Here is a 71,830-nt window from a genome sequence, read left to right as displayed (position 1 = left end):
ATAATAAATGCACCTTTTGTAAAAACTTGGTCATTTCGAAAGGCTATGTTTTATAAAAGAAAGAGATTACCACAGTTATCGACTCCGCAGCCTATCCACATTTCATTAAGAATAAGGTATTACTTAATTTTTACAACCCCAGCTTTAAAAATAAATTTAATAGAATACAACAAAAAAAGAAGAACATAAAAGAGATGAGGGCTGATTTATTTGGATTGATAATTTTTGTATTCATATTTTCCTACTGTTCTGGAACAGTCTAGTTGCACTGGGGGTTTAGAATGTTTCGGGACACTTTATGATCAATTGTCCAGGACGTTATAACAGCGTATTAATTAATTATCTCAATAAATTCTTGATTAGACTCCCATGTTTCTGTATTGATAATGGCTTCGTAAATGTATCCCAGCTAAGATTGTTGCTGAAGTAATGGGCTCAATCGCACAATTTTTTCTTTGTAGTTCATCTTAAACATAGCAATAAGCAATATGATATGTCTTGTACGCTTCTTTAAGGCATCGCTTTTCAGTATACCTTTTACGTCTTCATTGCCGGCATAAATTTTTATTTTGATATTAAAGTTAGGAAGAAACTCATTAATCATATTTTGTATTTGCAGTGGTATTTGATAAGCTTTACTTAAAGCAATATATTCAGCTTCACAGGATGATTTTGCAAATTTTAGTTTTGTCAAGCTAGGAAGACCATAGGATAGGGCTGCGATTAATAACTATAATATAGTCCATTGTGGTTTTGAAGTCGTAACTGTAAGTCCACGAGGTATCACGGACCACTCTATTAGTGTATTATGTTGATAATCTCAGGTTGTGAGATTAATGAAAGCTCTTTGGTGTAGTATTGGCAATGCAAGGTTCTGGTTGCATATTTCATGTGTTCTTCACTACTGCAGTGCAAAAACCTTCACAACATAGAAATCGTATATATGATATACGGCCGTGTGCTGTCAGCGATGTTTCGTAACCAACTAGGTTGAAGAGTAACAAAATAACTGTAGAACTCTACATATATGTTCACCTAAGTTATAAATATTATAAAAATATTATACCTACCTTTTACCTGTGATAACCTTGAAATTTGCACAAAATATAAATGAAAAAAGAGAAAGTAAATAAAATAAGCTAAGCACATCACCTTCGTAAACTTGGTAAACTACTCTAATTCTTAATACTTACCATGGGATATAACTTCTTTAGAGGGTTTTGAAATATGTTTTAGGTATTGATGCAAAATCAGATACGTCGTTGCCTTATTCTCTAAGAGCAAACAAGATATAATATATGAACTGTTAAACTGGCTAAGATACCACAAAAAAAGTTTATTAAAAACAGGAAACTTAGTAATACAACTTCCACTTTTATCATAATCGATGAAGTTAGAACTGATAAAAGTAGTGAATACGTTAATGACATACTAAAAAGTGAATTAAAACTTGAAGGTTTCGTATTTACCACCTTTTTAAGAATACACCTCAGTATATGCTAAGTGAACGTAATATACAGACCTTATGCAATATAATCATGTTCCTTCTAATTCAATCATGTCTACCTTCCAAATATTGAAGTGAAACTTTCAGGGATGCTATTTTTATATATAAAAGCATTTTGAAAGGCAGTACTACTCTTACACCTGTCGAGTTATATGGTCTCAATCTACTAACTTAAAAAATATATACCCTCAGGTTTCAAATTTTATTTTTATAATACTTGAGCATAGAATTAATTTCAAGATAGAGTAAACGGAGGGGTTCCTACTTTCTAAATCACCAGATTTAACAAATGAGTAGTATTCTTAACCCTAACCTAACCCCTAACCCAAAACTTCTGTACCAATAAAATAATTCGGTCGAGGGATGTTACTGTAATGAACAAATATCTCTACATTAATCAAAAATTTTAATCCATACCTAAGTTCATTAAACCCTTAATTCATTACCAACAGATATCAGTGATGTTAATAACTTTGAGACTAAGCCAATAATATAAAAGAGGGTAATTCAACATTAGTACCCAATAACAAATATGAAAAGACTATGATGAATAACGAAATCCCTCGTGCAGAAGCAGAACACATTAGACCTAAAACTAAGCAAGCTCTCTCCGTAAACCCAACTTCTAAGATGTACAACATATTTTCAACTGCAAAATGCACAAGTTCTAAATCAATGAAAACAATACATAAACACTTCAGACTCTTTTCTCTTCGCAAACCTTTTATACAGCCACAATTCCAATGAACACCTCTTTAATTACAATCAGTCTGATTTAGCCAAAAATACCTAAATTTATACTAATAAGTCAAATTAAAAAAAAAACAAGTTTATTTTGAAGAGAAGTCAAACTCTGAAGCTGTAAATATCGTAAGTCCTCTAGTCACTTCTAAATATGCTTCACATTTTTTTACCTAAATCAGAGTATTGATAACATTAATTCAAAAACCTCAGAATTTAATTCTCAAAATTTGTTTCCTGAACAAATACTAGATAAAGTTTTATCTAACGCTAAAAAAAGAAGTTTTACTTCTTTTAATGAGAACATAAATAATTTTAGAAGACTAAAGAGGATAACTTAACAATAACCTATTTTCAATAAAGCAAAAAGTTTGGAAGATATAAAAAATATTTGAATGCCACCACGAATGAACTTATGTTACTACCATCGACGAAGTTAATCTAAATGAAAAAATATATCTACGACCTGGCTACATCACAGAAAGAAAAGTAATAATTAATATAAGGCAAGACTAATAGCGAAAGGTTATTAACAAATAGCTGGCATTGATTACATTAAAATTTATTATATTTTACCAGAAAAGTCCTTTCGTTGACTACTCAACATTGCAAATTATAAAAAGATACCTATACGTCTTGCTGTGCTTTTTGTGTACAAAACTTAAAAAACTAGTGTATACTTACATGTCTCAGACGTGTATTTGTAAAAATTTACTAAACTCAGTAAAAACGATTACTAGGTGGGCACTATCCTAGGATTCGTGTGCTTCAAAAAATAAACGATGCTATTTATGATTTAAATGAATTAGCTAGACTAATTTATCTTAACCTATCTAGACGATTACTGAAAATGGCTATGAGCAACGTATTGGATTAATGTACATCTTATGTGGAAAATTTTGATTGTTGGTATGTATGCTGCTGATTGCATTATTTTGTGAGATGCTGACGAATTTCTTACCAATCTACGTTAAGAAAACCAAAATTAAAGGCTTTCATTGGATTGGATAAATATTTTTGGGAAAGATATTAACAATAATCAAAAATTTATTTCTCTTAGTCAAGATTCTACACTTCAGTAACTTGAGGTTAAATATAAATACCACAGACCAGGGGTTATACTCACTATCAAACATGCCAGTTTCCGAGTCACTAGGTTGCCTTAGGGCCGTAAAAAGGAGGACCCTATCAAGTTACTACATTCTTCGTTCTACTTTGGTAGAACAAGCTAAACGGCATTTTTACAGTTTTCATTAGCTTTGAGAGATTAAAATTAGTCAACACGACGTCTTTGACGGCTCTTTTCAACTTGAAAGAACCGACTTCCAGTTGTAGAAATTAGTGATTATCTGTTAAACTAGTAAATATCTAGTTACTCTCTATTTTATCTATCTACCCCTAAGTGAAGTTAAGAAGCCATGTGGCAATCTTATTCAAGTAAGCTGAATTAATGTGCAGTTTTATTTATAAATTTTAGAACCGTACTTAGAATTTCGACTCTGCTACCGTCTTGTAGAAATCTAGGGCTAATTAAGTAGTAAGGGGAATTGGTTTTGATGAGATCCTGAGGTATCTCTAGATGCCTTAAATTAGATGAATTCGAGTTGAGTAATGCTAACTATTGTAAACACAGCGACGGGTAATATAAAAGAATAATATTGACATCAATCTCTTGGTGCTTAAGTTAACAAGTTATAATTGAGTAAAAGGTCTATTATCTAGTTAATTTCGAGTCGACATGATAAAGACGCGGAACAATGGTAGCTACTCTTGTTTACCTGCTTGCGTGTATTCTACGATGCCTGACCTCGGACTGCAGTTGACACGGTTAAGGTTAAAGTCGCATTGCCATCCAAAGGTGGTTACGAGTTCTATGTAGTAACTTAATAGATATGCCTGTGGGTCTAGTATTTAGCCGAAAACAAATTAATAACCTCTACTGAAAAGGGATTATGTTAAACAATAGTTGCTGGTGGGCGTGGTCTCCTGCTTTGTAACAAGGTTATTCGTGTGACGCATGGTTGTAAACAGATGGTCTTTAACTTGGAAACCATCTGGTAAGTAATGAACCTTTTTAAGATTATAGATTACTTTTATATGCGCAGGTGGAGCTAACATTGATTGATATAGTAACTCTATCTTTTGGTTTTTATCTTATTCTAGTATCCCCTTGCAACTATTGACTCCTCGTTCTTATTACTATGGCCTTTTATTATATTAGCAAGTCTCTCTGGCTATCTCTTTAGTATTTTAGCTTTTGTTCTAAGGTAAGCTTTTTACATAATTAAGTAAACAACTTGGTAAAATAAATAAATAAATAAAAATATAAGGGGATAAGGTAGTTAACTTTTAGCTCAAGGATAGTCAATAACAATTAAAAATTAAAGCAACCACTAAATCGTCTTCACTCTAGTGAACTACTTTAACATAAATCGCCACCTTAGAGGTCGCTTAGTAAATTCAGACCTCAACATAAGTGTTTACTGTGCATGGTGTGGTTTGCCCTACGCTAAGGAAGTTAGACATTACGCTAAAACACTATTTTACTTGTTCAAGGGGTTTTACAAACAACCCTCTCTGATTCGACTTTATAAGATTTTTAACGAGCATTAAGCTAAAACGGAACATTTGTCAAACAAGAAGAGAAAGTAAGCTTGCAATGAGAATGTGGATTATATTTTTAAAACAGAAGTCACCAATTATACTAGGACATTACGCTGTAACCCTGGCTCTAAAGCCTAATGTGTATTCTTTTGACCCTTGCGTATTCCATTTTAAGTAACAAAGCTATTCTAGAGAAGGTACAGATACTTTTTTACAAGGTAAGCTTAAATTCAGTTAGCTTGTAACAGTTCTGGTGCCCTTTGAGAAACTTGGTGCTTGATAGTGTAATTTAATTTTACTAATATTATTATCAATAAGAACTTAAATTATTTAGCAACAATTAGACAATGCAGCTTTCTAATCTCCAGCTAAGTCCTTACTACTCCTATAGGATATCCTAGCTAGTCGGTTTAAGTAATCAATTTAGAAATCTTAAGTAAGGATTTGTATTATGTTTGATAAGACTTGACTAGGGAAAACATCTAAAATGGTTGACATAATGAGTGACGAGAATAACATTATTATGCTTTGATCAGGGATCGTTCATACACATTGTGATTAAATTATTCTACCTTAATTCATCAATAGTGCTTTGAGAAAGAACACAATTTTGGCTAATTCTGGGTACTACTACTTTTTTACCTACTGAAGGGGCCATTCTGAATATCTGAGGGCTTCAAAAACCCGTATAAAGAAAATGAAAACTTACTACGTTCTCGTTGCTTGCGCATGTCTGATATGTCAATAACACCTCAATACCTTGATACATTTAACTTTCAACTTTTGTGCGGGATGTGCGTAGGCAACCATTTTAGTACATTGATCATACCAGGTAAGTCCTGTTTAGGAAACTAAAACTAAATTTGGCAACCGTATATATAGCTAGGCCTCGAATGGGAGGACTTTATCTACTGACATTTGACTGTTAGCTTTAACCTTCGGCTTTCATCCTAGAGTGTACATTCTTTAGCAAAGTAACTATTCATGATAAGATCGCCTGCTTTCGTAAAGCGTCCGCAAAAGATTAGACCTATGGTTAAAATCTGCCATTGGGTTCAAGATGTACTCTCCGATAACGGCTTCCTAATCTAGCCAGTTACGTTACACTTATCGGATGTTCCGAGGGCAGATTAAACGTTTAATGTAGTTACAAACTAGCTTTGTGATGTTTAGTTACCCTCTGGGGTCTAAGGCCTTCTTTGAGTTTAGTTGAAACAACACGTAGACTCGAGTATACAAACGGAGATGAAACCTTGGGCTCCATTGAGTTTGCCTTGCGAATTGATATAGCAACAAGGGTAACCTTGCACCCTAAGATGAGTGCTAAGTACAACCTGCGAATCGAAGATATTCTTTTAAAAATGGTAAAACAATTGAACCACAATAGATCTTTGGAAAGTGAATTCCTGAGTTGTTTAGCGAAGATCACAAACATGTTAGCTTAATTAATACAGTTAACATCCGACACTAGCCCTAACACTTAGTCTATTGATAACCAAGTCATCATCTTGGCGATGATATACTCATTATTGCCTGTCCTTTGTTCCTTTGCGACTCTCAACTTGGGGTCAATAGATCTTATGCGTTTGTGGAGGTGTAAGCTAAGTCATAGTGATACCTGCCTTCCTAAGCGAATAGTGGCGGATGAAAGCTTCTGAGTACTCCTGGTATTACTGTTATGTGCCATATGGAGCGATTCTGGTAACAGATTGCTAGAATGAGTGATATTAAATAACACTATATGAATCGGTTCGAGATGCTTTAGGATCTAAACAGATCCTCACATAGTATTATACGCTAGTATTTTGCTAAACCCGTATATGTACCTTGGCTTAAGGTATTCTCTAGGTTGTGAGATTTAACTCATATGTGGCTGCTTTAGCTCATTTTTGATCAATATTGATTAAGTTCACTAAGTTGTAACTAATGAATACAGTACTTATTACCAGCAATTGGTAGCAATTAGCAAAGTTACTAGCAGAATATAGCATATGTATAGTGTTATTTACTACTACATACTATATATGAGTGGCACATCCCTAAAACAAACCTCAAATCTCCTAGCAACACAAAATCAGAGTATCTGACAGCCGAAGGTCGGATAGCATATGCAACTACCATTTTAGGAAGGTTTCTACAAAACGGTAGCAAGAAACTTACGAAACTGCTAAAAGAGCTTTAATTATCTCTACTAAACAAGGTATACTTTTTATGATATTTATTTATAACTTTATACATATTTTATATTTACTTACATTTTTAATATTTTTCCCTATTAGTTCTAATATTTAGTAAATACATATAACTTAGTTGGGGCTGGTAAAAGTATGTATAAAAATCTAGATTGTGTTGCGGCCCGAGAGTTCCTTTTCTTTTTTTTTTGCGTGGTTGCGGGGTGGTCTTCTTCTTGCTGTGAGTAGCGTCGCTGGGCTAGTGAAGTTAATAAATTTATATATAGTTTCTGTACTGTATAATTTCTATTATACTTCGGCCACTGCAATAGATAGTGTCAGTGCACTAAAACAATAATGCCAAACTATTATATGCAAGAGGCCAACACGAATCTTATTAGTTATCAATCATGCATCTCTCACTTTGAATTTAAATTCGTCAAGTTCTTCTTTACTAAGAAAGTATCCCTTTAAAAGCATGGTATTTGGTACTGGTATTTTATTTCGTGCTGATAAAGTTTATGGTATCTTTAATACACCAGAAGTTTGGGAATTAAGGTCGTTATATGTTTTGTCCTTAGCATCGGAGTCTACGATGGCATATTACTACACATCACCTGAAGGTTATATCCAATTTTAAGGTTTTTATGTATCGTGGTCACCTGGTCCTCGATATCAGTGGGGGCCATCCTTGCTCGCTCTCCGTTTTTCCCTTTTAACAGGGCATTCAAACTTAGTAATGATGAGTGATGGGGTTTCATATGCAGGTTAAGGTAGCGATTATATATGACTGCTATTGTTTCACTGGTAGCTATAAAGTAACTAGTTTAATAAGCTCATGATAGATTTTTTTAATATTATTAATTAGATTGCTAAATTTAACGCAGTGAGGATAGGTTCCTTTATGCTATTAAATTGATGGACTAGTTTTAAAGTAGATTAATTCTTGCTTAAGGGACCTAGACTTGTTAATATTTGCTATATTGTATGGTAGTTCCTCGATTTAATTTAAAGCACGCTCTGGCCATATATACTGGTTTATTTTACAATATTGACCTTCTAAACTTATATTAGCAGTCAAAAAAATAGTGACTCCCTTTACATATAATAAAAATATTAATTTTTAGAATTACTTTGTTTATTAAGTCGATTTTACTCTATAAGAGCTTATCAATTCTTCAGTTTCCTGTTGAATAAATCATTAAAGAGTTATGCTCGTAGTCACTTCATCTGTTATAAGCTTCTTCTATCATAATTTTAGCGTCTCCTAGGATAATAATAAATTGTTTTCTATAAAGTATTAATTTAAAACTCTTCTTCAAATTATTACATTAGAGCTAGCGCTTCAAGTAATTTAAGTTTGAATTGCGCATATTGCACACTTTTGTGTTTATAAGTCTTATTGTTATTAACTCTGTTTTTATAGGTGGCCTAATATGAAAAAAAAAAATTCGGCTACAAAAGAAAAGATTAAAGTTTGCTTAATGAAGCAAAATTTGTTAGGCAACCATATAAGTTGTATTAGTTCGTTAATCGTAACGATAAAAAGTAAAAAATGTAAGGTGAGCAAAAAGAGAAAAATATTTTACAGGACTTTAACATGTCAAAAAATAGAAGGATGTCAAAAACATTACTGCCAGGAAATTGCTAATATAAAAAGTTAGTTTATCAGTTCGTTCTCTATATGTATTAAATTCTCGGATTTTGCCAACCAATGAACTTCGAAATTTTAGCTAATGAGCATCTTCGTTTTTGCAATACTATTTGAAACTTTTGAGTTTTATAAAATTTATATCTCTGCCAATTATCTCGCTTGCTGCTGCTATTCCAAATTTGGCATTTGAGTTTGGGGCGACTAGGGAAGGGGAATCAAGTTGTAATTAGTTACCGCGAGGTCCTTATTTGGAAAAAAACAACTGGATATGAGTTAGACTAATTCTTAAGGTACCTAAATCCTTTTAGTATTTTTAATTAAATATTTGAAAAAGTCGACTAGATAATTTTATTATGTCCAAGACCTTTAATATTGGCGTTGGACGCGAGGTTATAATCGAAACTTTAAGCGTTAATAGCCTTAACATTTATGACACTTACAGTAAAAATTTTTGCTGTAATATAGGTAAAACTAATACCTAACGATCCCAATAATAACCCCAGTAGTTTGAGGACGAATACATCTTGTCTCGTGGAGGAAGAATAGCAAACCTCTAAGAATATTTATTTATTTTATAGCACTAGCTTGCTACAATAGTGATATACAATTAATTACTGCTTAATTAAATTGACCTTTATTAAATAAGGGCGAAGAATTCACGACCCCCTTTACAATTCATTAGTCATCAAGGGGAACGGGTGGACCTTACCTTTGCCTAGTTGCATTTATATCTAGAAGAAATCGTAGCAAATATAAAATAACAATAATACATATTATATTAGCGTATTGAAGTTATAGTAACATAAATTAAGAAAATAAACTATTATCTTAGCATTATTCCCCTCAAACAGACCTAAGAAATGCTTCGGCTTCGAGTACATGGTGTATCAGCGAGAGTCTTGATCAAGAGGTTGTCTTATAGTGAACCAGTTCTGTAAGATCTCGAGGTTGCACTCTCGCCGTGGTTAGTTAAGCGTACATACTAGGGACTTCACTTCCTTTTTAAACTCGATTTTATGGTACTAGTATGTGCGGGCTTGAGGAATAGGCTCAGGCTGCAATGGAGGTTTAGACAAGTGGCGGACGTATAGCCGTTTCATATAACAGAAGCTTGTTTTTTTAAAAGCAACTTGCTTATCCTGGTTATGGTTTGCTTAGTTTTGTGGTGAGTAAGAAAAGTGTGGAATCAAGCTTAGTTTGTCGTCAATGACCGCCTAAACCTTTTAATAAAAGTAATGACAGTTGGTTAAGTGAGAGACTGGGGACTTAAAGTAGTTCTCTCTTTCATGGTATAATCATAAAACTACTTTTAAATGCATTAATTACTAACCCCCATGTTGAAAACCATATGTCAGACACTCTAAAATGATATGGTATATTTTTCAACACCAGTTAGGCAAACTTTCACTATAATATAAAGCGGTGTAAAATCATTTTGGGTTAAGTTTACTTTATTTCCTGTTGAACATCTATCTAGAAAACAGTAAAGGGAAAAATAGGGGGACCCTGGGATCGTCCCCCATTGGAATTTTAATAACAGACTTCATCGAATTACTCTAGTAGAAAAGATGCCCTTTTGCAATGCATGAATGTACCATTGCAATTAAGTGAGGAGGAAGATTAGCAGTGATTATTTGTATATAGATCATCACGCCATAATTTATCATAAAAGACCACATCTAATACTTTTATACTGTCAAAGGCTTTCTTGGCCACTTCCGTAAGCCTGAGTATCCAGTAAACCAGTAAACATTAAAATTTTCTAAAAACCAAAGTTTAAATTTGGCGAAACTGATATACTATCCACGAACTCAAGAGTTTAGAAAGAATGACCGCTTTTGCCACCTTTTCAAGGTAGGAAAACAAACTTATTGGGGGATAGTCTTTGATAAAATGGCTAGAGGGCCTAATTTTCGAACTAGAAAAAAATACTGCTATTTTTCAAAGTTTAAGGGAGTAGGTGGTAGCAAGTATATGTTTAGTTAACCTAGACATCCGGAAGCTAATTTTTGAAGTCAAGTTTTTAAGCGTTAAATTAGGATTTAAATGCTAATTTCGTTTTTTAAGCATCTAGTCCTATTCTAAGCCAGCGTTTCAGCCAGGAAGTTAAAAATGTTATCATGCAGACAAGTAGTGACTGTAGACTGGTATTTCAATTTAAAAAAGTACCAAGTAAAGTGCTGAAAATTAAGTAAAAATCGGTGCAGTGATCACATCCAAAAGCGACAAGAGGACTGCCGAGCTAAGGATAAGCGTCCTAACAAACACCATTGAAAATATAAAAAGAAGTAAGATATATGATAAACAAGACTATAATTCTGAGGGCGAGTGACTAAAGCACATATAGTTTCAGCTTTATAATTATGCAGACTAATACTTGATTTGCGTAGAAAACTATCAGAGTACCCAGTGGAAAAAAAAATACAGTAACCAATATTGATTTAGAGTTGACCTCATACAAATCTTATAAAAACATCCACTTACAAGTCTATTAACCTAATATGTTTTTGGAAAATCCAAATTATATCTCTAGTGGTTTAAAGATTATTTTTCAGGGGTGTATTATTAAGGATATGCTTTGTTTAAACAATGGTGATTAACCCTGTTTGTTCTAGGTGCTACTTTTTTATTTTCTTATCATTCGGCTGAAACATAAGCATATGTACTCCTGCCCTACTGTTTTAGTCGAATCGAATAATTGCCAAAAAGTAAAAACTTTTAAATTTTTTTTAGGTAAATGGTTTTTATGTCAGTTGTCAATCATTTCTTAGTAAATATATGAAACAAAGCACTATTCCAGCGGTTCTACCTAAAATTAACCTTAAAGTAGATTATACTGTAAACTACGAAAATTCACACTATCTAACACAGATCACTCTTTTACTGAGTATTACGAATAAAATGTAAATAAACTTGTTTACAGCAACTTTTACAATATATATAAACTTGCAGTCAAGATTAATGAGACTTTTAATGCATCAGCTGTGTCAGTTTCTCAATGTTCAAGGTTTATTGTGAGGGTCTTGGAAAAATGCGATTTTTCAATGTTCGCCCGTTAATACTGCGACAGTTATTTTTGATAAAATTCAAATGTTTGCTCACGTTATAAGTCGAGCCAAATCTACAAGAGTAGCGGAGCTCAAATTCAGTTAAATATGGAGAATCTTTCTTGGGAAGCAAATTGCAAACGAGTCAAACTTTCGACTGTGTTGGTTTCCAAGTATTTTCTTGAATTTTCTGTGCAAAGCCCCGAGATTTCATAATCCAAGACGTCCACTTGATGATGTGCTAAATAAATAGCAACTTGGGTAGATAAAACTGAAAAAGGGTTTTTAAAAAGTTGCAAATACTTAACATTTTGTTTAAAATCGGTAAATCTCTCTTTAAACGTTTGTTTCAACAGGAGTGTAGCGTGTTTTCTAAAATTCGTGGAGTCTTGAAATTTTGTTTCTGCCCTCATTCCTGCATTAGCGTAAAATGGTGCAGTTTACCTTGTCCCATATGCTCTCCTAAAAGCGTCTGCTTAGATTTGAAAGACTAAACCAATCCGAACAAGCTTAATTCTTTTTTTTTAAAGTTTTTCCTTGGAAACGCTCCTTTAAATTACTTATTGACCCATAATCTTCTGTCACCAAGGCTAAATCCCACAACTAATCTCAATTTCTGAGAAATGAGCACTCAGTTGGTCACCCTCTTCTAAATATCCAAAACCAAATTTCTTTAATTCCAAAATCTTTCTAGAGCTTGATCTAGGATAGCCAACGAACAGAGCTATGTAGTAGCCAACCACGTTGTTTTTCTCCTTTTCGATTTGATATAAACTTGGCGAAATTCCCTTCTATGAAAAGCTCTGAATCGAATGTAGCCTTCATCGTATTAGAGAATTAAAAAAAGAACAAAATTTAATATTCTTAGCATCGAGAGCTTGTTAAATAATGCACTGGCATTTGAAAAAAAATTTCGGTTTAAAGATCCTTCCAACAAACTTACAAAACCTGTTACCTTCCAGGACATTGCCAAAGCATTATCGGTACAAACACTATTCAATTTGTCCCACTTCGATTGACGATTGTTTCACTGAAAACATTTTCTTTACTAGAAAATAGCTGCTGCATATCTAGAAAATTTCTTCTGTGATATCGAATTGTTCGCTAACACAACACATAAATATGCACAATTGTGGCAGTGTCGGTTATATCGCAGCTTTCGATCAAGTCATTAGTAAAACAAAAGCTCATGATCATACTTTGAGGTGTTTGTTTACTAACAACATCTGCCATTTTGATCGATTCTACTCATAACGGTACTTCTAGAAAGGGCAATAGCATCTACCATTTTTAAAATTTTTAAAGACTGCTACGGTTTTAGCAAAAAAAAACATTTTTAAACATGACTTCACTTTCTCTTTTTTAGCTGTAAAGTAAACCATTCTTTTCCTAGAAAGAAGAAGTGAAGTTTCATAAGATACTAGCTAAGTACTAGCCTTTTAAGAAATGTTTGCCAATTGAATAAAAATTTTTTCTTTTAGCTTACGAACTCTGCTCCCAACTCTGATCTATGAACTTTGTATTAAAATCAGGATGTATTTGATTAAAATGCCACTTTAAATAAAATTTATATTTAACACGACTACACAAACATTGGGAACATACTGGCTTAAAACCAAAGCCTTATACAAGCAAAAACTGGCGCTTCCTTTCGATGTTACATTGCGAAGAGCAAGTCATTCGTGCATTTTTTTAACAAGATGAAGTAGACGACTTCCTTATATTTATAATAAAACTGTGAATGCGCTACTAGGTGTCTGTTAATGTTAAAAAGAAAAGTCAAATTATTTATTGCTTCCAAAATGCAAGCTACAGTACAGCACCGACACAATAGCAACACTTTCGATCCACTGGAGTGTTTTGTCACTGCAGTGAGTGGGGAAGTTGGCGGAGATGAAGAGAGCCGCGTGCCACTTAAAATTTCTTTGCATGCCGAGGGTAGGCTACCTCAGGTTTAGGACAAAGTGTTTTTTAACAAACAACTATAAATTTCACTATTACTTGGCAAAATGGAGCCTTTAAAGCCAGAAATTATAGTTAAGGGATAGTATAATTTACCAGAACTAAGATATTAAAGCTTAGCAGCTTCTATCTTTTAAGATGTCTCTTAGGTTCATTATGAGCTTCCGTATGTAGAAGATTAAAATACCATCCTAGCTTTTATGAGGAGCGTACTTAACCATTTAATGGGAAAAACTCTGGAGCTTCAAATAGGTTTGTTTTACGTTCACTGGTAACTAAATTTACACTTTATATTTTGGGGGCAGCTCCAAATTCATTTAAAACATGGTACCACACTCACCAAGACTGTTTCAGAAACCTTGCCTGTCGTTCAGAGTCAATTTCCATAGACCTACTCTTGCAAACGCAACCTAGGCGTAAGTAGTAAACATAGTAAAACCAGTAATCTATAAGGGGTTAAGATGTGTTACTTTATATGCACTAGTACGCAGGTAAAATCTTCTTGCACATGGTCTTCCGAGGAATTTATTATCAGACAAGGGCCCTTAATTTCAAAGTTGAAAGTTGATATTTTAAAGTTACTGGGTTTTGTGGTGTACCTGTAAATTAAATGGTTCCCAGATATAGTTATATCCACAAAGGTTTCGAGTCTAATCCTCAATAAAATCCTTAAAGTCTCTTAGTTGTCTATTTTAAAGCCGATTACATAATGAATATTATTTCAGAGTTACGCCTACAGATTTATGTTCTTTCTCTATACGTGATGTACAATTTTAATTCTTTAGTATACTACAACTTTTGCAGAGTAGTGCAAGGAATGTGTATAGAACCAATATCATTGCTAAATACCACCTTTAAACTTAATCTTTCTAGCTTTAAAAGCTTCAATATGGCATTCATTTATAGTTGCTTCAACTCCTTAAGCACTTAAGTCATAAATTACAACTAAAACTAAAAATATTATTGATAATTTATTTTCTGTGGTTGGTCACTATCCTTATTTAATGAAAGACTCATAGGTGGACAGACAGACAGATAAACATTCATGTGAAATATAGCCTTAAAAAACTATCTAAAAGTGTCGGAAAAAAGGAACATGGCTTTACCGTGAATCACCACCACTCCAAAGGTATAGGATAAAATAACTGACGGACCATTAAAGAGGCCTTCTCAAAAACAAGTTACTGTCGGAAAGTAGAGTACGTAATTGCTGGATGATCACATGATGTTTAAAAAAGACTCAGAGCTTCAAAAAAATAAGGAAGCCCGCAACCCTAGCATTAGTAGTACCGACAAGCTGAGCAGTCATAATAAGACATTAGACCAGCTTGCGCACTAATTAAGTGAATTAAATAGGACACTTGGAATTTTAAGCAACGAAATTGGAAATGAACAGGAAAAGGCGGTACGACTCTCAAGTTATTAATGTGGATGCCATAGTGGTGGGAGATAAAGAATACGTTGGATACCCAAAAAAGTAAAACAAAGGGCGAAACTGGAAAAGACGTGGGAAAAGTAGTAGTACTAAAAATGGCGTGTATGAAGTAAAATATTGGGAAAAGCATATTAAGACACAGATATCAGTTAAAGATAATAAAAGCTGTCATTTTGATCTTAGACATAATCTGGAGAGCTAGGCAGGAAAATTTTGTGATCGAACTGTTAAATAGAGGCCGCAATAGCGAAAATGAGAGAAAAATAAAGGAAACGCATTTAGTAAAATGATAGGGCAGAAGTAGGTTTGGTGGAGCATCTAGGCGATGGATGGATGGGTTTACTTCGGACGAGGTAGAGTCAAAGTCAAACTTGATTTTTATTTAAATACTCATATCAGCAGCCTGTATGCTACGGAATAACGAAGAAGGTAGATCTCTTATGAGGCAAAAACCCTCTTAAAATATATGTATCTACTTTCTCGATATATCGGAACTTGTTAAAATGGGGGTGTGGATATGCGGTCAAACTTATCCTATAGAAAATCCTGTATAATTTGCAGCCAAATGTGAAAAGAACTGTAGACGCAATACATACTTTTATTATATTGTTGTCTTCAGTTTTAAAATTTAAACTATTTGGGCGCGCTTTAATCTTATATATCTGTTATTTGAAAATTCTGCTCACCCAACGCACTTTCAAGCTTTAGTGCAAGCGTAGGCCTATATGTAAATTGCTCATTTCCCTCCCTCTATCTTGCTTGGAGGCTTTATAGTTTAATACCAGTGAACTACACGTAGGAAATTCGGATACCCGTCAAAACGCGCTTTATCTTCGTCATAACGTGACTAAGCAAAAATTAATAATAGTGCCATAATGCCTGGCGGGCTGTGAGGTCGACTCGGTTTAAGATCTCTTTTTTTCAAATTACGAAATTAAAAGTGTTTATATTAAGCACACATATATCAATAATTATATATAAATAATATAAATTTAAAAAAAAAATGTTGTTAATGCACGAAATCATACTCTCCTAATTATATGATACGTGTACGTATTGCTAATTCTGAAGTCATGTTAAAGAAGGGCGAAAACGAAAAGCCCTTATAACAATTGGTGTAAAAGATAAGCTGTCATAATGTAGCTTGCAGCACACAACTAATATTACAAGTTAATAAAAAAGATTTTATAAAAGCCTGTAAACGATACTGAGATCAATTTTTAACAAAGTACAAATGAATACATATTTTTCAAGTTAAATCTAGGAATGTTTTATATTTAAAAAATATATATTATATAAAAGCGAATAATATCAATGTTTTAACCGTTAACGATCAACATTTTAAAATAAAGAACACCACTTAAAGCTACTATAGAAAACACCAACATTCACCATTCATAAAAAAAAACAAAAACAGTAATACAAACAAAAAAAATCATTCGCAACAAAATAACATAAATTCTGCAAGTATAACCCCCCCACTGGATTTTATAAATATGCCTTTTGCCTATGTGGAGATATACCATAAACCTATCCACTGGTAAAACGACTAGAACCGCACTAAATTTACTGCAAAGAGAATGAAAGATGCACAGAACCTTCACCTTGCCAAATTATAACAGTACAACCAGGTAATTACATTGGTGGAAAACACACTGGTCACTAAAACTGGGTGAACTTTTTGAATAGTTTTTTTTTGCAACTTTCAACTTTTTTCTGTAGAAAATTATAATGTGGAGATATGAAGAAGAACAAGCTCTTCTTTTACGTTTGCATGACGAAGTTCAGACGGAAGAAGAGATACTTGATGATGAAGATGAGCATCTAGGCGAAGATATCGTCAATTATGAAATTCGAGATCAAGAATCTGACACGGCGGAAAGAGTTATCAGATAACGAAATGAAGTTGACGCTGGAGGATGGTATTTGGGAAGAGACGGGAATACTTAGTGGCGTAAACTGGTTCCACCAAAAAACATTAGAACAAGAGCACAAAATATAGTAACTCATTTTTCCAAAGTAACTGCTCGATCTACAGGAAAAAATACATAGATTGTTGCAACTGTTTTTTTGATGAAGAAATTATTGACGTAATTTTTGGTGAAAACCAATAAATTATTTTCATCAAGCACATTAAACTTTGCTCGAAAAAGAAATGCCAAATTAACTAGTCGAAGTGAATTATTAGCTCTTCTTGGTAACACCAAAAGTGGTAGGTTAAACATCGGGCACCCATGGACCACAAATGGTAGAGGGATAGAGACCTTCAGACTTACTATGTCTACTGTGTGATTCCGTCTTCTAATGAGGTACATACGACGATAAGGGGCACCCAGCCCGAAAGGAAAACTACAGATAAGTTGGTATTAATACGGTAAATTTTTGATTTATTTGTCGAAAACTGTAAAAACTTCTATATTCCATCCGATCACTTACAATAGTGAAAAATTGGAGACTTTCATTTCAGGGAATGTTGCAGTTTCAAACAAATTATGCCAAATAAACCTAATAAATATGGTGTCAAAATTTTGTCTCAGGCAGCTGTGAAAATGATACCAAAAATACGTCGGAACTCAACAGGAGGAACCATCAAAGTATATAATGACGGTAGTATTTTCAAAAGACAGTGAACCAGTGTGGAATACTGAATGAAACATTACCATAGATAACTTGTTTACCAGTATTAAATTAGTTGATGTCACGTTACTGAACCACCGACTAATTATTCTGGGTACAAGTAGAAAGGATAAACGGGAAAACCCCACTATTTCTCAATGGTAAAACCGTCCACCGTTTTCAAGTATGTTCGGATTCCGAAACAAATCCACATTAGTTTCATACAATCACAAAAAAGGCAAGGTTGTGCTTTATTATCAAGTTTGCACGAAACTGAGAGCTTTGATTAAAAAACTGGAGAAAAAGAAACCTGAGACAATAACAAGCCACAATCAAACCAAGGGAAGTGTAGCTATGATCGAAAAATTATGTGCCTGGTATAAATGCGTCCGCAACACATGACAGTGGTCGATGGTAGTATTCTTCAGTAAGCTGAGCGTAGCTGGTATGTATTCCCAAGTTATATATGAAGGAAACGTTGACCAAATTAAATTTTTGAAAAGAAGAAATTTTTAGAAAATGTATCGTATGCACTTACTGATGAACATTCGAGAGAGCATGCGATAAACAAAAATATTCCGCGCAACACTAACTGCAAGAATAAATGAAATTTTATGTATTCAATGCCTGGAAGAGATTCAAGAAAGACAACCATAGAGGAAACTGCTCTAAGTGTAAAAGGGTAGAAATCGAAAAACAAATTATTGCGCAAAATGTAAAATTTACTTGTTTAGAACATTCCTTTGTTATTTGTAACGATTGTTGCTAAAAACTAGGTAATATTTAGTCAAGTGAGATGCCCCTCTAAACAAAGCGTTTTTGATAATTTTATTTTTTTTCTAAGTTAAATGATCTTACTTTTTATTTTATCACCAGAAACATATGGCGCATAACATATAATATTTGAAAAAAAATTAAAATTTAAGATCATGTCATGACATGTCTTCGTGGAATTTATTATGTTTTCTAAATTTCCAATTTGATAGAAATCAAAGAACAATTCTAAAGTGGATAAAAGTTACCTTTTGCAACACTAAGTTTTTTTAACTTGTTTACATTTAGCCAACAAGCCAGTTTACTTAATAAAATTACACATACACCTAAGAAGATATAAACCACAGAAATAATAAAAGATAAACCAATTAAAAATATCACAAACTAAGATTTATAAAGTTAACGAAATCTTAAACAGTTTGGGGCAGAGGCTACAACACGTTAAACAAATATTATTATATACAAATATGTAATTATTGTTATTGTCTTTGTCGTATTTCTAAACCGGACCAAATTAAATATTTTTATTCCAAATATATACAAAACGGAAATTCTTTTTTAACCTTCTGTAAAGGTATACGACTTGTTTTCCTGACCCAGTGCACCTTACTTAATAACCCTTCGAAGAGTGCAGCCATGACCCTTACCCAAAAGATGTAAAAATTAAAATGTTCAACCGATTGCCTGACGTAGAAATGGGGAGGAGAGATCACTTTTATTGTCCCATAGGGGGAGGGTATTTATACCTTCGGGGGCAGAAATCCGAGATGTACAAAATGTGGGATAAACGTAGAAAAACATAATTTGAAGCGTGACACAGTCATGTGGGTGTAGCGCATGATATATAGCGCGTGGCGTTTAAGCACATGGTATCTGTATCCCGTGAGCACGTACTTTGTCAGAGTTAACTCCAACATAGTCATTAATGGCATGCCAGCCCCTTGGCGCTCTTACACAAACTCTAATGGCGTCATCATAGACAATAGACTCTCTTGGCACAACCATATTAAACATGTCACGAAAAAAACTAAACCAGAGAATGAATTACTATACCTACTTATCCCCAGAAAAGTCGCCTCTGCAAACACAACAACTTTATCTCACCACTACCGGACCAAAGAAAACCTAGGCACCTGTAGCATAATCATATTGTCCCCTGCCATTATTCGACCACTTCAGGTTATACCAAACTTCTATACTGAGAACTATTTTAGGAGCGCCATGGTTTGTTCAAGCTAATTCCTTCATCGTGACTCAACTATTGGAACCCTACCACAATTTTTCAACGTGCAGCCAAAGAGAATGATGAAAATATTTGACTCATTCAAATTTGCTATTTATATAAAAGTAACTTAACGATACAATTGATTGCGTTTAATGCACCAGTAACTATCTAGTTAACCTGAACTATCCTATCATCCAATGTTACATCGCAACAAAATTAGATTAGGCAATATTTCAGGCCTTATAGAAAGAGAGGCCCCGGTGTAACACATTTTAGAGTTATAAATAAATAAATAAAACTCTTATCTCTTTTGTTTTGCCTTCCCAGTCGTTAGTGCTATTACGTTATAAGCACGAAGAGTATATACCACTAGCTCTAAACATGACTCTTCTAAGCGGCGCTGCAAAGAAGCCACACCTTATTATTTTAACAGTAAAATCAAATAGTATACAAAAGCTAAACAGCTACAGACTAGTAACTTCCTCAAACTCAAATAGGTCAATAAGTATTCAACTCGCGAGCCGCCCCGAATATAAGTTCATCCGTACCTTTTCCACCACCAGAGCGTCAATGTCCTAGCGTTAACATGAACTTACACAAGCAAGGAAATTTTCTACTTAAACAAAAATGCACAAAACAATGAAATCAAAGTTTTAATAAGAAAGCTCCATTTTATGAAACGGCAGTAAATTAGTTAAACTGGTGCTGGTCACTGCTGCTTATCCTTACTGCATAAACGACCGAAAATTATTAACTAGTCTTATACACGAAAGTTTTCGAATTAGCACTATAAACAGTAATTTTAGTTCATATATTAGGGAAAAGTTGACTTTCCTCAATCAAAAAAAGAGCAATATTTCTCTAACATTAAACACGATCACATAGTAACATTCCATAGTAATCATGAAATTATTACAAGGTAAATTATACAGCCATACTTAGGAGTGTCACAAATGTCAATGCTCCCCATAAACAAATAATTCAAAATACCAGAGGAACATGCAATATAGAGGCATATTAATAACAACACACAAATAAATTTTACTATTCAACACTGCGACATACGCATGAAAAATAAAAATGAGCATCTAATAGAATAGGTTCGAACAAATAAAGAGAAGTAGCTTTAATAATGAGAAGTTTAAATTATAAATCTGGTATACTACTCAACTCAGCTCCCAAGGACTTTCCTCATAACATTCTCATTTTTTTTACAAACTGTTTTAAACATGACACGATGTGGTACTTAAACAGTCTAAACTTTCATTAGAATAGTAGAATGAGGTCATTGCATGACACTGTATCCTTAATGAACAACCTCCGTAAAGCACATAACCGCTTAACTTCAAACAAAATATCCGGTTTATGGTATCGCAAAATGAATTCATACAAACCTCTCAGCTGCACTGCTTTTGTATATGACAACATATCTAAGCGAAAGTCTAGTGATTGAGCAGTTGGAGGTATTTTGCTCTCTAAAGCTACTGATGCCATTGAAGACAAGTATTTTATTAACATACATACTAACCGAATTATTAAACCAAAGGATCTTACTTTTTTTAAAAACATCTTTTCATACAACACTACGACAGCCCGAAATCCACCACATAGTAACCACTAATACATCATTACATAGATAAAATATTAGACGGACCTAATAATAGAGACTACTGAGGTCGCTTCAGACCCTCGTGACTTAAACATAAAACGTATACATCGAGAAAAGAAACAAAACAAACAAAACTAACAAAACAATAAAGGAACCTATACCTTTCTACAACCAGAACGCGTAACACTTACACACAAAACTATAAGAGAATAAAACTAAAATGATAAACAAACCAATAAACACACCTAGCCCCTCTTGCAATAAAAACACGAGACAGTTACACACTAAGATGAACGAAAAAGAAACTGACACGATAAATAAACAAATAATCATTTCTAGCCCTTTTCCGCAGAAGTCACCTACACAATATAAAAAAGAAAGAAACCATAAAACAACAAAAGGACTGATGGAATCCCATGACTATCTACCTAAGCAAGCTTCTAAGTAAATATGAGGACAAACATAAAGAAGTCATATTCGGCAATAATATGTATAAAATAAACAACAATATCTTGCAAGACAGTAATTAAAATAGCAATTTAAAAAACAAAATAATAACAAACGCAATGAGATGTCTTTCAACTTAATGATGCTAAACTACAACATATTAAAATTAAAAACGACAAAAAGTTACACTAGGAAACCAAAATACAATTCTGACCCCTAAACAAAATCATTACCAAATTTCACCTTACGCTTGTAATAAACAATCAAAAAAAAAAAACAAAGACCCAGTGAATTCTAAACGCTGAAAATAAAGTATAAGTATCACAAATGGGCACCTATAGAAAATTGTCCTCCCCAAATTTAAATTTTGGAATTTGAGGAAGATAAAAGCTTTTTTTAGAGTGATGACATCCTATACCGAATCAAACTTTATGACGACGTTGAAAAATTGTACAGGAATACAATGGAAGGGTAAAATTGGAAAAACATTTTGATCAAAACTAGTTACGACACTAGTAACAAAAAAATTAAGTCTAACTTAGGAACTTTCAATAACCTAATTAACTTTCAATGAGGCAAAAGTATTCGATATACGCGAACTATACAGGGAGACAGCTAAAAACGAATTACTTTCAACACTGTCTCGTTATGAATCTATCCTAAGAAACAAGCTAGATCTTACACTAGACACAAACATTATAACCACGTGAGGGCTTCATTAGAAAAAAATCAACATATATAAATCTAGGTTAACAGCGAAAGATTTTCAACAAAAGAATGGACTGAACTTCCAGAAAACATATTCCCGTATAACTCAAATGCTCCCTTCGATTACTTCTGCCCGAATATTAAGCTAATGCCAATCAAGACAGCAGACAAAACCATTGCATTTTTACATACCAAACTAACGAAACCTGTTTACATATGCATATCACAAGGTTTATCCTAATAAAAACCCCTTGAATCCTCTTCATAATTGCTAACTAAACGCTACAATTAATAAATTAAAGGCGCTATTAAAATAAATGTAGTCTTATGCAAACTAAAAGACTCAGCTCGCCTTTCCCAGGAAGACCTTCCACGAAGAATTCCAAAGTACGGTTATGTGCAGAATCAAATCTATGAATGTATATTTGATATTAGAAATCTTAAACCATTGTTGATATTTATGTAGACGAATGTATTGATTTTTTTGTTAGGTGTTCACGAATCTTCTTAAAAAATATATATGAAGAATACTATATAAAGGATGATTGCGGTACAGAAAGTATACTAGGAATTAACCTTTATCATAGTAACCATAAAAGTATAATAAACCAAAGTAATAAAATTGAAAAATTTGGCGGACGTTTATAGAATAGATACCAAGAGATATAAAATACCGTTGCTTACCTACACCCATTAAACTACAACCAGCTTTCGGGCAGAATGAAACTATACTGGAATACTATCGACTCATGGGCACTATGAAAAACATAGCTGATACTACTAGACCTGACATTGCTTACGCTGCAACATTACTTGGACGGTTCATGCACGGCTATAACGCCACCCATGTAGAAATGGCAAAAAAATTGTTAAGCTACCTTCATCAAACAAATCACCAAGTCTAGAAGTGAAACGTTCCCCCAAAACATATGACAACCCATCGCATGTGCTATATGGAAGCTTCCTGGGTTGGTAACCATAAATACCGTACAACGGTGAGACATGATACTCGTAAACAGAAACCCTATTTCTGGAATTTTAAAATAGACAAAAGAATAAAAGTAGACACTAAAATCATTCTGTGAGGCGGAATCCAAGGCACTCAGCAAGTCGATTTCATATACACAGACAGTAACAAACCTTTTAAACGGATTATTACACAAATGACTAATCAGAATACTATTTTACACCGGCCATGAGGCAGTGAAGAAACATATATCGAGGAGACGCTTCCTAATAAAAGAGTTCGGCACTGGAAATTTCATATCATCAAGTGAAACAAGAAATGCACCGAGAAAATCATCGATTTAATATGGAACAAAAAAGTCAGACCATAATATGGAGTTATATTAAAAATTACACGTACACTAGACAAAGTAAACCATAAAGAAATCATAATTAATAAATAAACCAATAAAAAAAATATATCAAACATTTTTTCAAATGCTTCGCGGACCTGACTAATTTTAAAAAAAATTGTTTTGTTTTAAAATTGAGTAGTCCAATTAAATATAATAATTTTATCTGCTTGTACTAAACCTGCAAAGTAAGCTGCAAAAATACTTATATATAGCAAGAAATTGCTTTCTAAGTAAGCAGAATTCTTATGAAGCTATCAAATATTTATTAAAAACGATATCTTTTTTTCTTTTACTTTATCATAAACCTTTGAGGCACGTTCTTTGAACTATCAAAGTGGGCTACAATGGAAATAAACAACCAACCCGTAGTGAGTACCATACCTTCTCATGACCAAAAAATACTAAGTTCGAGGAGTGGTGTGAACTAGAGCAAACTCGGTATATATGTAAATAGGAGTTAAGTTAAGTTGCACTTAGCAAAGCAACAGAGGAGTTGAAAGTCATCCAACCCCATTAAGCTTAATAGGTCGCAACTCATAAAAAAAGTATGAACAACCAGTATTCGTGAACAAATAAATTAAGGTTTTTTGGTGTACTTTGACACATTTCTATATGTAATGTTCGTGGTTATCCTGGCTACGAGCACAACTTAATTTGGAAGTATACTTATAGAAATAAATAACCGGTCCAGAGAAGCTACAACGCACATAAGATCATAGACTTCAATAGAATTCTTAGCAATCTTACACTTCATAGGTTAAAAGAAACGCTTTGTAAATTTAAAACGGGAATCCGTAAGGTATCAAACGAAGTTGTACGTTAGTTTTTGAAGGTTTTCATTTCTTCATTGTACTTAAAACGTTTCTAATAAAGTGCAAAGTCGGGCAGTACTTTTTTAAGGGCATTCCATAAAGCTATAAAACCAAATGGTTCAAGTAATTTAGCACAGAAAGGAAAGCAGAATCCTTTCTGAGCTTCTTGCAAGGTGCTGCAGGACTCGCAACAATACATCTGTTCGCCTCGTAACGTTTTTAAAACAAGCGAACTTGAGAAATTAAATAACAAATAGATGGAATACCGCCTGTAGCTGAAAATTTTCTTTAAACAGAGAGTAACACATGAGTTTTTTAGTTCAATATCAACTGGGGCAAGTTCAAAAATGATTCGCCTTTGCTAGAAACTGAGAGAAAGGGGTAAGATGTGGTTGAAATTCCATTGAAGCGCTAATAATACAGTCTCATAACAGAGACACCTAGTCTCATTGGACAGTTTTCGAGGGTGGCTAAGATGAGTAGTATTCTCGAAAACGCTTGGGTAATTAGAAGTGTTTTCGGAACGTCTAAACTAGTCAGGTGTTAAGCAAAAAAAAAACCTTAGAAGTTCATTTGCATCTTTGTGTTGAGAATTGTTAAGTGATTATATATTTCATCATATCTAAAAGTCATTTAAGGCAAGAATCCATTCGGTGTAAATATTCTCTACGTTTTAAGCGAAATATAAATTTCTTAGGGGCGTGAACAACTGTGCGCCCTCGTTTTTGAGAAATACTTGAAAAAAAGTCGGAGATAAGAGAGAAGGATTTCTCCTTTACTTTTCGAGTATGGAAGTCGTCTTAATGTGCGAAGAGAACAAAGTATTGAGACTTTTGCAATAGTTCGTGTTAGTGTAGCTCGCAAGTACGTGCTGTTGTGTCTTGACGGAATGGAAGGCAGAAATAAAGAGCCTTTAGGAAAAAGTTGCAGTTTCGTGTTGTCAAACTTAAAAAAGATAAAAAATATTAGTTGAAAATTTGTATAAGTTTTAAGAACGAAAAGTTAGTAAGCTCTACAGATTTAACCTTCAAAAAATTGTTAACGAAACTTATTATAAGACAATAGAACGGAAACTAATAAGAACTATGTAAAACGATAATATATTTCTTGCAAGTATTTATTTGTTTTTATAAGCTACATTATAAGAAATATAAAAATATAGGCAAATTTGAATACGTTTCCTAAGCCTAAATAGAGTTCACGCTATGGAAAGGTGAAAACCTCTTCCCTAAATTAGAGTGAAGAGGTCCCTAGAAGAAAGAAATTTTTCTTTTAAATATTTTATAGCAGTATTAAAGAACAAAAGTTTTTGTTTAAATTAATAACAAATTTACAGCAGAGAAGTAACCATAAAAAGTTTTTAGTTATTTTAATTTGTACAATAGTTAAGTGCTAATCCTGGGCATTCCAGATCGATATAAACCGCAAAAGTGTTAAGCAATGTTTTAGTGTATTGGGACTCCATAACTAAGAATTGCTTTTTAAGAGATTGTTTTTAGCAAAAGATGTATACTTAATTTATTAGCCAAGAGAGTTAATGGTCACTTTCGCGGGTTTGATGCCCGTCAGTGCAGTTCACACTTTATGGTCTTTTTAAGTACGGGTATGACTATTCATAAAAAAAACCTTCCGAGAATGCCTCAGGAAAATGACTATAAAATTTTAAAAGGAAGGAAAGGTTAGCGAAACTAGTGAATTGTAAATGAAAACATGCTTTACAGCATAAAAAATTTCACACAGCTAGACCGCTATCTCATCGAGCTGCAACTTAGACTAGTCTTAAAGCTCGGCATCAAGTTTGCTTCTTAGATAAAAAAATTATTTATGACGTTATCTCTACAATATTCTTCTTGGTCCTTTAAATTGCAACAACTACCAAGACTCATGTAAATAATTAAAACTTTTGACAGGAACCTAGCTAACTGAGTTTATGTTAGTTGGTAAGCAGCAAATAAAGGTAAAGGTTATTGGCTAAAAAAAAATTTTAATAAGAAATTTATTTTACTATCGAAAATTTGGTATATACGTACTTTTTAATGTTATAACAAAAGTAGAAGTAAATAAAATTTACAACTTTTTTATTTCCTTTTTTCTGTTATTCCCTTATTAAGTAATACTTATAAATTATACATATTCATCTAGTTTTTTTTGTCACTTTTCGCAAACTCAAGGCCGAGGTTTGAGGCCCGCCCACTCGATTGTTTCTTCCCTTTTTTTGATGGTTACATATTTAACCTCACACTTAAAAATCCTAATATATTATTGAGGGTTAACGCAAAAGTATTTACTTTTCCAAAAAATTGTAACTTACATGGTACGCCTATATAAATCGCCTTTAACTAAAAAGAGCAATTTTTTCTTTTTCATGAGGTATGTATGAAATTTTTAAAGCTTTGAAATTTTATGTAAAGTTCATTGAAGTTCACTCACAGTTTAGCAGACCTCTACATTTGCTTGAAACGTACTCAAGTAGAAAAAAATTGATTTTAAATATTATTTGTAAAAATCACTATTCTATGCACCACATTTTAATTATAAAAAATCACCATATTAAAAGTTATAACCTCCGACCTAGTACTAACCTCACAAAACTTAATTATTCTAGTAAATATATAACTACAAAAGCAGCTTATACAAATATTTTGTTTGAAGCAAGTAATAAAAATTCGCTTAAAGGAGCCTGGGGGTATAAAAAAAACGTGATTTTCAACTTTAATTTTTCTAGTAAAGCCGAGACTAACCGTATTTTGCTAACGGAAAGGTGCGCTAAGGTAATCGACTTAGAGCCTTTTACTTTTCATATAGTTGCCGCTAAGCTATATCCGCCTTTTTTTCCCTTTCAGTTTGTTTAAAATAATAACTATGATTATTCAAGCGGATTAATTTCATAAGAGAAAAAGATCAAGATTTCTGTTTAAGAATTGAAGTAACCGGGGGTGGTTGCCAGGGATTTCAGTATATATTTACGTCCGAAAGACTTTCTAGTATTGGAATGTTTGACCGGTTTGTTCTTTCAAGCTTTTTATGTACTCTTCTTTAGCTTTAAGTTGAGGACTGCTATCTAACACTTTTTTAGTTCCTTTACCAGGAACGGTGCTACTGTTGTAATAGATTCCGAATCCCTATCCGTTCTTAAGGGCTCCACTGTGGACTACAAAGTGGTAATATTATTTCTGATATCTCAATTCTACCACTCTTTTCTACCCTTATTCTGTATTCAAGGATCTCATGGGGGCTGAATTTGTCGTCTCTCAAAATCCTAACGCCGCAGGATCTTGCGGTTGCAAACGATCTTTTAGTGTGGATCCTTAAAGTGCACTTTCTAAGGTAAACCCCATAAGAAAGAATAAGGTAAAACTAACATTTAGTATAATTGTTATAAACAACTAATAAATTAAATAGTAGGTCGTAAGACCTTTTGATAATATTCCAAATTATTATTAGTATCATTATTATTCGACGCAAAGGTTTTATAGCCTCCTTACGGGTAGGACATTAAGTAAACAAGCGGAATTTGAGCAAGAGCGTCCAGTAAAACAACATAATTAAAAGCTGGAGAGATTGCCGTTCCAGACTTACCCACAGCTCTTAGAGTTCTTATCTAGTACACTTTGAGTGTTATTAAATACTCTCACAAAGCAGATCAAGAAAAATACTAAAAAGTAGGCGCAGGGGATACTAGTGGCCAGCCAACTGAAGTAAAATAAAACTTTCAGATCTCCTCGGAACAGCAGGGATAGCGCAACAAAGCACAAGCTGGAAAGGTGAAAAAATAAAATAGAAGATTAAGCCATATAAGACATAATAAATTAAAAAAGGTAAAGGTATATCCTTTTACCTTACGTATTTGTAACCAGAATACGAGAAAAAATCTAAACAACTATAATTGCCACGCACAGTGAGAAAGTAAAAGCTCAAGTAAAGGATTCCCACCTCAAGCAGTAACCTGAAGGGTATAGTTATCATAAAGTGTAATTGTGGAACAATAAGATTATAACGCTATGCTATTACCACAAAAGAGCTGAAGAAGCCACGAGACCGAGTTTTTCTGGGGTAAACGTATTATTCTTTCCAAAGTAGGCGCCGCACAGTAACACATAAGTAACAAAGGAGATGACTTATCCATAAAATTAGAAGTTATTAATATATATAAATTATAATAGTGTAAGAGCTCCTGCATCATATGTAAGCTCGTGGGAAAGCTTTGCATAGCCTAATTAGTTAGCATTGAGTAGAAAAAAGGTATACCCGGTAAATATAAGTCTGGTGCGTTAATATCTTCGTTAGGAGTGATGAAAGATGGTATGCCTGAAGACGTGCCAATGACTTCCTTTCTTTTCCAGTCCTTTAAAAATTAGATAAACAAAGTAATTTATAGTTACCGCTAAGTTGGTAACCTTATGTCGATAAGGGAAAAGTAAAAGGATAATTTTATAAGAAACGTAGGTAGTGTTCACTTGAAAATAATACTTTACAGAGTCAATCCAAGCTCCAACCTTTTAAATCTTATAAGGTCAACGAAGTGATAAATTTAATAATATTATACTTCATGCGCACGTTCCTGAAATCTAATACTAGCCATTCCAGGTACAAAGTTAGTAAACATAGTGCTTCCTTTAAAAAAAATAAATAAACGAGATATCAGGTAGATAAGTCGTAATATAAAAAACTGCAATAAATAGCGCTAGTAACAATAAGAATGACCTACCAAGAGCGCTCATAGGGAAGTAAGACTGTTTATCAAGATAGTTAGAGTGTTGCAAAGGTGGAAAAGTTTGAAAAGTTGAAGCTTGCGAATATAAAGGCTCGGGCATCTGGGAGAAAGCAGACTTCTGTGATTCAGAACTTTGCTGAAAAGATGAAAACTGAGGAGCAGTATTTGATGTTGCAAATCCAGGGGAATACGTTTCACTTGAGTTTGTGGAATAATGAGAATCTGGATGTAAGCTGGGTAACTCATTCAAATGTGATATACGAACTTCCGGTGCCGTAGAAAGATACGGTTCTTTAGGATAAATGGAAGGTTCAAGATAACCCGGTTGATAGTGGGCTGAAGAACCTTCTTGATAATCGTAGTAGTTGTAGGACTGATTCGGTTGATTTATAAACCTAAAGTGCGGAGAGTTATTATGACTGTTCTTTTCGGTGTTATTACTCATACCAAAAAATATATTATAAATTAAGTTAAAGTTGTAAAAAGTTTAAAATCATTAATATTAAAAAGAATCAGAAAAGGATGGAGAGTTTTAAAAGTACTAACACCAATTTTAAAAAAGCATATAAATGCGAAACTGTAAAACTCTTTCCCCCCCCCCCCCCCATTAATGAAATGAGTTTTTAACCACCAAATTAAGGGCCCTAGTTCGTTTTTATTACACAGCGCGTGCAGTAAGCACAATTAAGTCCCCAAAATTCTCTCAACTAATTAAAAATGCATATTGGTGCTTAATACCATTTATATATATATATATATATGAAAACCTGGCTACCAAAAATACTGATATAAAATGGAAAATATGAAATTTTATTCTTTTTTAAACAAAAGTAGCTAATGTGTCTAAGTCTTGTGTCAACTTTGCTTGTCAAACATGAAACTATTGGAAAATATTAAAGAAAGATACATACTGTTCATTTATGGTTTCACTAAAAAAAATTACTACCACTTTTATGCTTTAAATTCTTACACCAACCTCTGAACTCCCATCATTGAAGCCTCTATAAGGCATTCAATTTTATAGATAACCCATAATCATTTGAAGAAGTTAATAAAAAATATTAGCACAAAAAAGTAATGATAAACGGAATATAAGAGTCCTAAAGGCAGGGTGGTGAGATTATTGGTCAAGGGATTGGTAACTTAAAAGTTCACCGAACTCTTTGGAAAAATATTGCATTAAAAACAAGTATCCTATTGACCAGTAGTTAATAGTTCATTGGCCAGCAAAAGTTAATGAACTAAAGGTTGCTATATACAAAATAAGCTGTTTTTAGTAAACATGCCATTAATAGATCTGTTTTAAAATTTGACATCGGCTGGCATGCTATCGAAACTATTTTGTTTCAATCATTCTTAATGGGTAAAAAAGTCTATTCGGGATTTATTTAGTTCGTAGCATTTATATATGTAATCCTTGCAAAATGAGAGCGACTAATTTAGGCTATACTTCGTGTGTTTTGTACAATTCTTTTACACTACGTTGTCCCACTCGTGTTAGAGAGCATAAATATATTAAATTAATATGATTACTTAATTAATAGCAAGAGATTGTTATACACACACCTAATTATTATCAAGTAATTTAAAATTGCATTTAAGTTGCTTGTTAGTGGAAATAACTTGAGTCAAATTTTTAAATGACTGACCCAAATTTTAGTTTTTCACGCATTTTTTAGTTAAAACTCTCGCCCTTTCCGCGTAGTGTCTAACTATAGCGCCTAAAAAAGGTCACGAAGAATAACAAGAATTATATATCAAGTTTTTTGTGTTGCTTTCCAGATATACAATCGAACACGCATTTGATCAACTACCACACAAAAGTCCAACCCTGGCGCAAGCTTCAACACACACAAGAAAAAGGGTTCCTGCGGGTTCCTACACAGAGGCTATTTATAGCCTCGAGAACATTCTACTAGCACACACATTCGAAAAAAGACGAATGGCAATATGCTTCTTGTTTTTGAACCCCTTTATGGAGGACTGATTAGTCTACTCGTATTTGAATAGCGTCACCTGTCCCGTTACTCGCTTAATAGAATCTCAACCGTATTACCTCTTTAGTTGTTTTACAATAAGCCCTAAGTTCGGCATCCATTGTAGGGAAAACGGCAATGTTATTTTCAATGTCACTTTTGCTATAACTTTCTAATATTATACCGTCGTGTTACTTAAAGTGATTTTATAGGGTTCTTTAACGACCAGATATCTCATATTCTAACAGAAATCCAATTGACTCTTAAAGGTCTGCTGATTTCCTTGGTAACATCCTTGCTACAAACGATATATTTCGTCTAAATACACTATTTAAAAGAGTATATTTTTTTAAAGGCTTTGCGTCACTCATGCCAAATTTATTAATTTCGTACATATTTTTTCGAATCTATTTTGTAGGATGCCTTCCCAAGAATTGTTACGTTTAAAATTTATTTAGTTTACCTGGTCGTTTTAAACTTTAATCCTACATCTTAGATAATAACCACCATAGAAAATTTAATTACTACCATATAATCCTGATAGTTATGATTAATTTTGTGTCCTGGGTTAGGCGCAGTACTAGTAAATAATTTTTCGTGAAGCCCAATAAAATTTATCTCGTTTTGCTTCTTCCTCTTTGTCCACGTGTTTTTTATCTTATATTTATTTGAAACCGTTTAGTTGATGTATCTCTTAATTACTTGACACCACAAGCAACTAAACAATCATTAATCTACAAAATAAGCGTTATAAGGTCGCCATCCTTTTCATCATATACAAATAGAAGCCATCGTTACATTGTTGGCAACAAACTGAACTAAAGTATTGTGCATTGTTAAATTTCATAGTAAAAAGGGTCTTTCAAATTTGGAGAAAACTTAATTATTTCCACGCAGTTAAAACTGCGATAATTTAAAGAAATACGTGATATCTTCTGAAGGAGGGACGCGTACAAAGAAAAAATTTAATAGTTTTAAGCTTAGCAACGTCGAAAACCCATTTGCTAACAACTTTTCCCCCTTCCTTTTGGTAAGATGGCGAGAGCCCAGATATAAGGTTTGGTAAGAAGACCGAATACCTGATTCACAGCTCGCAGTCATTCCTTTTTATATTCGCAGCCCAGGGGTTCCTTATACGTCCTGGCCTGCAAGCGTCGCGCACATTTGAAGTTACAGCTTGAAATAATTAAGCTGTTAACACTATCTAATTTAATTACTCTTGTTTCCCTATCAGCTCCTCAATTAGCTTTCATCTGTATTTTTTTAATGTAGCTTTAAACTTCTATTATGCCTTTTTTACTACTTTAAAGTTATCTACGTAAGTTAATAAGTATTAGTAGGCTATTTCTACTATAAAAACTCTTCTGACTTCGAAATAAGTGCTCCGGTGTCGCATCTATCCCTTTTTGGCTATTGCGAACGCTTGATAGGTTTATAATTTAAGTGACTCGTTACTGCTCAATCCACAGACAACCTTATTTTTATAAAGTATAGCGCATCCCTGCTGGAAAAAACTTTATTAGCTTGTGCATCATTTTAAAAAAATGTCAAGCTGAGTCCCAACCAACTATGTAGGCTATCTTGGCTCGTTCCTCTAGTTCTAATAAAAAGTTTTGGCACCAAAAATTCGAAATTTATTCATGTTCAATTTATGGTGGCTCAATATTTTATGTGCAGTTAAATGAGACTGAGTATAACAGCGCTTTCTCCCACAGCGACTTTGGTAAGTTATATACTTTCTTCGCGGTGTGTAGGGAAGTGGGTGAGTCATTGTAACCCCTCTTGGGTTTAGCTTACCTAGTAAACTAGACAAGAACTTCTTAGCATTACTAAGTCTTAAAGTACCATGCCTTACTGGTTTAACTAAGGCATCAATAAAATTTGTAATAATTCAGTTTTGTCTGTATCCACTACATATAAAAATAAAGTTGCTATGGCACCCCGTTTAATGATTTTACGCTATCAACTAATTTGAATCCAGTATGTTGGTTGCTCGACGCTAGCCCTTATCATAAATTTTGTTCTTTACAATTGGCTATTAGTCAACGTTCGCCAAAAATAATATAAGAGCGGATTTTTATTACATTAAGATTAACGACTAGTTTTATTTTGTGTCCCGTGCAAAAAAACCGTCCTGCAAAGTTATTGTTATAAAATTAGAGACTTACCACAATTTCCTACGTAACGTAAAAGGTTTTTCACACTCGTCCCCCTTAAATAAAAAATGGTAAATCCATTTTTAATAAGTTTACTAACAATATTAGGCTTTTCATTGCCATAATATATTAACACCACCTTTATTAATGGCACGAACGATGACCTCGTTGATAGTTGTCATAAGCTTTTAAATATAGCACTACTGACATAAACAGATTCTCGTATCATTAAATAAATGTAGACGGGCATAACTGTCAATTATGATAGTTCGATGCAAAATTCAATCTGTAATTATTTAAAAAAAAAAGGATATTTCATAATAACCAATATTGTACTTAAGGAAAGGATAATGAGAATAATAATTTAAAAAGTTAATATTATAACAAGTAGAACCTCTATCAAAGTTAATTATTGAATGCAGTGTGTCTTTTACAATAAATGTGATTATGAGCTCTCTTAAACACATTTCATATCTAGGGTGTATATTTTCACGAAAGCGTTGCTTGGGGATCAGCAGTCTCATGGTTACCGCACACTTGCTCTCCTCACCGTATCATTAGAAAACAATTTAGCCTTGATCTCATGGTCCAGTATGCTGGCCGCAGCGGATTGGAAATTAGTACAACCTGTGCATCTATGATGGTGAGGAATTTGCGGTATTCTGGTGATATTCTTTTTAAAAAGGCAATAAAGTAGGAAAACTTTCACGAAAGACATTTCTGTGTTGTCTGCTTAAAAACCTGATTTCATTTACAACTTCTTTAATGTTAGTGTAATTATCAAGTTGTAAACTGTATAATTTCTTCTTAATTATACGTTTAAAAAATGATTTTTCCCTCAAAGTCAAAGTCATTAGAGAGCCTAATCTTCAGAGAAAAGGTGAGGGACCATTAATTTATTTTTTTATTATTGGTATTGAGTCAACAAAATTCGAATAAGAGTAGTTTCGTATATAATTTAATTAAAGATTTATCATATCTAGTATTTAAAGAAAATTGCAGGGTACGTGATCTTCCCTTGAGAATTAGATTTCAGCTACGGACAATAACCAATTGGGAGAGGGGATTACGCAAAATTGATCGCAACTTCTGGTTCCTCCCATTGGCTTAATTTTTTCAAGGGAACGTCATTATATATATTTACAGGTTAAATTTTCTGCTCATTCCAAGATACCTTCCCTCAGTTCACGGCGTTACTTATAAGTGAAAAACAAATATTTACAATATTTAGGAACAAGCATAATCCTTGACCTAACGATAGTTTCACGTTAATACAGAATTAAGCATTAGTGAAGTCGAACTGCAACTGCCGTAAACCTAGGTGAATTCCAAAAAGATTAGAAAATTAAGTAAAGCTTGCGAACTTTTAACGCTTATTAACTCAGGAATAAAATAAAACCACTTAAACGAATAAATATAAAGCAACCGTTTTCATTTTCTTTCTATCACGTAGTATTGCATATACTTGTGAAGTCCTAGCGTTATTACAAAGGGGCTTTCTCGTATTGTGTCTAACTCCCGCGTCTAAGATTTTCTATTATGCTTGCAATCAGATTTTTCTTTTACTCCCGTAATCGTGTGAAAGCAACTTGTCACTCCAGTTAGCTCATAAGTGATCATACGTTATAAAATATATTACAAGTGTTGTGCATTCTTATTTCGCATTTACCTGAAAAGCGCATTCGGCGCAAAGCAGGGGCAAAGAGGTTGAAGAAGATTAGCAATGCATTAGAATGTGCGATGTAAGTGGTACACGTAACCACTTTACCGGAAAAATTTCAGTTGGCACCGATAGGAATCAAACCCACAATCTCGAGATTGCTCGACAATCTTCTTACTGAGCTAGGGTGATAACTAACATCTTCGGTCGTCGTAGACGACTTTTGTTATTGTCTTTCTCACCACGCCAAACACTTTCAATAGAAAACAAGAAAAGTAAAGGGTTAGGTTACAATTACAGATTTAAAAAGATATTTTAATTTTTACCATGCCGAATTGTCGGATAATGTAGAGTCTAATTCTATTTGGTAATGTCCATGCTTTTTTTGAACACCTGAAAAGGAGGGGATATTGTATTGGGGGCGTGCGTGGTGAGCATTTTTAAGTCTTGGTGAAATTAATAGAACTGTCAGATTTACAATGTGAAAATGAACTTTTAAAAGATTGAAAATTATATTAGTTAAAAAAACAATAGTCATGAAAGAGATTACATACTTAGAGGGAGTTGGTTGCTTTCTTGCTCCACCTTTTGGTCGTTTAAAAACCTGGAATATCATTTGCTATTAACAGAGTTCTTATGAACATATCTAACCTTTCTAAAGCTTTAAGCTTCGGATAGACCATTAGAAGCGTAATATTTTATACCTTTATTACCCTAAATGTTTTACTTTTATAACAGAGAATAGGAAATTGACATATAAGTAGACGTTTTTACATCTTGAGAGGGCTCGAGCTGATAGTTAACAAACTATTAACCCACCCCCTGCCACACTTAACAATTAACGAACTCATAATAAAGAAGCCAACATTAAACAAGACTTAGTGCAAATAAAACTATTTAGTAGCGAATGCCAACAATACAAAATATAAGTACAAACAACCAAGTTAATAAAATTTTTTAAAAAATTCATTTGTAACTCACAAAATTCATAGCAAAAAAAGTTACATTACAACCGAAAGAAACAAAGAATTAATGAAAGTCAAATGTTAAGTTATTTTAAAATTATTTTTTTATCAGACCAGACCACAACAACTAATAGAAAGACAATTAACAGCTAGTCCCAGGAGCCCGGGAATGGTTTTTAGAGGTTTTCCACTACACCAGACCAAATGGTAGGAGTCCGGGAAGAATATCTTCCACTTTTCAGTTTTTTTCAACTGTCATTGTGGCTATAAAAATCATACACTGGTGCGCACTCGTGCCTTAGCCCTGAAGAAGAGGGAAATTCAGGCTAAGCGACTTATCTCTTACAAAGATCGACCGTATATACCGGTGCCAAAAAAAGAAAAGAAGACAATTTCTTTATTGCCGCAGTCCGCATAGTTAGGAATGTGATCTGCGCATCTCGAATTCTTATTTACTATTTTCCATCATTATTTAACTCATATATTTATTGCTTTCTTTAAAATATACTTATATATATTAGAAAACTCAAAGTACGCAAAACGTAACTACTGACAATATATTGGAGACCTTATTTATATATATTATATCTTTATATTGAGCCCCTCCTTTGAAGAAAAACTTCTAGAACTTATTCTTAACTTATTGCCTATAAATGAAGAACTCAGAAAGGAGATAGGCTTTAAAAGGGCAAAACTTCTTAACAATCCCCACCATTTAAGTTAAAAATAAGTTTAAAAGGTGAAAGGAGAACTATTGATAGTATAATTAACAATATTAATGTATTTTCGGCCTTACAAATTCTAAATCAACCAAATGCTTCGGAAGTGATACCAGGAGAGAGCGAAATTCTAAAGGTTACGAAAGGCGAGCATACTCCCGATGAAATAGTAAATATTAATAATGAATAGTAGTGGCAGCATTCATCTCTTGATTAATAGCCCCCATAATAGCATTATTAATAATTATGTAACTGTTTTAACAACAACGATAATAGTAAAAATAACAATATAGCCAGTGTTAAAATAAATATATTAAAAGTAAAAATTATCTTAAGAAGTATAACCCTTGTAACAAAAATAGTAATAGCTCCAATAAGATTAACCTCATTAAAAGTCAGCAGAGACTCAGCCCTCAAGAGCTTTTGACCATAGCGTTGACAGAGATGAGCAGCGCTTCTGACACGGTCCCTACTATAAACGAACAACCATCTACTGCGGTAACCTCCCTGCTAACTCGTAAAGAGGAAGTTCACCCATTACCCTTTGTGGAGACAGAAACAGCCCCTTCTTGTACACTAGATGAAGATACCGCGCTATCACAGCGATAATGAGCATTCACTTATCAATTACTAAAAGACAAGCCACTTAAATTTGTTATCCGTAAAATTTATTGTGAACTAGACATTTCCACCAACGAGGGCACTGCGCGCGCAAGGCATCACAGCCCTCCCCAAGCGGCACGGATGCACAGGAAGAACACTATTATTGGTGAATGGAAGGAGTTTGTTACCATTAGGTCTGGTGTATACACCCAGAATTGAACGACAAAAGCTACTAGTACTGAAGACTAATTCTCAGCTTCAAAATAAAGTAGAAAAACTTTAAAAAATCAACTGCGTAGGCCAGTGTTACTGGTGTCAGAACTTTGGCCACGCGCTTTTGCATTGCAACTCTCGGTGCGTCAAATGCATTGAAGGCCATTTGACTGCAGTGTGTACGACAACAAGAAACTAGCCTACTAGATGTGCGAAATGTGGATGTCCATACCGCTAAATACCGGTGTTCTTCTAATGTTACTCGCAAAGTCTTTTAAAAGCCGACCTATCTACGCGACCATCACATCCGATTCCTTTAAATAGTCATGGCCTTTTAGCACTTAGAAGTTAAACTGGTGCTAAATTCTTTTCACCGACACATAAGTAAAAAGCTGAGGGCGCATATTAACTGCTAATAGGATAACAAATTTAACGAAGTATCGCAAGCTGGTGACATCGATCACGCCTCTTTTGAAATTAATTAAAGCGAGTTAGAAATCGCGAGCGTTTGACTCGACCACCACTTTCTCAACGGTGATACCGTTGCCGAAAGGCGATAAAGACAAAGCGAAATTTTTTGCTGATCATCTAGCTACCCAGTGCTTCTCCACCCCCTCAAACAACGACAACGCTCCCTTGTGCCTAATCTTATCTCGTCTGATACCACTAATTATTTGGAGCAGTCTACCACAGACGAATTCAAATCAATTATTAAATTACTACCCGAAGTGAAAAGCGCCAGGCACTAATGTTACAACACAGTTGTTAGAGACTGCTATGAATCATCTATGCTGCCTTGTCAAATCAGTATTGACCTTCAGCTACTTTCCCGGGTATTGGAAATGGCGGTTGTCGTGAGGTTACCAAAGACATCGCAACTGGCGTCAGGGCCTCACAACTATCCATCCATCAGCCTTTCGTTAAGTTGGTAAGTTGGCTGAAGCAGTGCTACTTAATTGTTTGTAGGCGGTTGTGAACGCTAGCGGAATTTAACCAATTTTAGTTTGGATTTTTCAAGGGACACTCAAGGGCCCAGCAAATCCTTCTTCTAACCGAGTGTTTGAGAACTCAATACCTAAATTATTAATTCCTGCTCCCTAAGGGCGGTCGACCACTTTTGGCATGGTGAGAAACCTAACAGAGTGGACGGCCAGAGTCTGTAATATTAAGAAAGCCACCGGCGCAGCCTTTCTCGATGTTGAGAGGGCTTTTGACCGGGTCTAGCATAATGACCTGTTAAGCAAGCCCATGCTCAAGCGATACCGCACGGTCTTTTAGAAGCGCTCAATTCGTACCTAATTGGATTCTAAGTTGTCGTGACGTCCACACGAAAATTACATGGCGGCAAAGGTCAAGGCGGCAACCTAGACGCTATAAAGGAGCTCCCAGTACATTAAGATTTCTGTTATATTTATATATGTACTCATTTTTTAAAATTATTCTTTTAAGCTTTCTTGTTAATTTAGTTTTCATTCAATAACCCTTTTAGCAATTACATTAAATTAGTGATAGTTGGTAGTAATAAAATAATCCTAAACGTTTTTTTAGCTATTGTTAGTCTCTTAAAGTATTGCGCCCGCAACGGGAAAAAAAATAATAAGGTAACGGGGTAAAACGGGGTATAATATTCTTTATTAAGTTGCCAGAACGCTTACCTCGGCTTTAATACCAGGAACTGATACCCTTCATTGTGTTATAGGAATTTATACTCTTGCCGAGTATAAAATTTAATTGTTACTAGAATACCCCGGAACATTCCTCGCCTATACTATTACCATAAGAACTGTGCATGCAAGAGGGTAATTTTACCAGGTAGTGTAACTTAAATATATTTTTAACACTTTATAAAGTCTGGTATTTGTTACTTTTGAAGCTTTTATCCAGAGAAGTTGTAAGTACCTGTCGACTATAACTAATATATAAACAAACCCCTCTAAGGTTCTCGGGCATAAATATAATATCCGCTGAATAATGTTTAAATGGTCTCTGTGGTGCAAATATCTGGTGGAGTTTCTCGCACGTTCTCCAGCTTTAGCATAGCTATTCCTGATAGCGCACTCTTTGCAGATTTGATCCACAACGTTGTACAAATTCTTCTTATCTATGATTAGTTTTAATTTATTATTACCTACATAAAACCAATCCTCGTGAGGGTGTTGACCTCACGCTTTTTAACGCAATGATATTGTATCGTATTTACCCTCGATTAAGAGGGGGGAGTCCTGAAAGTATATTAGCCATCACGTACCTTCCCCAAATTGTATTTTAGTGTCCCATATATATTACTCTTGACGTGTTTTATACGATCAATTCTTTTTTCTCTTACCGTAATTACCTCATATTCGATTTTAAATATTTAATCAAGCTTTATGGTTAGTTTCCGATATTAGAGGTTTGTTACTTGGTTGTATGTACGCCATCAACTTGTTTTAAAATTTTAGCGACAGCCAAAACCTCTCTAATCGTCACACCACGTCTTTTCTGAGCATCATAAAATTTTAAACTTACAAAAGCAAGGTGGCGGGCACGCCCGAGTATCTTTACTAAAGAGCGCCACCCATCCTATGCCACCGGAGTTTGTTTAAAGAATCAAATCACCATGAATGGGCTCCAGGCAGATTCCTTTCTATATAATAAGAAGAAATAATTCCCATGCATATTCTTACCTCCTTTGCTTTTAAACTTCACTCCTTCTTTAATAAGCAGCAAAGAGGTTCCGCTAACAGTGTAATATTAGGTATATGCTGCTCCAAAAGTTAAGTGCCCGTAAAAAGCTAGTCAATTCATCCTTGTCGGTTTTAAAAGCTACAACTCTTTCTTTAATCATCTCCAGTCTTGATGATGTAAAAAATTTCTTCCTAACCAGAAAACAGAATGTTATGCGAATTTACATTCCTCTGGCCTTAATTTCACCTTAAATACTTCATATTTCTTTACCATATGGCAGAGTCTTCTAAATTGGCCTACTTTAGGTTCGCTAGCAACTAAACAACCATCTACAAGCACTTAAGTATTTATTATACCCGTAGTACTAATTTTTATGATTTTATGATACTTAATAGGTGCATATATGTGGCCAAAAAGCAGCATTGTCCACTGCACTCCCCATCTCTCTGGCATTGTACAGCAAAATATATTCTACAACTTTTATTGATCTCTCTCTGATAAAAAGCCTTTTGCATAAATAAAGATGCTAAAAGATCTTTTATCCTCTGACTTCCATACTTATAGTTCGTTCTTTCGGTGCTCTATATCTCTCCTCAACGCATTTTTTGTTAAGCCTCTAAAGTGTATCACAAATCCTCATAAATTTCTCTGGTGCCCCTTAAATCTCTTTCATAACGGCATCTTTAGTACATGGCTTCTCTACTACCACCTGCATGTAATTGTATTCTTTGTTAAAGATTTCTTCTATGCTCCGTGCTTTTAAAGAGCTTCACATCATTCCAAAAAGACGGAGTCTTTAGCTTGTCTTTAACATCATACTTGCACCACGAGGGAGAGGCGTTCTTTTATTAAAATAACCTCTAAAGATTTCCGGCTTCATCACGCTTTTAACGCATAGATAGGAAAACCTTCGTGCAAGAAAGTTGAATCTTACTGTTTTTCTGTATCCCTTAAACTAATGCTATCTGCCACCCTTTCAATCATAAAATCAGAAACGCCTTCTCTACAAATTCTTTGCTAAATTTTAATACTATAAAGCCCTCTTGAATGTCATCGCTTATGATGGAGCTCTACAAAGTAGTTTGAAGACAAAATCTTAAGTCCATACCCTTTAAAAGCAAGTAGTTAACCGCGTACAGTTTGACTTTCGCGTTTCTCTGATAAAGTAATAGTGCAACAAAGACAACATAGTTAACGCAATAAGTGTCCCTCTAAAGACATTAAGCACCCGAATAGTGGAGTTTTCCAGCCCAAAATCCTAATCAGAAACCTCATAAACAAAACTACTCCAAACGCCTGAATCTAGCAAGAACTTGCAAGGAATAGACATAATTATATCATACGGGGGGTCTTCACTTATGCCTAGACTAATTAATAAAGTTCCCTTCAGTGAAGGTGACTTCCCCAAGACTAGAGCTTAAGCCCCCTACTTTATTCTTTTAAGTGCTAAACTGTATAAGTTTTATCTGCATACATGCGTGTTATAGGTTATAGCTTTCGTAAACAGTTGAAAGAAGTAATTAAAAAAACAAACATATATGAACCCTACGGGCGGTCGATAGTAGTAGTAGGTAAGAGTAAAAAGTGGGATGCGCATGTACGGCACTACTAAACTGTTATCTGCTGTCTAATTGGTAGTTTTTGCAGACCATATAATACCTAAGTCAATTGTGTAATTTTTTAATTATACAGTTCTTTAGTATATATAACATTTAGTGCTTTATGCACCACTGAGTATCCCTTCCCATAGTGACCTCGTTTAACTCAGCTTTATAGCGCGATGAATGAATATTTAATTAGTATTTATCTACCTTATTACCTTTTTTTTACCTTGAGTATAATGTGCACTTAAAGTGTATTTCTGTTTAATACAAGCACTAAATTTACCTTTTAAACAGACAAACAAGAACAACTGTTCCCTAAGGTTTATTTCTTTGTGACTTAAAAACTCGTTAAAAAAAATTAAAGCTCTTAAATTCGCGTATTCTTCTTATGTCCTTTCCTTATAAGATATTACAGACAATAACAGGAAAATTTCACGAGCGCGTAAAGATTTGCTCATTTAGTTCGACCGGTTCACTTTTGGCTCTGGGTTGTTTCGGAGGTTCTGTAAAGGTTATATGACTACTACTTTTTAAGTTTTTTAGTACACCAAAAATAAAATTCTGGTTTGTTATTAACTTCACATATTTTCATCTGGAAGTTTATTTTACATCTCGTAACTAAATAACTCTTTAGTTAATAGTTTATATCTGTAACATGCCGTTTAAAGCAACCTTGTAAGTTATTATGTAGCTCAGCTATTTTGTTTTAATAGAGTGATTTAAATTTAGATCAAGTTTTTTATTTTTTTCTTTTATATTAAATTTTGCTGCCATTCAGATTTGGGATTTTGCTTCCAAGACGATTATTTATAATATGCACTGCCCCTATAAGCACTATGTTTCTATAATCCAACTTGAGTATAAATTTAACTTCTTTGCAATTTCCTTTAGCATCATTAGCTAATTTTTAGATGGTCATGTAGTGGCAGCACAATTATTTGTGGGTACCAAGAAGGCTGTGTTTTCGCTTATAGTCTGGAGAACGAAAGTATTGTCTTCAGTAGCAAATTTCCTTCGCAGCTTCTTAATGTTTGTGTGAACCCAAGTTACCAGTACGGAGTTATTTTTGTATACCCAAACGTGTTGCAGAGTGTAATATAATGACTTAAGAGAAATTATGGTGGTTTCCCGGGTGAACTCTTACCCAGAAATTATTAATTGGAATACCTGTGAAAAAATAAATACCAGTTACGTATTTAATGATGAGAAGTCCGTCAGGTTTATTTTTTCTTAGTTTTTTTAAAAGTTATCATTTGGAGTTCCCTTGCAGTTTTAAAGAAGGGACTCAATATGCTTCAGGTGTGCAGTAAGGAGCAGCGTAATCCGTAGAGATGCACTAGTTGAACTTGTTTTTTTTTGAGGGAGCATAGAAAAGTTGGTCGCTGCTTTTAGCATTGCCTCTTTGTTGTTTGTGGGGAATGCCAACTCGTGTGTACTTGTGGCTAACTATAGTCTTAAGCGCCTTGGTAATTTATATATTTTATTGTGGAAAATATTTGTTATTGGCCCGTTTAAGAGGTCCTTCGGTGTATAAGACTTTCAGATAAACCGTTCATTGAAACCAAACAGATTAGATTTAACAAGAAAAGCAGGTTTGGCGTTGTAAATTGCCGCTTGGTTTAATTTAAGTATATTAAATAATAGTCTCGGAATTTTTCTCTGCAGCGATAAAGTGATTCGTGTCTTCAATGCTAAGACTTTTGAGATTGTCCACAAGTTACGTTCACCCGTTGATAGAACTTCCTGGAGGGACGCCAATTTTTCCAGTGATGGCCTGTTTGTAATTGCGGGTGCTTTATACTTCTAGCTTGGCCTCGAATAGAGAAGGACTGTTTATTTTGTTAGGCTCGACTGAGCAAAACCATGTCCTCTACTATTGGGAGCTGGCTTTTGGCCACAACGTGTGGAAACTTTATAGCGATAAAGATCGGTATGCTACACTGCTTTTCGTGCTCCTTAATATTTGGTTTACTGAGACTTGTTAACTTTTGCTCTTTACTACAACTAACACTAAAACCGTTTAGTCTCTGCAGCTTTGCTTGCCACCCTACGCGTAGTTGCGTATTGGTGTCGTGCGGATTATCCGGGACTATGTACGAGTGGGACGCCGAATATGCTGACCATGCGCCTCTTGCATGGACGGACTGGAGGTCAGGCCTCGTTGCTAATGAGGAGTATCTTGAGCGTGAGGACGAGTTTGATTTGGTGGCAGATGTCGTTTTTTTTCTGCTGTTATATGGCGTTAATATTAGCGTATGCCAGAACAAAAAGGGAGAGCGAATGTGTGAGTTTCGCATGAAGGAGCTGTTTGAAAGTACTCTTGACGAAAAAACGATAGACGTGGAGAATACAGGTAGTACACTTTTGTGGGGGCCCCATTTATTGTGGTCGGAATATTGTTTTTTGAGGAACAGAAACAACTGCTCAGTTCTTCTTTCCAGTCGTACACGTTATCCCCGAAAGTTTGCTTATAATTAATTAATAGACACTTTAGTTGCAGCTTTAGTTTTTTTTTAACATTTAGAGGAAGGTTCTTCCGGGCCTGCTGTACACACTAACAAGTTTTCGTGGCTTTCTTTACTTAATAATCGAAATAAGTACACTGTTGCCGGAAAACTTTTTCTTTGGAAGAAAAAAAATACTTTGACTAGTTCCTAGCAATGTTAGAGAGAGTAATTGCAAAGTTCAACTTTGAATATTTAAGATTAATAATAGAAGTCAGTGTTAAATTACTATAGAGACTTCATAAAGCGCATCTTAATAACAAATGTAGAGAATATTTTTCGTTTTCGTTAAACTTTTTTAAAAATGTTTTTACAAAGGAGTTTTGTAGATAGGTTCATTTTTGTCTATTTATTTGTTGTTTAGTGTTTAGTGTTAGCCTCCCTTACCATCTACTTTCTTTCATCCGCTAACTTTATTTGTCAAGAGAAGCTTGGCCTTTTTTTAAAGTTCCACTATTGTAAAAGACCTTTTTAAATCTTACGGCTTCTCTCAGCAGGTAAGCTAAGCATACTTTTTTTTTAAATCAGATCAGCTTAATAAAAAGGCTGTCCAGGAGGTCAGTTATGCGTAATACATTTTGTAATGCTGCTCTAGTAGCTTAAATATTAGAAGGGTTAAAAAAAATCCCGTATGACCTAGTTTACTTCGTTAAAGGTAAAAGACATGCTGTTTTAGTTGTTCTATTAAGGATACATACCTTAATTAATTTACAAGCTATAAATAGCTACTGCAGAGCTTTTAGTATAAACAACTATTATAATTATTAGTTTAAATTAGTCTAAAATTGTAGATTAAAAAGTATATTAAATATTAAGTTAACTAAATACAAATATGTTATGATGTGTATAATTAAGTAGAGTAATGAAGTGCATATAATAAAATTTAATATTTGTTTGTGTGCCTTACCAAGGATTCATAAATGTGTTACATAAAAGGTGAAGAAACCTAACTGGTTGTGTATTAATAAAAAACGAAACTTTTTTTTTTAATAAGTTAGTAGGTGGGTGGTCCTTTTTTAGAACTTAGACGCGAATAAATTTAATAAGACAAGGAAAAAATTATACATTTTATTACATGAGCCTAGTACTCTACAGGCACAAGCAGGAAGGTTGTCAACAAAAATGTTTTTCTTTGCAACGCCCACTCTTTAAACTTAAAGACAATAAATATTAAAGTAACTAACTATTAGAAAACGAATAACATAATTTAAGCTACAAGCATAATACTAATATCAACGCTACTGAACCTTTAAACCTGTATTTACCTTTAAATGGATGAGGGACTCCTCGTGTTGCCTTAAACTAATCCTAACCTTAACTTAACCCACTAAACTCTTAGCCCTAACCCTATCCCCTTTTATTAAAAATTATTATAATTATAATTATTCTAAACAAAACTAGAGGCCTTGAATTAGTAAACACTTTAGGAGATATGTCAGGTAGAGAACTTCGGTCGACTCACTTTTATATTTATTAAACTTATCAGCTTAACGACCCTATAAACTTTAATCTAGTTCTTAAAAAGAAAATTACAATTCAGGACTTTAAAAAAGTATCCTCAACTTTCATAGGTATCTATACAGTCTATTTTCATTATTTTATTTCTTTTTGTATCTTCAGAGTCAACTTTACCTGTTCAAAGGTCATAAAAAAAGAACATGCTTATACCTGAAGTTTTAAACTTTGTTAAAATCCTCTTGAAATTTGCTTAAGCAATAGCACCGCATGAGCCATTGCTTTAGTTAAAAATTTTTATATTTTTTGCAGCGTTTGAATTGTAGCAGGCCATGACTGGTAAAGAATAGGTTATTGTATTGTCTTACACATTTTTGTTTGGTCTTGAAGGTCAAATGTTGCAGCACTTTGCTACTTCGTATTTAACCTCCACAAGTACATCACCTGTAAAACCCACACGAATGTAAAGCGCTTGCAGACAATTATAAAGGCCCATTTAGAACTTTCAACGGGCTGGGCGTACGGGCAAGGGAGGTCGATGTTTAATCATCTAAAAGCCTGAAGCGCGAATAAAATTGTTTATTTTTTTGGCAACCTTTATTGATGTTAGCTTTGGAGAAGACATCACAATAAACTTAACTTGGGCGATGTTTTCATGCTCAAATCCAGGTTGTCTTAGTAAATTGGAATTTAAAATAGCTAGTGTGTCCCATGGCCTCGTATCAACCCATTATACTCTTACGGCATCAACTTAGGTTTTGGTTTTTCCTTCCGCAATTACTTGAAATAGTATAATTGAAAATAGTTTAGTTAAGTGATGAACTTCCGTTAATACGAAATTTTCCGATGTTGTTTTTATAAGTATGAAAAGAGAAATCTTGTCCATTGTTTAAAGCCTCTACACCCAAAGATTTTTTTTATAAATTATTTTGTGTTCATAGTTTTTTTTTGGATAGGCCAGATCACTTTTTGTTATAAAATAATGATTTTTATAAATTACCTGTTGTGTTTGGTGAGGAATTTATATATATATTTTACTCCCCGATCTCATAAATAAAACGAAAAGTCTGAGAAAATGGGTCCTTCCAAGAGGCGTTGATGTAAAGCATCGTCTCAAACCTGGCGCGCCCGTCACGAGGTAAGTAGCTTATATTGTTTCAATTACAGCGAGGAGGTTATCGACGGCGAGTCGTAAGCGCAGGTAGCAAACGCATAGGTTATTACTTACCGGCTACACAAACCACATACAAGCGTCCGCTTGTTGCGCAACTAAGGTTTGCTTTTTACACAAAAGGATGCCTTATTCTTTTAGCCGATCGCATAGCTTAATAGTAAAAAAAAATTGTTATGCCATTTGACCACATTATAGCTCCTGTTATAACGTATAACTTCTGGTTTTAAAGCCATTTAATCGAATTTTAAAGCGTATATTAAATTATTTGCAAACCTCAGTCTTATAAGAGATCTCGGAACTTAAATAGTAATCCTCATTTAAGGGGTCGAGACTAGTGTCTATACTTCGGAGTCTTGACTCTTTCTAAAAAATTCAGAAGGACGAGAGGCTCCTAATGCTCTTAAAATGTAAATTATAGGCTAACCTTCAAATAAATTTTAATAGACTTATTACATTATGCGGGAGGCCCTATCTCAAAAGTTGACATTCGCTTTAAATAGAAGAGAGGGCAAGCTCTAGGGTATTAGCTTACGTTGTACATAATCTTTAAATTATTATATTATGCAAAAATTACGGTTTGTACTTTCTATGAACGGTATATAAGTAAAGATCTTTGTTCAAGTCGGCAAATATTATTTTAACAATGGCCTTAAGCACAGAATGCGTAAAATAAACTTAAAGAGACCTAAACTATAAAGAACAAAAATATTGGGGAACAACACAACCAGCCAATAAGTGAAGGCAAATATTATATTTTTGGCTTTAAATTCGTAATAAGTATTCTTAATCAACAGCAGAAATTGTGACAAATATTATTATTCTATAATGCTTTATACCTGTAATGTCCACTACAATTTAATACTTAGCTGTTTTGGTTTAATTTGGTGACATATATATTCAATTAAATTTTAATGACCAAGTACCAAAAAGGTTACCTTACTTCCAGAAAGGTGCTTAATGTAGTCAATGGAATATTGTATAAATTGATACTTGAATATACATAACATCATTATCTCTAGGACAAACAAACCATAAAGGATGATGACTGAACTTAACCTTTCTTTCGGGTGTGGGGAAAGGTTTATCTATAAAAGCCAAGTAAAAAAGAAAAGATGGGCACGTGCATATAATCAATGATTGAAGGGGATAACAAATAGGGTACTGGAGCTAAGTTTTATATAACCAGTATATCTATTCATTTATCTAAAGAACACATGCCATTTACATTAAAATGTTTTCACTACTTCCTATAATATAGAACACACACTATTTGAGGGTATAGAAGGATGTGAGAAAGCTGACGCCTAGGCTAGAAGGTCTTCATATGATTTATTTTCCTATAATTATTTATCACTTAAGACACTATAAATTTAATGCTCGTTCTGATTTAAGTTTAAGTTCAAGTTCTTTGTGCAGTTTTGCCACAGCAAACCATTAATAACACTCTTAATAGCTTATCCTGAGGGAATTAAAGCTTCTTGATATGCTGAGAGGAGCAAGCAAGAACGTTTAAAGTGCAAATAATTGTTGTACACCAATAACATGCTTCTTAGTAAAAAGTTACATGTTTGTTATAAACAACGTACAGAGAAACTATAATTTTCTCGGCTTTGTTAATATCATAAGCCGGGCATTTTTTTATTTGTCTTCGGTTAAATATCTAATAATTTGTATACTTCAAAAGAGGCAAAATATAGATGTGTAGAATAAATTATGTATATATATAACTTGTAAGAATTAATGTATAAAAATTTATATGTCTGAAAAAAATACATGTAAAATAAAATGAGAAAATATCTCAAGAATATTTAATTAATTGGTCTCGTACTCTATTATCGCCTACAAAAATTTCCATTCATGTACATTTAACCACCAAAATTTTTTTAGTATAATTATATTTAATTCCATTTAAGGTAACCTTAAATTAATATTTCATTTGTAATTAATAATATAAGCGCTGTCTTTCATTAATAGCGATTCTTAACTTAATTAATTTATTCTGCAGGCCATATTTTTATAGTAGAGATTTTGTGTTTCGAGTAAGTGTTTTGCGTTATAGTGTAGTATTGTGTTTCTGTATTTAAGTAACCCCTCTGTATTTATCTTTTAAAACCATTTGCTCTCGTCTACTCTAACTTTGAGGCAACGTTGGGTGCCTTCATTCGAATAGATATCAATAAACGTTTTCTCTTTACATATATTTTTCAAAGTTATAAGATATGTGTATGACTTAAGCAAAAAAATACGAAAAAAATAATCGTTCGCCAACAACTGCTAATAGTGCTATCTTCAGTTCGCTATTTAAAATAACTCTGCCATGCCGATTAAAAAAAGCAGTGTTAGGCAGAATTATTACCTCTTGAAATAAGAGTAGAAATTGTTGACTTGAATAAAAGAAATCACAAGCTAACTGTTGTCGAAAGGGGATGCTTCGGATGCTTTCTTTATCTTTAACTCTTTTAATCTTAATAACAATGGGCTAATATGATAGGCACTTACATCTTAAAAAGGTGGGAATATTTATGAAAACCATGTAAATTTGTGAAATTTAAGTTGCAGTAAAGCTTTGACGTCGGGAGTAGTTTGTAATAGCCAGTTACCTTTTGGTAGCTTTAGTTCTCTATCCATGCTCTATCTAATATATTCTTCATCACAATGTCTTACTGTTGATGTTAGACATAAAATTTGGCTTGTAATATTTATACTAGTTTCATATAAATTTGCTAATTACAAAGCAAACCTGCTAGCTTTTTCCAAATATCGTAAATCATCTATTTCCATTGGTGGTTGCAGGAATGAAATCTAAACTTAAAAACCATTTATAGCTCTTCTATCCTTTTATCTTTTTACTAAAAATTGCGTAGTTTAACTTTATTTTTAGTTCTCTTCTTTTTCAGTGTTCCTCAAGATCAGTACGAGTCGTTTCAATATACGATGTAGGGAATTCGAGAGGGCTATTGAAGAATTCCAAGGCTTCCATAACTGTTATTTCTAATTTACAATGTACTTTATTGGTCTTTTGCCTATTTATTAGTCTATTGTCTGGCACTACTCTTAGTCTACCACTTGCTTGGGTTATTAGTGCAACTGCTATAGCCACCAATGGAATTTACATGCTGTCAAAGGCTGGTAAAATTCCCTATACATTCGCTCGGGCAGCTCTTATTATTTTACGGCGTCGTTTTACTTTTGATGGAGGGTGCCAATGCTGAAGAGATTAACTACGAACTGGAACCCGGAGAAATTTACATTCCGGACGATTTAAACTCTTCTGTTCGTGTAGACGTTGATCTAGTCTTTTATTTTATTATAGCTAAATTTGTTCAAGTTCGATTGCTTTAATTATGTACCGCCATTAATTTTTTGATAGTTATCCACTAGATTTTCAAGGATAGTAAATAGGCTCAGTTATTTATTATTTTATTACTTTTCTGACGAGTATATCAAAGAGGATGACTTTTTTGAAAACTTACTAAAGGTTTGTCTCCTGTTAGCGTAAAGTCTATCCATAACTTAAGCCTTTTATTCTTTTTTTTTTTTTACTCCGCTTTTTCTTATTATAGGCAAACGAAAAGGGGTTCATCTCAATAGAATTTCTGAGGACCACTTTTGTTCTAATTCAGGAACTTGACTGTCCGAAGGAATTATTTTCTCTGGCAACTTCAAATGGTTACTTATTAAATAGTTTATTTAAAAAAAATTAATTATAAAGCTCTTGTAGTACCAATGTTATTTTTGGACACTAACGTTGAAGCAATTAGGCGCCTAAGATCTTATAGTCAGAACGAGTTAAGTCTGAAAGGTTTTTATTGTTTCTGCTTGACTTAGGCTAATGTAGTTAGTAAAAACTGTAACCTATAATTGGTAGGTTACAGTTTTTATTTTACCTGTAACATAATTTTAAAAAGCTATTATATACTAAGACGAAAAGTTTAGTCCGGCTGAAGAAGGGGAAAACCCATATATATTAGATAAAACTGGTGCTCTGAAGTCGTGCGACGAAGAAGATGGCTTAATTAAGTACACTCGTTTTACTACTTTTCTGTTCCCTTATATTTACAGCAGCAAGTTTAATGATTATGAAAAGTAAGTTTTTCGGATCTATACTTAAAAGTTTGGCTTGTTTACTAATGATAATAATCGAAGGGTTGATAGGATGTTTTCTAAAAAATGTTTTAATTGTGGTAGTGAAGGTCATGAGCTTGTCGGGTGCCAACAGGCCAGAAATTTTGCAGAAATTTTTAAAAACAGAAACGTTAGCTTTTTTTTAAAAAAAAGTATTTTCTTTTGTTTATCTGTTGTAGGAATTTAATCAAACCCGAGCCCCTCGTTTTCTCCGATATACAGAGCATACTGATTTACTTTACGGGCATTTGAAGCCGGGAGTTATCTCGAAAGAGGTCAGATCATTGGTGTTACCAGTTTTATATTTTTAATTGTTTTAAAAAGCTTGCGAACGGGTTGGGGATGAAAGAAACAGACTTGCCTCCTTTTATCTCCCAAATGCTGATCCACGGATACCCCCCGGGCTACTTTAAATTGGTGCAACGTGTTGGAGAGCCCCGTGCTTCGCTGCAGCAAACCGTGGATTATCCTGGCTTTAATGTTCCGCCTCTTCCAGGCATTATCGTTACCGACCCAAGGAACCCGTATTATAGGAGGGAAGGAGAATGTGCCAAGGATGAGCGTAAAGATAAGAGCAGGCTAGGAGACCTACACTGCCGCGACCGTACTCAGGAGCCTGGCAGCCAGCCTTTTTACTATGTTCCCTGCTGGCAGCAGTATCCGCCCAGGCTTATGTGTGCCCAGCGGGTTTGGCGGTTTGACAGCCGGTACAGTCGTTTTCAGCGGAGGACGGACTGCTATACGCTGGATTACAACCACTGGCTATGGCGTCGCAGGGGCCCGTGAGATCACCATTTTTTTTTATTACCTTTATTGTATGAAGTTACCTCGCTGGAGGAAGCGCTTTAGTAAGTATTACATATCCCGGATCTCCTGGATCGTGTGTGTCTGTTTTGTAACCCAGAGTTTTTCTGTAAAACCGTTCGGCGCGTTTATTTGCTAAAAAAAATATTCGTTAGTTGGAACAGCTTAAGAATAGGGGTGAGTTACCCTTCTGGCAGGTCAAAGTGATTTCTTTTAATAAAAAGCCGTGGGCAATTTGCTCGAGAAGACCCATCATGTGCCGGCCAAGACCCACGCCTCGATAGCGGCGCTGCAACTGTAATTCGTAGCTTTTCAAACAATATCATGGAGTTAGTTATAAGTGATAACTGTTTTAATTTATATACGACTATAGTTTGTATTTATAGCACCAAACACTAGTTTTCAGGTTATTAATAGTTTTTCTATTTACCAGTACAGAATGCTTTTAGTTTTTTCTTCATTGAGCTCAAATCTATATTGTGCAAAACCTATAGGGGTTTTGTTATCCTCATATGCAATTACGTAGAACGAGTAGCGCTCTTTTTTTATTAAGAAAAAAAAAATTGAATACTTGTTCAAGTTGTAGCTTACTATATTAACTTGTTAGTTCTTTAAGTTTTTCGTCTCTTATCCAGCCCTTATTGAAAAAGGTGTACCTAATGTGCGTATCATAGTCAGTTTGAACCTTCGTGGGTAATCTTATATATACATAGATATATAAAACAAAAAAAAGGATTGAATTTTTTGGGTAATTCTATCGATACTTCTCTACCGCTTAGTACCGAACTGGAATGATTACATTGACCCTTTTTTTATAAAACGGAAAATTATAGTACATCTTTTTCATGTTCCTCTCCGTTAATTTAAGAAGAAAGTTTATCATTGATTGAGAAAGAGATGATAGGGTTCTCCCCACAAAGTTCACCGTTTTCATGCTTTAATAGAAGTAGCGGTATATCTTTAACGAAATAAGAACAATGTTTACTTACTCTGGCAAGGTAAATGTCTTGTCCTCTTCCTTTACACAAGACATATGATTTCTGCACTGTAACGGGTATTTTAGGGCCATAGCGTATTTTGTTTGTAACTAAAAAAGTACGTTGCTACTTAAATTTAAAGTCTAAACTTTCTGTGGCGAACACGAACGATAGTAACCCAACCCCTTCCTTTTACTAGCTTTATTAATTAACTCTTTCTTATACCGCGAATGCCTTTTCAAGGGTCCTTTCGTGCATTAACTTGATACAAAAAGGGTTTTGTTCGGCCATTATAGTTGTGTCGGAGGAGGTTTCTTTCTTAAAGTTTTAAGCAATTTTGTATTTTACTTTTTTTTATTTATACTTTCAGTTTTACAATTTAGAGAATTAAAAAAAATAGTGAAACAGAGTGATAACCTTGTTTACCCAACAATTTTAAGTTTGTATCACTAAAAGTGGAAGCAAACAAGAGAAGTCAGGCGCTTTTTTTTAATAAAAGAAAAAGTATTATAAATTTCTTATTTTTAATAATAAGTTTAGTTCGAAAGTACAATCCCTAGGAGACTTTCCTGTATGTAAATTTCTAATATACTATAAGTAAGGAGAGACTAATTACGTAAGTGTGCTTAGAGAGAAAAAACATTTGATCTTTTTGGTGAATATTTTAAACTTAACTCTTGTCACGTGCATTTTATGCATAGGATTTTTTTTAAAAAAGATAAAAGTTAAATCTTTAATCATCTTCAAACAAGCTTGTAACACATTTTTTTCGACTCTTTAGAATATGTTGGTTAGACTTTTTTTTTAATTTTTTTTGTAGCTTCAAGTTCTGGGCTAACAAAGCATAAACGAGATCAACATTTTTGAACTCATGGTTAAAAATTTGACTAAATCATATGGCATAGGAGAGTACCCTACCAAAAAAATCACTTCCGAAATGTAGCTTACAAAAGTAAAAAAAGATGTAAGCAAAAAAGCGTGTCCTTGTTCTCCTGTTGGCACCCTTGACCTCCGATGGCGCGAAAATTCCATCGTGCAAATTTTAGTGAAACAGATAAAGCAGTGATCAACGCGTTTTATCTTTTACTATGCAGCATGAGAAAGCTTTCGCTGCTCAACAAACGACGATTGTGTGTCTTGCATTTAGCCAATGATAATATACTCGTTTGTTGCTTGGGCCTATGACGCCATGGCAATATAGCGGTAATAGCATAAGTGCGACTAAACGCGTCGTGGTTTGTGCGAAATGAAGTTCTACACTGGGACCTCCAGCTAGGCCTAAACGCCGTCCTTGCCCTTTATAACCGATTAGCGAGACAATCGCCTGCTGGCGAGCGCAAGTTCGTTTTCAAACCATGGGACAGGGATGTTATCGCTGTCCACGTGATACACTTCAAGCTCTAGTTAAGACCAAATCAGAGTTGTAAGTTAAAATAAATATAACGCACGATTCAGAAGGCCAATGCTCGTGTAGTATAGGCCAGAGGGGATTTAAGGTGGAATGTTATAGTGTAATCAGCATAGATATGCAGTAACTATTAGAATTTTGTTTGAAGTTGTAAACTAAGCCACCACACCAGAAAAATGCGAGTTGGCACCGACGGGAGCCAAATGCGACTTTAAGATTGCGCGACAATGCTCTAACCACTGAGCCGGCGACAACACACATCTTCGGTCGAAAAGATGATAGCCAAGGAATCTAGCCATATCATCGTTTTTTTTATACATCCAAATATAGATGTGTACAAATAAAATAGTGCGCCATAAGTGCTACGTGGAGGCCCTCCAAAGTATTCGCTTAAGATTATTCTATAGATTTTTAAACCCACTGTGATTTAGAAGTCTACCAAGACGTTTCAAAGAAGGAGTAGTTGCATTTCCGTCGCAAATGCTTGTTTGTTGCGTTTGCAGAACTGCAATCGTCAAATATTTCCCTGTTACAGCACAAGATTGTGCCATAACAGGGCGCGCACACAACTTATGCAAACACTGTTTTATGAACTGAAAAATTACGCTTTTTGCTCACAGAAAAGGGGTAGAGTGCCTTTAACCAAAATCACTTATCGATAATGATGCCCAAGTAACTTACTGGGGAGCCTCATGGATTTTAACATTACGTGTTAGAGCTGGAAGTAGTGCATTACATCTTGAATTGAGATTGTCCTGCTTTATTCCTCTGCATTAACAACATTCCCGTTGTCGGCACCAGTTAAGTGTAGGTATTTCCGGGACGCGTAGACAGCAGTGTCACCGGCGTAAAGTGCGATGGACGTGTGATGGTTCGCAAGAATGTCTCGCATGTTCAGCGAACAGCCGGGGTAATGACAGAGAGCGCGGGACGCCAGCTGCAAGTCGAGCGTATAACGACCTCGCAGTGCTCATTCTCATTTAAAAGATGCTGTTGAATAAACGGTCTGGGCTTGTTGTGAGGCTAACGAGTTTACCTAATGCGCGGGAATTCATGTAGGAAGCCTTCGTACGAAATGCGGAAAAAGTCTTTTTTAACGTCAATAAAGACGTCCCCCGTTGATTGTTAAAAATTAAAGTTCCGAGCTCTCCATTTATCAGAGCGCAAAAGTTATTATGCCGTCGAGTTACCTCAAATCCAAATTGGGAAAAATGAAAGGGATTCTTTTGTTCTACTAACTTTTCAAGTCGGCGTAGTAGAACAGCCCTCGCAGTTATGCCCACACTGAACGTAGACTAACGGAGCGATAATGAGTTTTAGACTTCATGATGGTGCAACCATATGACCAAAAAAGTAAACCACGTTGGTAGGGTTCGAACCCGCGACCTTAAGTATGCGCTTCATGCTTTTAACCGCTAAGCTACGACGATAACTTTTGGTCCTGGTACGATAGTTTTACGTGTTTAACCTGTTAGATGAGTCTGGGAAAGCTCTCAAAACCTGGGTAACAGCACAACAGCGATTATTTTTACCGCCTTGATAAGTAGCCAAGCGCTATTGCAGAATTTGCAAAATTGGAAAGTGTTGGTTAATCGCCATCGGCGCGACTTCTCATCACGTGCTTACCGCAGAGAAATTATTAGATTATAAAAACGTTTTCACCTGCTGTTCTCGTTTTGGTATGTCTATTGCGAATGGTTAAAGATTTAAGCGGTGTCTTACTTTCATCTTTAGAGGCAGACCAAGTTAAAGGCATGCACAGAAAAGCGAGAGGGTCGCCAAAGGGCGTTTACTTATTTTTGTCACTTTCAGCCGTTATCACGCCGTTATTAAAAGTCGGAAGTGGTAGGTAATAGAATATTTTAATTCATCTGTCGGCCGCTCCTGGCAACTATTGTGATTAGCAGTTAACCTGTTTTTTAAGTATCTGTGAAGACGACTTAACATCAATTTCTCGTCAACATTTTATGTAGCAGCGGCGTCTTATAATAGGGAGGAAGGCGTACCTACTACTTAATTTCTTTTTATACCTAAAAGGGTTGTAGCATACATAAGATAGTGTACTTTTAAAATAAAAACTCTGTTTGCAATTCAATTTATTTCATGGGCATTAGATAACTAAATTAATTAAGCATGATATACCAAGTATACATAAGGCAGCATTTACTTTTCTGGCCTTTACTTATTGAACCTGTTCTGGTGATAGGGAAACTTTTATACTACTGAGTGAGTGTAGTTTCTAATTTAGTAATTTTATAATTACCACTACCCCTTTAAAAATTTCAGTTAAGGGACAATAAGCTCGCCAAATTTGTAACTGTAAAGGAAACACTAGATGGGCAAAATTAAAAACTTATGTCGAGTATGAGGCTCTCTTAATTAAGCAAAGTAATAATCTACAGATGAAGTATATAAATTTCTATAGCTAACAAAACCAGTAAATTTTATGTAAGGTTTCAACATATTAAGGCACTTAGTATACTTAGTATAAATATGGTGACTCGTTCGTTATATTTTTTTTTTTGTAATGGGCACTGTGCTTGTTAGGTGATTCCAAAACTATTAAATAAATTTTACAGAACTTTCTGGAATTTTTAAAAAACCTACATTAAAATTTCTACTTTGTTTGCCTGTAATATACAAGGTTTCGAAACCTTTAAACATGTGAAACCCACAATTAAGGGAAAAATATCTCAACTGCAAGCTCGGACTATAATTTCAAGTTTAAATTCAATGACATTACTTTAAAATTCTCTTAGAATAATTATTATTATTTCATGCTTCTATTAAAGCTTTTAGTTACTGGCTCTTGCTTAGCACCACCAGAGTCAACAGAAATCTGGTTATTAAAAAATGACAAAAAAAGCTTTCCTTTAAAAAGTTGTTGCAAACCCCATTTAAAAAAAAATTTTTTTTACCAATCAACTTAAAATTTTTTAACTCACATTTTTTGGCGTACTGAATTGAATTTTTTCTATTAAAAAATTCTGAACAACTGATACTTCTGGTATACCGAACCTATGCGTTTTTTGTATATAAATAACATCCCAAGAAGTCCTTAGGTGTAACTCATTTACTTTTTTGTAAGTATATTAACATCTTTAACGATAAGGCAACTCTGATAGAAAAAAAAAATACCATTTTATAGTCATAACGTTCGATTCTCTGTTTGGCCTTACTTTTTTCTCGAAAAAAATTCCCACTATTTCCCTAATTATAGCAACAAGTTAAGAACGAGCGCAACCCTTCTAATAATAATAAAGTTTTATATTAAAAAAATTTAAAAGTCCAAAAAAACAAATCTCTTGTTGGTTACTATTAAAGTGCTAACAGACCTACGCTTTAATATAATTAATATGTATTTACATCGTTTACAATTAACACATAATACATTTGTCTGCCAAGGTGGTATCTCGTCCCTTGCAAAAAAAAATTATATCTTTCTTTGAATTCCGGGAAAAACTGTTCGACAGAATGTTGTTTAATTCTTTAGTAATTTACTCAGTCTTAGAGATCTGTATATCATTTGTTAAGTCAATATCTCACTTTTTGCAACTATATAGTTAATTCATTTTCGGAAAGAGAATTTTTTATTATCAGCATAAAAATTCATTACAATTAATTATTTTATAGAGAACTTTGTTGTTTTAGTCTCACTCTACTGTTTTACATTGTGTTCTAACGATGTATTTAGTTTTTCGTTAAAGTGGAAGTACTACCCCTTGACAACGTAGTTCACTAGTCGAACTGTAGCGCTTATAGCGTTGCTGTGATAGAAAAACAGACTAATCGATAATATCTTGCTTTGCACCTTCACAATTACACTCACATATACTAATTATTAAAGTATTAAAAAAAGAGGCAAAGTCTATTGTGGGTAGGACCAATAACACTATTTTGGATATTGAAAAGAATTACTATTAGTTTTTAGGTTTTTTGAGTAAACATGAATATTATTGACAACCTGAAATAAAGTTTTATTTACGTTTGACTACTTGTCTTATAGTAAAATGTATAAATAATATGCTTGTATAACGCATTACATATTTCTAAATATTAATAGCAAAAAGTAAAGTAATATGTTGATACAACCTTTACCGTATCATTGAGTTGGTAGTAGTTACACTTGTATTTTTCAGCATTTTAATGAAATAATAAAAAAAGTATATAGGGGAGAAGGTGGATTAAACTAGTAATATTTATTAAATATCGTTTGAATAATCCGCACAATTTTTGGTGCAAGAAGTGTATACTGGGCTCTTACATATGTTTGTGCTTTGTTAGTTTAGTGTGTGTTTCTTGTTTTCAAGTAGTACAAGGTAAGGATTTTTATAACACATTATGGAGTTTCTTCATTATTAGAGATGTAATTTTTTAAACTATCGCTTATGGGTAATACTATATTATGTTTGCCAGTAGGCAGTCGTATTTCTCAAAACAATGATTCACCCTACATTAACCCACCGTCACCTATTTTTGTTTTGTGCTTGCGGAGTACTTTCAACCAACCGTTAAGTGGTAGATTCAATTTAAAATCTATTCTTTAGATAGTTTGGAGTAAAACCCAAATAATGAAATAAGCAATAAAAGAATGCTTGAGTAAAGAATACAGTACTAGTGAAGGGGCTAGAAATTGTGAGATTAATCGCAATAATTTGCAAAGTAAACTGTTTATATTATCAAGCTTAATCAGAATGACAGATATGTAGACTCAGATCCTGGTGCAGAAGTGAAAGAAACCGAAACAAGAATATATCCGAAACAAATATGCGGTTAAGCAAGTATTATCGAGACATGAGGATGTCGAGCTCGCGGATTATTAAAGAGCTCAATCAAATTATAACTGCTAGTATATGAATTTGCAAAGGCTTTACCCGTACGCAAGTATCCTTCTAATTGGAATGTAATGAAATGGCTAATAGGATATTTTCTTGTTTTTTTTTCGCAATTTTTTCTAGGAAAAATTTTATTGTCGAGTGGAGGAAAGGAATCATGCCTCCCCATAATGATTTATTACTACCAAACCATAAATACAGGCCTCATGAGAGAAGTACTGCTTTAAATAAGCAAAGGGTGAAGCACTTTCTAAAAAAAATTTTTTTTTTAAATGACAAATATACGATTAGACCTGTTCGGTAACGACAGTTATGAGACCGGTAAAAGTTGTAACCATAAAAGGTAAAAAACAAGTGATTGCACAGGTGCCCTCTGGAGAACAAGGAGTAATAACATTTGTGGGCATTATTAATGCATTAGAAGGAGCAATCCTCGTGTACTATCTTGCAAGGGTTAGGATGCCCCGAGGTATATTTAACAAACGGTTTCGAACACAGCTTTCTCTTAGACACCAGATTGGGCAAGATCTCCAAAGAATAAAATAAATTTTGAATTATATCAGATTGAAAAAAATGTAAATTGTTGTTCTATTATCCATCCTTTCCCCTAGTGGTTTTTTGAAAACGACGAACACCACTCATAATACTTCGAACCGTCTGGAACGGCAAAGCTTTTTTTATGCACCTTCCAGACATGTTAAAGTGAAATACAACACACATATTAACAATTAATGAAGGTGTTATAGGTTTTGTTTAAAAGCACTCAGAACTATTGTTCTGAAATTTGGATTGTTAGTATAATTTTTTTTTGGAAGAGATAAGAAAAGAAGATTTAACTTTAACTTGAATAGATCAAAAAATTGGGAAATTAATTCTTTCTATAAATTCTATATCTTTTTTTCTGATATTAATTTAATTTTTCATTACCTGTAAAGTTTTATGATGCTAAATAAACTTAAAGAAGACCTAGAGGTGTTTTTTAGGTTTGAAATATTAAAAATGATTAAAAACTTTTATGGTTAGATAAAAGAGCTAAGGCATCAGTATTAGTTATCTAAGAACAGAACATTGATTTTGTTTGGCTTGCAATTGAGAGTTTACAATGAAGTAAAGGAAAGTGCTATAAACTGATAATGTTAATGAATAAATTATAATTAAAGAAGGATGTTGAATTACTACTATCTACCTATCAATAAAGTGGTAAAAGAACGAATAAAAACAATCGGTAATCTTCTTAAATAAGTAACAATTAAAGTTGCACTGCCCTCTTCCATCGAGCTTTTTTTTTTTAAACCGCTCTCTTCTAACCTCTTGTGCTTTACATTAATATAGTTCCGCACAAATGCCTGTATATATTTATTTTTATTTTTCTTACAATTAAACAGTTTATTTATAAGATAAAGGTTAATTCTTTATTATATATTAAAAGGCTTATCAATCATCTTTTGATGCTACTTCTTATCAATTGCTAAGTAACCTCTCATTGTTACCTTTGCGAACTACCTATAAAGGGCCAGCCCCTAAAGCAGGTTAAAATACAATAGATTTTGAATTTTTTTTCTACTATTATCACTATGGGCTTACGAAAGTTAATAGGCTATACAATATCTTTTTTTAAAAAAAATTCATAGACTCGAGTACTGAGGATGTTATTGACGAGGCATTTAAATATTACCGGGCGAATGTGTTTTTCAAGCAATTCGAAATCAAAACTCCTGCCGATCGTGTTTTGATTTATGTAACGTTGTTTATTCAAGCATGTTTAGCTGCCACCATGAAGTGCAACACCGCTAACGAAGCTAAGAAACAACTAAACTCACTAGCACTTACTAATTTCTCCATTCCAGGTTTCTTTTTTTTTTAAAATAAAGTTGAGGTTTACGGAAAAATTAATACAGTTTTTCTTTTATTAACCTCTTGAAAATATTTTATAATTACTGAATTTTTCTTGTGAGGATTATAAACAAATTTATTTTTTTCTGTTGACTTTTACAACTACTGTTGTAGGAATTTCTTTATTATTCGCTGCTCTTTTTTATTTTATTTTTATTTTAAAGAATGGAGCTTGGAGCATATTTTTATTTCTATTTATTTTCTTTCTAACCCTACAGTAGTCGCACCTCTTATTAGACATTAGTAGTCGCAGTAGGTCTCTCAGGCCCCTTGAGTTTTTAATTTTTTACTTTTATATTAATAAAAAATACAGTTAATTTTTGGACACTTGTTGTTTATGGAGATATTAGGATACAGGTCATACTAAACTTTAACTTATATATAATTTGAAAATTTAGAAGACAAAATAATTTTCAGGTCTGTGAGGCCCCCCACGACTACTGTAGGGTCAAGTGCAATAATAGAAATAACCAAATTTATGTATTTGCCATTTTATATAATAAAAAATTAATTTTTTCTTACGGATTACGTTCTTCGTTAGTTATATTATAAATACTTTTGATTAACCTTTTGAGTTACAATTTGATTACAAAATAATTTTTTATAAATAGTACTTTACTAAATTTTATAAAAAGTATTGTATTTTTTAAAGTGTCTCTATTTATTATGAACTAATTGTGTTTGCAGTAGTTGTTAGTATTTAAAAGAAATATATATTTTTTTAATTTATTTAGAATTCTGCATGCAACCATTAAGAATTCGTAATTTTCTATTAAATTATACAAATTTCTTTAAAAATAGTAAAGTTATTATTTAATAAAAATTTGATTTGCAAAATAATTAAGTTTAATTTATTTAATTAAAATTTTACGTTAATACCTCTATCAAAAGTTTGTTGCAAAGTTTTTAATAATAAAGAAATTGTAATTTTTTTAAAGGACTTTTCAGAAAAAATTATGTTATATTTTTGCTTTAATATTTTTATATAGTAGTTATATTTTAAAGTTTTTTATTATTCTTTACATTTTTTGATTCTCCAAAGGAATATTATAAATATATTTTTTTAACAATTTTTTTTTAATTTTTTGGTATATGATAAAAAATTTGGTCTTATAGTTTACAGAAAATTAATAATGCTATATGCGGAGTGAATTAAATTTTTTTTAATTAGTTTAATTTAAAATTTTCTTTGATAATTGATAAAAGAGTGAAGTTACATTTTTTTTTTTTAAGTTTTGTTTAATAAAAAATTTTACTAAAATTTTTTTAAATAATTCAATTTTTATTAGTAATTTAAAAAATCTATAAAGCACTTTAAAAAAAATTTTACATATAATTTCTAAATAAACAGTAGAAATTAAATATAATTTTTATGAATAATAATGATAATATAATATTATTTATAATTGCTTTTTTTAATACTTTTTTTTTTAAACTTTTTCAATAATTAAATTACATTAAAAAAAGTTTATGAGTTATAATATTAATTAAAAGCAATAAAAGTTTAATTTTTCATTTATTATAATTAAAAATGTTTTGGTGTTTTTGTGAGTTTTTAGTAATTTTGTTAATTAATTTTATATAATTTTCGTATTATAAATTTTTTTTTAGCATAAAATAGTTTTATTATATTTATTTTATTAACAAAATATATAATTTAATAAAGTAATAAAAGTATTTTTATAATCATTAATATTTAATTTTTTTTATGAACTTTGTTATGTTTAAATTATATTTAAGTCATTCTGTTAAAAATTAAATTTTATAATTTTTGTTTTAATAATAATTTATAGAAAAAAAGGAAGTTTATTATTAAAATTTTAATAATAAAAAAATTTAACATATTTTCTTTAATTCTGCTTTAATCATTTTATTTAAATATAATTACATTATATTAAGCCAAGTTAAATTTTTATTATATATTTAAACTCAAATAGTAATTTTTATAATTAATAATCAATATAATTTATAAATTTTTTCAGTTTATTTTTTTATAAAAAGTTGCTTAGAGATTTGAAATTATATTTAGTCATTTTTTTAACTTAATAAAACTTTTAATTTTCTTTTTCATATTTTAAATTTATTTTATTTTTATATTTATTTTTTTTAATTATAAAAGATTATCATTTTTTTATAATTTTATTTTTGTTAATGAAGCGAAATATTTTAAATAGTGCGAGTTTTATTTTTGAAAAATAAAAAAAATTTTTTAAAGAAATTATTTTAGATAGATCTTATATATTTCAAAAGTTTTGATTAATATTATAATATTAAAATCAGTTATTATTTTTTTAATTTACTTATTCTGTAATAATGTATGGAAATTCTTATTAAATTTTTTTGTAGTAAAAGTTTTATAAAATATAATCTTGAATTTAATTTAAAATTATTTTCACTCAAACTTATAGTTGTAATCTGCATTTGTTTTAAGGATTGGCGTTGAGTTTATTTTTAAAACTTTTAACTTTTTGAAATTAGATTGAATTTATGTGATAAAGTGGTAATTTGTACTGTTATATAAATTTTCTTTAAATAAATTTATATAGTAATATTGTATAATGAACTTTTATGTATTTTTTTATAATTGATATTTTTTTAACTAAAAGTTTTGTAACGCTAAAAATTTTAAATTCTCTAAAAAATTATATGAAATTATATAATAATTTTTCTGACGTTATTAAATTAAATTTTTTATAATATTTTTAACTCAAAACAAATTTTAATTAATGGTTAAATGTAATTATTTTTTTTGATAAAAACATTTTATGTGGATTTTATTATACTTTAAGATTTTATAAAGATACTTTAAACATTAATTATAATTTTACAATAATATAATTTAAATTTTTGATAAAACTTATAAATTTGCTAATTAGATTTTACTCTAATTTTTTTTATTAAGAAATGTCTGCTAATTCATATGAGTTTTTGTTATCAAATTAATTTATGCAATTTTCTACATTAAAAGAAACTTTTTTTAATTTTTTAATATTTTTAAACGCAAATAAATTAATAAGTTGTTAAAAGTAATTTATTTGTTCTAAATAAGAAATTTTTTTGAAATATATTGTATTTAAAAAATATTTACATAAAAAAAATTAAAAATTATAGAACAATAAAATTCTAAGATTTATTAAATTTTAATTAATTCATGCAGGTTTGCGAATTATATAATTTTATGTTATTCTTAAGAATTAATTATGTAATTTCATTATACTAAATATTAAAAGAAAATTCGGCAAATGTTCATATTTTATAAAATTTATAAATGGAACTCTATTTTTAATATTATAAATTTAATTTTTTTTTAAGGGGACCCTTCATTTCCTTTGAACTCTCTTTATTCTTCTCCAAAGAACCATAGCGAAGCCGGTATTATTTTTGCTTATACAATACTATTTATATATTTTATGAATTTATAATTATTAGATTATATTATTTTCAATTATTATTTTTTTTGTTTTTATTTCAATATTTTATTAAAATTAAAAATAAAATTTAACTAAGAAGTGAATACATATAGAAATAAAATTTAAAATAATGTAGATTATAGTGAAAAAACGCAATACTTATAAAGTAATATCTTAGAAAAAGGCATCAAGTCTTGCAAAAAAATGTTATTAATAAAAAATTTAAGAAAAATAAATTAAATATATTTTTTTCCGTTAAAGTTTGATTCTTTTTTAAATTTTTTTTTTCAAGTTTATTTTTATTATTTAAATTTCAATTTTTTATCTTATTTTATATATTGACATTTTGGTCAATTTCTTGTGCTATTGTTAAAATATAAAATTTTTTTTTACTGGAAAGTTTAAAAGCTTGTAAAGATATATTTTATTTTCTTTATAACTAAAATTTTGTTTGGTTTTTTTATAATTAGATCTTGTATATTACTCTGATTAGCTTAGAATGTTAATTTTTCTTTGATTTTTTATATATTTTCACAATTAATTAAAACTTTTATTTACTAAAATATTCATATTTTTTGTAAAATTTTTTATATCAGTTTTTGTAACTAAAATTTATACCATAAGTTTAATTTTTTTATAAATATTTAATTACTTGTACTTAATTCTTTTAATTTCTATTTTATTCGAACTTAGCTTTATTCTATAATTAACTTTTAATGTTAATGTTTTTTCTCTTCCATTTATTCTACTGGTTTTTTAATAAAAAATTATTAAATTTTGTCTACTTTATATGCCATTTATCTACTTTTTAAATCTTTTTACACGATAAATTGTATTAAAAGTTTATTTATAGATTAGTTTACTAAAAAGTTAAAATTTCTCGTCAAGTTATTTTTATTGATCTTTTTGCTTCCAGAACCTTCTTATAATAAAATATAAATTACTTTATTTAGTCCATTTTATAACTAAAATTTATTTTACTGTTTTTTTTATAATAATTTAAATTTTGTTAAACTTTTTCATTTATTTTTTATGTTATTTTTGTACTTTTTAGTAAATAATTTCATTTTTCTAATATTTTCTTTTAGAATTTTTTCGACCTTTTTAATTTAATGCATGAAAGAGTTTTGTTTACAACTTTAATTAATTTTTTTTTAATTTCTTTTATTCCTCTAAAAACTAAATTCTAAATTTTATTTATTAACTTTTTACGTCTAATTAATCATTTTTTTTAACAGAAGATTTATTCTTTTATGTTTTTTAATACTCTTAAAATTAATATTTAACGTTATTGTCTCGAATTTTTTTTTTTAATTTTTATAATTTAATATTTTTCTCGAATCTTTTAGACAACCTCTTTTAAAGTAAGATTATTTATTAGAAAATTTTAATTTTTATATTATCATTACCAACTATTTTTATTGTTTATATATTTTTCTTATTTTAAAAAACTTTAAAGCGTTATTTTTTAATTTTTGATTAATTAATTATTAAAATTAAGTCTATAATTATCTCAACTGAAAACTTCTTTTTATTTTTATAAAAACTTTGAAGTTATTTATAGATTCCTTATTGATTACTTAAATTATTTTCTTATAAACAATTTATAACAAAAGCTTTGTTTAATTCATTTTTTAATTTTACCGAAATATTGAGCCATTATTTTTAGCTTCTATATTAAATAATTAATATCCTACTTTTTGAAAATATTATTTTCAGAATTTTTTTGTACTTTTTTTATTTCACAAAAACTTCGAAGCATTATTTATTAATTTCTTATAAATAAATTAATAATTAGCTCGTGTAGTAATTTTTACAGAAGTTTTTATTATAATCCACAGAAACTTTAGGCATTACTTTTATAATTTTTATTAATTAAAATATTTTTTTATTATTTAACTAAAAAGTTTGATAATTTTTTTCTTAAAAATATAAATTTTACAGAAACTCTACGACAATTTTTTCAGCAAATTCGAAGTGAAGTTGTTGAGCGATTTGTTCCAATTGTCTTTAAAGATGACAAGCCGGATAAGGTAAATTACTATACGAATTATAAAATTCTTTTCTAATTCTAATACTTATAAAAAATTAAAAAAATTAATTTTTAAAAAATATAAAACAGTAAGAACTATAGATTTCTGTTGCAAACTTCGCAATTAGAAAATAATTCAAAAATTTGATTTACAATTTATATTTATTATAAAATTATAAAACTTAGAAAATTCAGAAAAGCGATTTGTTGGCTGCTGGCCATAAAAAAAATCCCGGCATAAGATTTTAATTAATTTAATAAAATTTTAGAGTTATCTTACTGTAAAAAATAAATTTAAGAGTGTATTAAAATTTTGAATGTAATAAATATAGTAATAAATAGTAAATATGCAAACAAAAGTTTTTTTAGAAATAATTTTTAGTAATTATAAGTAAATTTAAGTATTGTTTTTTCTTTATAATAAAATCAATTTGTAAAAATATTAATTTTTTATATTTTTAATGACGCAATTAGTTAGAGTAAATCCATGTCAACTTATTAATTAATTTTATCATAATTATTTTTGTTTAAACAGTTTGAATTTATCAAAGAATTAAAATATACTTTATATGTAAAATTTTCAAATTTATTTATATAGAATTATTGGATGATCATAATTTTCAACATTTATAATTTTGCTTGACAAATTTTTAATGTTCTCTACTTTTTTTAAATTTGTAGTAAAAATAATTTTTAATCTAAAAAATATAATTTCATTTGTAATTATTTATCAAATTTTATAATTTCTAACTTTTTATTACTCTTTTTATAAAATTTAAAATTTTTGCATTTAAAAAAGTTTTCTATATAAATTATTAATTCTGAAATAAATAAATATTTAATTTATTATAACTAAAGTTTTTATATGCAGTTCTCATTATTTTTATTAATATTAAAAAATATATTTTAGTTGACAAAAAGTAATTTTGTTTATAAATTTTAATTTTTAAAAAAACAATTTTTTAATTGTATTATTAATTATAAATAAAATATTGAATTTATTATTCGTAAATGTTATTTTACTTTTTTATAAAAATTATTATTAAATTAATGTTTATTAGTTTATTTTTTAATATTTTATTAATATATTATTTATTTTTATTAGTGGTGGATGTGTTTGGCTAAAAGAAAGTTTATGAACACCAGCATTGATTGAATTTATTTCTAATAAATTTACTTTTATTTAAGTTTCTAATTATTTCGAAATGTTATAGTCGTATAAAAAAAGTTATTTAGTATTCATTAATATTATATAAAAAATTTTATTAAAGATTTAGTCAAACGCTTTTTAGGGTTTTTTATTACAAACGAAATTATTATAATTTCAATTATTATCAAAAAAATTTAGTAAAATTTATATTTGTTCAGAAGTTAGAAAAAAAATTTACTAAGTTAAATTATTTTTATTAAATACAGTGTTAATTATCAGTTATAATAATTTTTTTTATACGTTTATATATATATAAATTTTTGATCATTAAAAATTCTATTATATAATGATAAATTTAACTAAAAGAAACTTAAAGTTTTATTAACATCTTTAAAAATTTTCTGTACGTTTAAGAGTGACTTTATGAATGTTGTTATTATAAAAGATTGGAGTTTTAGAAAATTGTAAAATTTATTAAAACTAAAGCAAAATTAGTTTTACAGGGAAATATTCTATACGAAATTTGACAGTCTAGCTAAAAGTTATAAACTTATCGCAACAATGACCTTAATGTTAGACTTTCATTAAAAAAATTAGAGTCGAAAATTGTGTATATTACACAACTCTTTTTTTCACATTGTTATTCTAAACCTCCACTTCGCTTAGCTTTTACGATTTCACTATAGCGCCTTAATTAATAATGTAAGGAAGGTAGGAGTAGAACTATTTTACTGAATTACTTCGCACTGCACCCGACAGATAAAATCTCTCGAGTGAGTACGTCTTTTTAAGGTTTTTTTATACTCTGCTCACATGCGCATATTATTAACATGTTTATAACAAGTATAATTGGTTCTTGCGCGTTGAGTACACGCAATCTTTAATTTAAACTTTTAACGAAGTGCGCATTAATCGGTGACTTCTCAGTAGAACTCTTAACAGTAAACGCACATAGTTAACATAAAAAATTTTCAAGAGAAAAAGTAGATCAATTATTAATTTATATAACGCCTTTTAAATAAGTTTTTAGTCTTTGTAATTTGTCGCTAAATTAAGCATTTTTTAACTTTATTTGTAACACATTTTTGGGTTTTTTTTTTATCAACCAGCATTTGGGAGTTTCAATAAACTCAACGTTTTGCGGAAAGTAAAATTGACTTTATAGCGGTTGCCAAGGTTTATAACTTCCCGTATATTAATAATGCAAAAAAAATTTAGTTTGTACAGTGAGATATATTTATATATTATCGGGAAAAAAATATAAATTTATTGGAACGTAATGCGTACCTGAAAAATGAGTAAAATATCTACTTATAGCAAGTTCTCAGCTAAATAAATTAAAATTTACTTCCAGTGTACACATAATATGTAAAATACATGTTTCGATTTAAGAAAGGCAGTTTTTTTTATATAAAATCCTAGATAGGTGCGTCATTGCAAAGTTGAATGAAATAACTACTTTACAGCAAGTTTTTAACTAAAGAATTGATTTTTTTATTATATCCGTATACTTATAATGCAATAAATATACACGCATATATATATATATTATACATTTAAGCAAGAAAATTTTTAAATAAAAAAATTGGTTTTTTTTTTTAAAAAATTTATCATTTTTTCTCAGATTCTCCTTAACTAGAGAAATCGCTTTTAATTATATAAAAATCTTTTTTCTTCCTAGATATAGTGATCTATTACTAACACAGTATGCAAAGTAATGCTACGACAAGGCATACCAAAAGCAGGATTTTATTGCTTTGTATCCAGCGCTTGTTTGTATTGTAATAAGACAATATTGTAAGAACTTTTTATTTGTGGTTCAAACTTACCACTCGCGATTTCAATGTTTTGTTGATTTTTTTATTATAATTTAAAAGTTATGATTAACAATTTTAAAGGGAAAGAATACCACGAGGACGTTTGTAATGTTAGTGTTAATTTCTTTGTCATTGTTAAGTTCAAGTTGAGAACTGGGTATTGGGTATTCACATTTATAAGTAAGGCAAAAAGAAAGATTCGCTTATGTTTTTATTTTTCCTTTAATCGAGGCAAACATATTGATAAATGATAAGTGATATTTGAAAGTATCTAGAAGCTAATTTTTGTATTTTTTAATTTTTTTTTTAGCGATGCTTTATGTCACTACTTTCTATCGTTCATACTAACTATAACAGTTTTGCTGTCGTTAATTTCTTATATATTTGGAATAGACGCGTTCCATTCCGTATATGACAAAAATTTAAATATTTATGAAGGGTATTTTAAAAAGTGCACTAACTAAGGTGAAAAAAAAGCTTTATTGTTTTAATTCTCCTTATTGCCTTCAAGAGAGTTACAGTTATTAAAATAAATTGTATTGTAGCCTTCTAGTTTGGAATAGTATAAGTGAAGTTTTCTTGTTAGAAAATGTAACTCAGTTAAGTAGTTAAAATTAGGCACACCCATTTTTCTTTTCCACACCAACTGAATAACTTTGTCGTCCTAATTTCTCATAATTCAGTAACCGAAATGGGTTTTTTATCTTGTTTAATAAGGTTATGTACTTTAACAAAGTATATAAAAGTTAATTATAAGAGGCTTTGTGTGGTAAGCTTTATGTCCCACTGTAAAATTCTACTAATTTCTAGCTTTTGTAGATCTAAAGTTCTTTTGCTTCGTTAACGGGCTACCGCCTTGGAAAAAAGGATCCTTACTATATTTTTATCAATATAATTTATCTTTCTTTTAAAAAACACTAAATTTATGAAAATCTAATAGATAAGTAAGTATATGGAATGCACAGTAAAAGATCCAATGTTTAGATGATTTTAAAGATGCTTAGGCCTTTTCTGTTTGGTGTATCATCACTAGCCAGAAAGCTTATAAGTAGGTTTCTTGACCGGTTAATATGTTTAACTGGTTTTAAAAAAAGTTCTCAATTGTTTACAATTATTCCCCCGTTCAAAACAATTACTTAAGATAGAATGTGTCAACTTTTGCGTTAAGCTTTTATAGATGTTGAGTTATACAACGGGCGAAATATTGTCATCATATTAAGATACATAGGTAAGCTGAGAATAAAATATCAGCTAGAGAAAGGTAAAAGTGAAAAATGAGTTTTAAAGCTTCAAATTTAATTTTATTATCAATAAAAAAAAAATAGTTAGCAGTTTAACAATTACGCCTTCATAATAACCACTATTAAAGACAACAATATAATAGTAAAACAAAAAATACTATATATAAAAAATTACTTAAACTATTTTCTTTTCTCGTGATAATAAAAAGCATGATAGTTTAAAAAAAAAAATAAATAAAACAGTAGCCCATAAGAAAGTGGGTGATGTTCTATCTGAGGTCAGTGCTAAGAGTTGCAGGTTTTTTGCAGAAACAGTGGGACGTAGAATATGTAAATCTACAGTTGAATGTTTTTTTTTTTAATAAGAATTATATATATATTTTTTAAATAAAGGTTAATTTTTCAAACCTTTTTTTTGCGAGAAAAGAACATCAATTATCTAAAGGCGAACGTTATAAAATATACGTGTCTACTTGTATTGATCCCTTTTATAATCTCGCACTAGAAGACTGGTGACATTTATTTTTTTATTTCTTTTTAAAATAACTATTATCTGTTCTTTATTTTCCTTATTTTATAGGATTTTTAAAAATGAAGACTTTAGTAACTACTCTATTCTCTATTTGTGGCGAAATAAACCTTCTGTTGTTTTAGGGAGAAATCAGGTGGCTTCGTTAGAGTATTAAAAATCTTAATAATATGATTTATTATAATTATTAATATTTTATTTCTATTTAATATCTATTTATGATTTATCCATAGAACCCTTGGCTAGAGTGCGAGATTTGCCTATTAGCTGAGGAAGGTGTACACTTGGTTCGAAGAAATAGTGGAGGCGGAGCAGTATATCATGTACCTTTTTAATAATTGATAGCTATACCTTTACTTTTTTTTTATAATTAGGATCTCGGGAATTTAAATTTTACTTTATTTTCTAAAACTACTGAGTTATTTACGTCTTTTGCGGTTTTCCAAGAGTTTTTTTTTAATTTTTTTTGGTTAAATAAAGATTTGAGAGGGCAAAGTTAACTTCAATGCTCGTATCCCTTTTGAAT

At 31.8% G+C, this 71,830-nt stretch overlaps 5 protein-coding genes across 9 annotated transcripts; 3 read left to right on the top strand and 2 right to left on the bottom strand.

Annotated features, from left to right (window-relative positions):
- Positions 1-27,064: 27,064 nt before the first annotated feature.
- LOC135121626 (protein YIF1B-like) lies at positions 27,065-29,836 on the bottom strand. Of its 5 annotated transcripts, XM_064045939.1 has the most exons (14): positions 29,653-29,713; positions 29,382-29,584; positions 29,220-29,287; positions 29,071-29,169; positions 28,922-29,018; positions 28,685-28,790; positions 28,512-28,619; positions 28,330-28,429; positions 28,089-28,274; positions 27,878-27,995; positions 27,605-27,824; positions 27,415-27,533; positions 27,309-27,353; positions 27,065-27,137 (listed from the first exon to the last, which is right to left on the bottom strand). In XM_064045939.1, the coding sequence occupies exons 2-9, from the start codon at positions 29,485-29,487 to the stop codon at positions 28,155-28,157; spliced, it is 804 nt and encodes a 267-aa protein (XP_063902009.1). In that variant the 5' UTR covers positions 29,488-29,584; positions 29,653-29,713; the 3' UTR covers positions 27,065-27,137; positions 27,309-27,353; positions 27,415-27,533; positions 27,605-27,824; positions 27,878-27,995; positions 28,089-28,154. The 5 variants fall into 5 exon arrangements, with proteins under 5 accessions (XP_063902009.1, XP_063902005.1, XP_063902006.1 ...); XM_064045935.1 differs by having other exon boundaries at positions 29,382-29,836; XM_064045936.1 differs by lacking the exons at positions 27,065-27,137; positions 27,309-27,353 and having other exon boundaries at positions 27,405-27,533; positions 29,382-29,836.
- A 13,404-nt stretch (positions 29,837-43,240) lies between these two features.
- On the top strand, positions 43,241-44,608 carry LOC135121625 (retinoblastoma-binding protein 5-like). Its single transcript, XM_064045934.1, has 9 exons — positions 43,241-43,268; positions 43,312-43,416; positions 43,467-43,542; positions 43,595-43,740; positions 43,796-43,880; positions 43,975-44,155; positions 44,213-44,303; positions 44,365-44,412; positions 44,475-44,608. Exons 1-9 carry the CDS (start codon positions 43,241-43,243, stop codon positions 44,606-44,608), a joined length of 894 nt encoding a protein of 297 aa, XP_063902004.1.
- Positions 44,609-50,139: 5,531 nt separating this feature from the next.
- Positions 50,140-51,996, top strand: LOC135121628 (uncharacterized). The gene is made up of 9 exons (XM_064045940.1): positions 50,140-50,212; positions 50,282-50,356; positions 50,454-50,561; positions 50,647-50,752; positions 50,805-50,885; positions 51,007-51,169; positions 51,230-51,338; positions 51,388-51,483; positions 51,533-51,996. The coding sequence occupies exons 1-9, from the start codon at positions 50,186-50,188 to the stop codon at positions 51,992-51,994; spliced, it is 1,227 nt and encodes a 408-aa protein (XP_063902010.1). The 5' UTR covers positions 50,140-50,185; the 3' UTR covers positions 51,995-51,996.
- On the bottom strand, positions 51,949-53,146 carry LOC135121629 (N-alpha-acetyltransferase 40-like). The gene is made up of 6 exons (XM_064045941.1): positions 53,002-53,146; positions 52,849-52,947; positions 52,613-52,668; positions 52,443-52,551; positions 52,199-52,320; positions 51,949-52,147 (listed from the first exon to the last, which is right to left on the bottom strand). The coding sequence occupies exons 1-6, from the start codon at positions 53,079-53,081 to the stop codon at positions 52,032-52,034; spliced, it is 582 nt and encodes a 193-aa protein (XP_063902011.1). The 5' UTR covers positions 53,082-53,146; the 3' UTR covers positions 51,949-52,031.
- A 7,365-nt stretch (positions 53,147-60,511) lies between these two features.
- LOC135121630 (actin-related protein 2/3 complex subunit 3-like) lies at positions 60,512-67,740 on the top strand. Its single transcript, XM_064045942.1, has 6 exons — positions 60,512-60,580; positions 60,662-60,761; positions 60,864-61,079; positions 64,438-64,497; positions 66,480-66,568; positions 67,673-67,740. Exons 1-6 carry the CDS (start codon positions 60,575-60,577, stop codon positions 67,721-67,723), a joined length of 522 nt encoding a protein of 173 aa, XP_063902012.1. The 5' UTR covers positions 60,512-60,574; the 3' UTR covers positions 67,724-67,740.
- Positions 67,741-71,830: the final 4,090 nt, after the last annotated feature.

This window comes from Zophobas morio, unplaced genomic scaffold, assembly GCF_036711695.1.
Source record: "Zophobas morio isolate AGI-343-1 ecotype UQ-CSIRO unplaced genomic scaffold, CSIRO_AGI_Zmor_V1 ptg000647l, whole genome shotgun sequence".
NCBI lineage: Eukaryota > Metazoa > Arthropoda > Insecta > Coleoptera > Tenebrionidae > Zophobas > Zophobas morio.
Note: the sequence above shows the minus strand (reverse complement) of the source record. Positions and strands in the feature narration are given on the sequence as shown.

Coding starts and splice junctions, on each gene's coding strand:
- LOC135121626 (XM_064045935.1), bottom strand. CDS start 29,832: ATGAGTAATAACACCGAAAAGAACAGTCATAATAACTCTCCGCACTTT. Junction 28,430..28,511: donor TCTGGTTACAAATACGTAAG/GTAAAAGGATAT, acceptor TCACCTTTCCAG/CTTGTGCTTTGTTGCGCTAT. Junction 28,275..28,329: donor TCCCCTGCGCCTACTTTTTA/GTATTTTTCTTG, acceptor AAAGTGTACTAG/ATAAGAACTCTAAGAGCTGT.
- LOC135121625 (XM_064045934.1), top strand. CDS start 43,241: ATGCTTCAGGTGTGCAGTAAGGAGCAGC. Junction 43,417..43,466: donor CTATAGTCTTAAGCGCCTTG/GTAATTTATATA, acceptor GGCCCGTTTAAG/AGGTCCTTCGGTGTATAAGA. Junction 44,304..44,364: donor GATAGACGTGGAGAATACAG/GTAGTACACTTT, acceptor TTTGAGGAACAG/AAACAACTGCTCAGTTCTTC.
- LOC135121628 (XM_064045940.1), top strand. CDS start 50,186: ATGGAATTTACATGCTGTCAAAGGCTG. Junction 50,213..50,281: donor TTACATGCTGTCAAAGGCTG/GTAAAATTCCCT, acceptor CTTTTGATGGAG/GGTGCCAATGCTGAAGAGAT. Junction 50,886..51,006: donor GAACGAGTTAAGTCTGAAAG/GTTTTTATTGTT, acceptor TTATATACTAAG/ACGAAAAGTTTAGTCCGGCT.
- LOC135121629 (XM_064045941.1), bottom strand. CDS start 53,081: ATGGCCCTAAAATACCCGTTACAGTGCAGAAATCATATGTCTTGTGTA. Junction 52,948..53,001: donor AAGACATTTACCTTGCCAGA/GTAAGTAAACAT, acceptor CTTCTATTAAAG/CATGAAAACGGTGAACTTTG. Junction 52,669..52,848: donor GAGAGGAACATGAAAAAGAT/GTACTATAATTT, acceptor TACGCACATTAG/GTACACCTTTTTCAATAAGG.
- LOC135121630 (XM_064045942.1), top strand. Junction 60,762..60,863: donor AGGGCCAGCCCCTAAAGCAG/GTTAAAATACAA, acceptor AAAAATTCATAG/ACTCGAGTACTGAGGATGTT. Junction 64,498..66,479: donor AAAGAACCATAGCGAAGCCG/GTATTATTTTTG, acceptor TAAATTTTACAG/AAACTCTACGACAATTTTTT.